General features: G+C 39.7%; 6 protein-coding genes and 1 pseudogene across 11 annotated transcripts; 4 read left to right on the top strand and 3 right to left on the bottom strand.

The window, feature by feature from the left end:
- Positions 1-6,390: 6,390 nt before the first annotated feature.
- LOC121974528 (binding partner of ACD11 1-like) lies at positions 6,391-10,509 on the top strand. The gene is made up of 5 exons (XM_042525642.1): positions 6,391-6,543; positions 9,102-9,205; positions 9,287-9,362; positions 9,730-9,810; positions 9,881-10,509. Exons 1-5 carry the CDS (start codon positions 6,532-6,534, stop codon positions 10,343-10,345), a joined length of 738 nt encoding a protein of 245 aa, XP_042381576.1. The 5' UTR covers positions 6,391-6,531; the 3' UTR covers positions 10,346-10,509.
- Positions 10,510-11,624: 1,115 nt separating this feature from the next.
- LOC121974529 lies at positions 11,625-14,454 on the top strand (annotated as a pseudogene).
- Positions 14,455-15,078: 624 nt separating this feature from the next.
- On the bottom strand, positions 15,079-21,581 carry LOC121974527 (UMP-CMP kinase 4-like). Of its 2 annotated transcripts, none has more exons than XM_042525640.1 (10): positions 21,444-21,581; positions 20,630-20,685; positions 20,329-20,383; positions 19,265-19,382; positions 18,519-18,675; positions 18,349-18,429; positions 18,162-18,269; positions 17,421-17,492; positions 16,960-17,002; positions 15,079-15,350 (listed from the first exon to the last, which is right to left on the bottom strand). In XM_042525640.1, the coding sequence occupies exons 2-9, from the start codon at positions 20,654-20,656 to the stop codon at positions 16,997-16,999; spliced, it is 624 nt and encodes a 207-aa protein (XP_042381574.1). In that variant the 5' UTR covers positions 20,657-20,685; positions 21,444-21,581; the 3' UTR covers positions 15,079-15,350; positions 16,960-16,996. The 2 variants fall into 2 exon arrangements, with proteins under 2 accessions (XP_042381574.1, XP_042381575.1); XM_042525641.1 differs by having other exon boundaries at positions 15,079-15,343.
- A 162-nt stretch (positions 21,582-21,743) lies between these two features.
- Positions 21,744-27,599, top strand: LOC121974526. Of its 3 annotated transcripts, none has more exons than XM_042525638.1 (7): positions 21,744-22,443; positions 23,159-23,455; positions 24,629-25,780; positions 25,892-26,055; positions 26,198-26,416; positions 26,505-26,658; positions 26,737-27,599. In XM_042525638.1, exons 1-7 carry the CDS (start codon positions 21,807-21,809, stop codon positions 27,342-27,344), a joined length of 3,231 nt encoding a protein of 1,076 aa, XP_042381572.1. In that variant the 5' UTR covers positions 21,744-21,806; the 3' UTR covers positions 27,345-27,599. The 3 variants fall into 3 exon arrangements, with proteins under 3 accessions (XP_042381572.1, XP_042381571.1, XP_042381573.1); XM_042525637.1 differs by having other exon boundaries at positions 25,892-26,079; XM_042525639.1 differs by lacking the exon at positions 23,159-23,455 and having other exon boundaries at positions 25,892-26,079.
- A 428-nt stretch (positions 27,600-28,027) lies between these two features.
- Positions 28,028-34,853, bottom strand: LOC121974521. Of its 2 annotated transcripts, none has more exons than XM_042525631.1 (11): positions 34,642-34,853; positions 34,435-34,518; positions 32,339-32,434; positions 32,065-32,140; positions 31,894-31,989; positions 31,690-31,787; positions 31,489-31,593; positions 30,801-30,938; positions 30,031-30,136; positions 28,977-29,179; positions 28,028-28,345 (listed from the first exon to the last, which is right to left on the bottom strand). In XM_042525631.1, exons 1-11 carry the CDS (start codon positions 34,708-34,710, stop codon positions 28,277-28,279), a joined length of 1,140 nt encoding a protein of 379 aa, XP_042381565.1. In that variant the 5' UTR covers positions 34,711-34,853; the 3' UTR covers positions 28,028-28,276. The 2 variants fall into 2 exon arrangements, with proteins under 2 accessions (XP_042381565.1, XP_042381566.1); XM_042525632.1 differs by having other exon boundaries at positions 31,690-31,778; positions 34,642-34,846.
- A 484-nt stretch (positions 34,854-35,337) lies between these two features.
- LOC121974520 (probable polygalacturonase) lies at positions 35,338-37,337 on the top strand. Its single transcript, XM_042525630.1, has 4 exons — positions 35,338-35,564; positions 35,650-36,015; positions 36,101-36,467; positions 36,558-37,337. Exons 1-4 carry the CDS (start codon positions 35,526-35,528, stop codon positions 37,265-37,267), a joined length of 1,482 nt encoding a protein of 493 aa, XP_042381564.1. The 5' UTR covers positions 35,338-35,525; the 3' UTR covers positions 37,268-37,337.
- A 43-nt stretch (positions 37,338-37,380) lies between these two features.
- On the bottom strand, positions 37,381-50,672 carry LOC121974524 (mitogen-activated protein kinase 2). 2 transcript variants are annotated; one of them, XM_042525634.1, is made up of 6 exons: positions 50,288-50,671; positions 46,905-47,034; positions 41,047-41,184; positions 38,844-39,176; positions 37,941-38,124; positions 37,381-37,863 (listed from the first exon to the last, which is right to left on the bottom strand). In XM_042525634.1, the coding sequence occupies exons 1-6, from the start codon at positions 50,452-50,454 to the stop codon at positions 37,691-37,693; spliced, it is 1,125 nt and encodes a 374-aa protein (XP_042381568.1). In that variant the 5' UTR covers positions 50,455-50,671; the 3' UTR covers positions 37,381-37,690. The 2 variants fall into 2 exon arrangements, with proteins under 2 accessions (XP_042381568.1, XP_042381567.1); XM_042525633.1 differs by lacking the exons at positions 37,381-37,863; positions 37,941-38,124 and adding an exon at positions 38,133-38,645 and having other exon boundaries at positions 50,288-50,672.
- Positions 50,673-70,183: the final 19,511 nt, after the last annotated feature.

The raw sequence follows: 70,183 nt of genomic DNA, 5'->3' as shown, positions 1-70,183 counted from the left end.
AGGACAAAGGAGGCAGACAGCTGGTGATATCCTTCTCGAGCCAGGTGCCACCAACGGACAGCATGGTCGGCGGCTGGACCGGACAGAGAATCGTACGGTGGAAGTTTCCACTGTCATGTCAGAGATATACTCGGACGGTTGCGGTATGGCGTCAGTCACACTTTTCTGACACGACCATTATGAGGTATGCTTTGCGAAGCGTGCATGTCTCGAGAAGCGTGCACGCACCTCCCCGGGATCCTATATAAGACCCCCCAGACTTCGACGGGGGTATGCGCTATTCATCACTGTAGCTACAGTCTCGTTACTCTGTTTCTGTTTCATCCCGTCGTTGCCTGACTTGAGCGTCGGAGGGTCATCGTCGGGAACTTTTTCCCGGCTCGGCTTTGTTGTAGATTCACCGGAGGTCCACGTCACCTCGGAACTCACCCGAAGACAATAGCAAGCGCCATGCCCCCAGCATTTGTCGACTCGACTCTCGGGCAGAATCAGGTTACATACCAATTTGTGAGTCAGATATCAAGTAACCGACCTGACCTGAATATATAGTAGGTCTGGTTTGGTTGGTAATTAACCGACCCGAATAGATAGTGGGTTTGGTGAGCTAGTTAACATGCCAAATTACAAGACTCATCCTCAAGTTGGGCTTATACTTGTCCCATAAGACTCATGGGGAAGGAGAGCCAGTTAACATGCCAAATTATAATGACCCTCCAATCCAACCAAAATCGATTATCGCTTGGGTTTCATTGTTTCAAGCGGAAAAACTCTTAGTTGAGCTAACTCTCTCTGACCACAAGCTTCGACGTTCACAGTCACTCGTGGAAGTTGAGAGGCATATTCACAACCATGTGGCTATTTTTGAGTATACGAGATGGAGTATGAAACTTTGCTAACAACTTTGTGTGTTCCTCGGAACATAGGAGCCAAGCAGGTCTCAACAGACATGGATACGCAAATTGTTATACAACAATTGAAAATAGTTTTTGACCTAGGATGAAAAATGTCAGATATACTATGAAGTTACAGAGAAGACAGCTACTAAAAAAAATAAAAATCATAATCTTTTTTATTATTTAGTATTTGATAAAAAAAAAATAATTAATCGATTTAATAGGTTTATCCAATTTTCAAAATTTAAAATAAAAAACCGAATTGATTAAACTAAAATAACCTATCTTTTTTTATATAAAAGAAACTTTCAAATAAAATTGAATTATTTAGATTTAACTAAACTTTTGCTCCCCTAAGCATGAATGCAAATTAAGTCAATCATGTTTTTATGTTTGTTCTAACTATTAAAAAACTCTAATTGTCATACTTAAATAATCCTATAATTTTGGCATTACTTAATAAAAAATGTTAGATATACTATGAAGTTGCAAAAAGACAGCTACGAAAAAAATAAAAATCATAATCTTTTTTATTATTTAGTATTTGATAAAAAAAATCAATTAATCGATTTAATAGGTTTATCCAATTTTTAAATTCTAAAATAAAAAACCGAATTGATTAAACTAAAATAACCTATCTTTTTTTATATAAAAAAACTTTCAAATAAAATTGAATTTCTGAATTAGTTGGGTTCGATAGATTATTTAGATTTAACTAAACTTTTGCTCCGCATGAATGCAAATTAAGTCAATCATGTTTTTATGTTTGTTCTAACTATTAAAAAAATCTAATTGTCATACTTAAATAATCTTATAATTTTGACATTACTTAGTCGAAAGAATTAAGCAATATATACACTTATACATTATGTTATATGTTCTTGAATACCGACTCAAATTCAAACTGGAACAAAAACTTCAACGAATCAAATCATCAAGCTTGAACAATTAGTACAACAATGAATGTAATACACAAAATAATTGTGCAATATTTATATTTTGAATCGTGTCTTCTTGGAGGAGTTTGTTAAAGGTGTATTATTGTCAAATTGTGATGCACAATAGGATTGTGTGATAAGAGATTGCTTTGTCCAAAGCAAGCCCCACTTGTTCCCTCACAACAATTTAATTAATTTGTGAGGTGAAAAAATATTAGACATTCTGTCAAAACTTTTAATGTTACTTGACATACGTACGTACAATAATCTCTATATGTCTATTATGAGTATGTACCCCTAAGATCAAAAAATCTTTTGTATTTTATTAACCAAAGAGATACGACTTTAAGTTATAGTTAGCTTGGCTTGAATCAAGAATACCCAAGGGATTTCAAAAATTTATGATATACCTTTGTTCCAACCTTCAACTCTACTTTCAAGATTCATTGATATTGAATCAATCGAATGTACTTCTAAGATTTCTTCCACTTTTGGAAGAACTTATGTTATATCATTAATCTTGATTTTTCATATATAAATATAACTAATGTATTTCCTTCGTAAATAGTTTATCATAATGGACATGAATAATTACTTCTGGAGTGGCTAAATAAGATTTAGTGGATCTTATAATTAAAACGTCGACGTCAACAATTATAATTTGCCTCGATTTATTTTACATGCAGTTTGTCTTTGAATAGACATATATTTTCATAAAAAAAAAATGTTAAGGTTAATTATTATATATATCCCTTCGGAGAAAATGTCAATTTAAATGGAATGGATTCAAAATGATTATTGTATGAATTAGAATTATAAATCTTTCTATTTTCATCTATTAAATAGTATTGAAGTAGTTGAAGTACTTGAAAAGTCCCTTGAAAATTACCAAATAATAAATATTTCTTTATATAAGTTATTAAACGGTAAAATGAACATAAATTTATTATTTTAGTGACAATAGTCCCAAAAGAGAAAGGGGCACAATAAATTAATCGGGATCCGATTTTTTTAGCATGTTATATTTTGAACCATTAAATGAACCGATAACATTTGGATGATGATAAAATGATCAAATATTGGCATTCTTTATTTTGATTCAACAATGTGCCAACAGTATTTTAATATTGTGTAAGTAATTGAAAACTAACCTGGATTTATATTTGTACAATATAGTCCATTATCGGAAATCAATCCTGAACTTGCCTATCATATATTTTTCTAATATACAAAATGTTAGATTTTACTAACTCAATTCTCATGAAATTTGGAATCAGATCATTTCCCTTTACCTCAATAAAGAAAGCGCAAATCTCTTTCACATAATTATTTTGTTTTGGATTCCAATTCAATATTAAACAAGTGTGAACTAATTGAATATCTGTGTAAAAAATTTCTCAAATTGACTTGTCAATTTCATAAAGGATATAATTGACAACTCTAAATTGGACATTATCCTTTTCCCTAAAGAGATCTTGAGGAAAAAGTGCTCCTAAATTTATGCCATTAGTTTTTTCACATGTGACTACAGCTCCAACCAAAACAAAATACTTTTGCTTTCTCTACTTAATCTCATTCAATCTCCAATAAAAGAACATTTAGAGATGGTATCAGGTAGGTTTTTGTTCTCTCTGAGGCCTTTGCTACTGAGGTTCCTTGAAGGCGCCCATCGCCGCCACTATATTCTTTATCTTCTTCTCCTCCTCTGCAACCGTTGTAGAATCATCCGTCTTCTCCTTCTCTCCCGCCACAACTACTATGATATTCTTGTAGAATGTTTAATGAATATAACGTTCTTGACTATTTGTCTCTGTCGAATCAAAAAATTACTCATAAAATTTCAAATTCGGTATGATATAGGTGAAAACGGGAGGCGTGAGCAATGATCGCCCACTTGTAGCCTTCCAACTAAGCGTGATAGTAGTGATAATACTTTTATAGCTAAAATGATAGCAATAACTTATAAAATGTTTTAATAATACATACATAATTATCATGATAAAATAATAATAATAATAATAATAATATCACCAACATGATTATCACCAATCAATTACCACCGACCCGATAGACATCTAATCCGACCATAAGCTGACTCAATAAGCGACCAATTTATTTACCTACGAGTCCATTTTCCAAAGTCAATTAAGTACTCTATCTCAGTTAGATCACAACAAATTCTCACTTTCTTATGGGGGAAAGTACATCCCATACTGATTGCCTTTTAGGAGTAAAATATATTGGGAAAAGATTTTCAAAGATAGCCTGATCCCAAGCCACCTCAAGAGGCACAATCGGCATTGTTTGAATGTATGTTAAACTATGACTATTTATTATATTTATAATAGGTTGAAACATCTAATCAATGATCGGTTGGTGAGTCGATTACCATTATCCAAACTTAACCCGTGAGGACCAAGAATATGACCCAAATACATAGTCGGTATGGTTAGACTACATCATTCAATCCACCCTGATCCCTTTAGATCGATCCTAATATTTGAGGCAGACAATGTTTAAGGTGGACAAGAACTGGAGTAAGATTCCTCATGTCAAATCAATGTCAATGAAATTGGGAAGTCATTTGAAGATTAGACTTTCTTCACCATTTTCATTAGTTATTTTTCTTATATGATGGAATTGATATCTGAGAGTAGGATGATAATTTTGTAAGTTTCAGGAGTGTTTGAGATTTTTTATGTTGGTTAATAAGCAAAATTGCAGTTAATGAAAAATGAATAATATTAGCCATCAAGACATGCCAAGTAACTAAATCTAGAGACATTAAGTAACTATAATAAAAATTCATATCAAATTAAATATCTACTATTAAAGTCCTACATTAATAGAAGTATTCCAGAAATTCAATAGATAATACCTACTTATATAGCTAAAATGATACCGTAATTACAAGTGAACATTTGATTAGAATTACCAAACCAATCAATCAAATTATTAAAATTGAAAAAATTGATTTTTTTTTATCAACTGAACCGAACAAAAGTTTATTTCAAAATTAAAAAACAAATCAATTTAATAATTGATATTTTTTAAAAAACAGACAAACTTTCCTATAATGAAATTAAATTTTGAATTAATTCATTCAATAGATTATTTTGATTTAAGTTTACTCACCCACCCTAAAGTTATAACTTATATAAGTATTTTAATCATACATACATAATTGTATAGAATAAACTAATAAAATAATAATAATAAAACTACATATAATGTTTAAAATATCTCAAATTGATAGAGACTAAATAGGTTCTATTGATATAGTTAAAGAAAAATGTTATACTCAAAGAAAAAATTTTAAGGAAAAATTTAAGTATAGATATATAAAATGATACGACTCATAAAAAAGTGAAATGATGGATCATAAATTTATATATCTATTCTTGAATTTTTTTCTTAAGATTTTTTCCTTATACATATGTTTGCTCATAGTTAAAATGACAACTGTATTTCTAAACTGAAAGGATGGAATCATATTATTCAACATTGAATAAATAAATTTTTTTTTATACAAATCAATTGAATTTTATCATTAAAATCAAATAAATCAAACCCATATAAAATAAATTAATTTATTCGGTAATCAAATTATTTTTTTTAAAAAATAAAATATTTTAAAAAATTAATAAAAGTCTAATTAATTTAATATAAAAGTAAAAAAAACTTAATATTTTTTTATTATTAATAAAAAAAATTGATTTAATATAAAAATCAAAATTTCAAATAAATCGAATTAAATTTCTGAATCAATTCGATTGTTTAATTATTTAGATTTAATCAAAGTTTTAATTTATAGAAACATTTTAATAATCCATGCACACATAATTATGTCAGTATATTATTATTCCTCACTCGTGTTGGGACCAGATTTCCTAGTCCATATTTGCATTGATTCGAGGATGGATCATAAGAAATCAATCTCATCACAATTGATTACAATTCCTCTTTAGATTTATCGTCTTCATGTTATAGTTTGGATCTAGACAGATGGTCAAAGATTGGCTGAAAGCCACCGATAATGGACAAGTGACCAAGTTACTGGTCACCGAGCGTGGGGCCTTCAGATGGCCACCCGTCTCGACCCAAACTATCATTTGGGGACGATGAACTCAAGAAGGAATCACGATTAATTATGACCGGATCATCATCATAATCCAACCATAATTCTATATGGTCTATCTCCTAGTCTATATGGACCACGAGATCCCCCTCATAACCGTTGGTCGGTTCCAAAAGCTGCTAGATACAGGGAAGGGATCCTCTTGTCCATAAATGCTGGACCATCTCTTGATCCGACATTTACATTGGTGGAAGGCAATGACCTCCACCTGTTTAACATGTGGGATCATTATCTCTCACCAATCCACCTAGATCTATTTTTTTAAAATAATAATAATAATAATAATATTATTATTATTACATATAATATTTAAAAAACCTTAAAATTATCTCAAGAAGAGTGTGCCAAAGTCTCGATGGCTACGTATACTGACGTACATCGACTGGGTCTTCATTGACTCCAACGAACGGCCAATATAGCAAATAATAGCTGCCACTCCATTTTATTATGTTCCCTGTCCTTTACTTACCTCTCAGGTCATCAAGATCTTCGTTTTAGGGGTTTCTGTTTGAGTTGTGCCAATTCTCTCTCCACCTCCCGGACTTCGATTCGAGTAGCTCCAATGTCGGTGACTGTGAGTGCTTCTTTCTCCTGTGCAAATCTCTATCTGTGTTTCTTTTGCTGGCTAACTTGTTGAGGAATCTCGTTAATCTAGTCGCGTTTCAACTGCGACTGTTCGCCGTTTGTTGCTGGTGACTAATTTAGGGGTTTTGTTCATTGTAGCGATGTAATGATGTTTGTATCTTTTCACCGACCGGATTCAGCTTCCTGATTTTGTCTATGGACTACTTGAATCTGTGAGATCTGAAACAGTGAGCGAGGGACTGGGTCTTGCTTTTGCTGTGTTTTTTTATTTGGGCGATGATAAATTTGACTGTCTATAATTGGAGTTCAACAGTTCAAGCTTCAAAATATAAGTAGATCGGAAGTATCTGTCTTTGTTGAGATGATCAAGGACAGAGATTTCCGTGCTGAAACTCGAGGAAGACATTTCCTGTCCAGTTTTAGGGATGATAGTAAGGATTATTCTCAATCAAATATTTAGATGATGCTTAATCAATGATTCCTTAATACTAACTATCCATATCTAGATACAAAAACCTAGGTAACTTCTGTAGAGCATATCCTGTAATTAGGCAAATCTTTGTTTTTCCCCCATTCTTTATCAATTGCAATAGCTATAGAAACTATATTGATATTTCAATGAAAGTATGAAAAATTAATTCAATCTCTAATTTTGTTCTTCATTCTTTTATCTTTCTGCCGAACATCTGGTTAAAAGCAGATTTTGAATGTTTATGTATCTCTAGTATTCAGGTTTGCATGTAGTCCATCATGAATTAGATAGAATTGTACCCTTTTGGATAAAGTGATTGGACCTTCCTAATGTATTTTAGTCAATTAGCTTCCAGGAGAGTGTACATCAAAAGGCTCCAATTTTATTTGATCCTAGCTTAATTGATTTGATATGGCAACTGAATTTCTAATGGATGTTTTCCCCTCTTTACAATGGCGGATCAACTAGTCAAAGACTATATTAGGGCAAAGCCTAAATTTATACTTAAGGGTCCAAAAGAGATTAATTGCTTATCTGCCTTTTCTAGTATTTAGGAACACAAGTCTAAGCTATTGACAGTCTACCTAGAGTACTATGTTGTTGTTTTTTCTTTCCCCTCAAAATGTATGACATACATCTTCATTCTTTATAGCAACTTTTATCTGTGTTTCCTTGTAATCGATGAAAAAAATTTATCATCATTATGAAAACAAGTGCTTACAAAAATAAGTTAATAAGGATGCATCACCAAATTGAAGTGATTGCTTCTAGTTTCAAACTGGTGATGCATTTTCGCTTGCCTGAATAGATGTGGATACTATAATTCAAATTTGCATATGGAACTTATTTGTTATATATCTTTTGGATATATCTTGAATCTTGTCATTGAGAATTGACAAAAAAAAAAAAAAAAAACCCTTTTGAACCAAGAGCTTCCTTGTCAGTACAATGTCACAGCTTCTGATACAACAGTCTAGGTATCCACTAGGAAAATCTTAGATGCTCTTGCTTAATGTGAACTAACAAGAACAAGATCATCCAAGCACCATATGTTTTATTTTTGGCATGCTGATGTCTAGATTAAATATACAGCATCAATTTCCAACCAAAGAATTTGCTTCTATGATTAAATTGATCAGATATATTTTCTCTTTTAATTAATTCAAAGGATGCAGAGAGCCAGAGACCATACTGAAACCATTGATTGTATTCATTATTAAGCTGCTTCATTGTTGCAAAATATCTTGAATATCCAGCTGTATTTAAAAGGAATATTAAAAGAAATCTGCTAACTTGCGAACTTATTTCTTTTACATGTAGTGTACTATTTGCCGTAATCATAGAGAAGATAAAAGCAAGTCAATATCCATAATAAATCTAACAGTAACGATGTCGGAAATGACGGAAATTAAAGTAACTCTTTTCTCTACTAAAATGCATGTTCATTGGCACATTCATGAGCAGTGAATAGGCATTCTTTATTGTTCGCACTGAAATGTTCAAAAAATCATGCCTTTATAGAGTGTGAATGTCTTCATGCCACACAACTCTCTCTCACTATGAATACCAGTTGTTCATTGGAGAGAAAAGCTTCTGCTGTTGTGTTGCTCATGCTGCACGTTCTGTCTGTTGGTTGCCTCTCCAAGTAACAGCAAAAATAAGCTTCAACCTCTCTCTTGTGTTCCTTTTCTAAACTTAAAATCAGTCTCTAATAGAGGTTAGGATATACTCTGGCTCATTCCAACACAACTTAATGTTTTGCAAAGTTTGGTGCTCACACTTGCCTCTAATCCATCACACATAAGCCCTCAAATATTAATTTATCCCCTCATGCTTAAAGAAAACCTGCAAGTCATTTACATGTTTTTTTACTTCTGGATACAAAAATCCTTTTGAATTCTTGTGTGATTCTTAGTTTCTTTTCTTTCTTTTTTGGGTAGAATAATATTGTCTATGAATCAAGGCACGCTATCAATTTCTGTTAAGTTGACTATGCGTCTTGGTGTTTTAATGTTGATCATTTTTTTTTACAAAAAAAGAAAAAAAAATCTCATTGAATTTCTTATATACTACAGGTAAGGTCAGTGAAAATCAGCAATGTTTCCCTCAGTGCATCAGTGCAAGATATCAAAGAATTCTTCTCCTTTTCTGGGGACATTGAACATGTTGAATTGCAAAGGTTCATTTTATCGATAATGATAATTCTGTTCTATCACTTTCTAGTCTTGAACAGGCTCAACTCACCCTACATTTGTAACAGTGCTGATGAGTGGTCTCAAATTGCTTATGTCACCTTCAGAGATTCACAGGGGGCAGAAACAGCTCTCCTTCTTTCTGTAAGGCTTCCTAAAAACATTATTGGCTTTTCAAGTTTATCTGCGTCATTATTTCTCTGTTTTCTCTCCAGATTCATTTCACCCATCTGTCTTTTTCCCCTATTTGATCAATCAAACGTTTGTCTTTAAATGCTAAATGGTTTTTTAGCATCAACAGAGAGGATAAGAATATATTCCAGAATAGATAAAATATCATTTGATTGTTATCCTTGTAATATTTCAAGAATGTTGGATATTATTTCAAATTTCCAATATTATCTGAGAATTCAGAATATTTTGTACTACTAAAAACTGAAAGATCTCATATTTTAGTTCCATTTTCGTCTTCAGATCTTTTATCCTTAGATGCCATTTATTCTTTTTTCAGGGAGCAACAATAGTTGATCTCTCAGTTATTGTTACGCCTGCCCCAGAATACCAAGTACCCACAGTTGTTTCAGCTCCAGAGGTAAGCTTAGCGCCCGTTATTCCTAACCATTTTTTCCATGTGTTATGAAGTTGATAGTGTTCATTCTCAGCATAATGAGGCTAAAGCCACAAGTGGATCTGGATCAGTCGTACAGAAGGCTGAAGACGTCGTCACTTCAATGCTTGCCAAGGGCTTTATCCTGGGCAAAGATGCTGTCAACAAAGCAAAAACTTTCGATGAGAAGCACAGCCTCACATCCACTGCCTCTTCTAGAGTTGCTTCCTTTGACAAGAAAATCGGACTGACTGAGAAGATCAGCATGGGTACTTCAGCTGTCAATGAGAGAGTCAAGGTAGTCGATGAGAGGTTGAAGGTCTCCGAGACGACTAAATCAGCCTTCACTGCAGCTGAACAGACAATAAGCAATGCTGGATCCGCAATCATGAAGAACAGGTATGTCTTTACTGGCGCATCCTGGGTGACTGGCGCATTCAGTAAAGTTGCCAAGGCAGCAAGTGATGTCGGAGCTAAGACGAAAGAGAAAGTTGCCGCAGAGCAGCATCAGAGAGAATGATCTATTCCTGAAATGGCTTTGCGACTGGTATTCTATCGTCTTGTGTTTTCTTGGTTAGGGATACAAATCAATATGCCATCAGACCATTCCTAGTGTAATTTTTTTCATAGATAAATCCTTTTGTATGGAATTGTCATTCGGGATGTGATTCCATTTTCTTTTTATTGTCGTTTCTCTGCTCATAGGATTCTTCGATTTCAACGATTTTCATTTGGCTCTTTCAATATCACCGGCACACTGGTCCATTGATCTGTTCGTTCTTGGTTCTTAGTTTGCTTGATTTGTTCAACTCATGCAAACTGCTCAACTTGTCCAGTCCATTAGGTTGACTATCTACATTTGACCAGCTTTGTCAGTTTAATTTTTTGTTTTATTTTTTTATAATACATGATAACTGATTTGGTCCTATAGAAAGCACCATAAAAATCCCTATATTAGTCCCTTTGAAGTGGTGCAATGGTTGAGATATGGGAGGTTTTCATATGAGGTCTTGAGATCGATATGTCCAAGCATATCTTTCCTTAAGCCTTGGTCATTAATACTAATGATTAGTAGGTATTCATGATTTATTTTTTTTGTATAGACATTCATGATTTATCTTTTTTGTATTGACCTAACAATGGATTGACAGAGACGGACGAGTAAATCATTTTTTGTAACGTGAAAATCCCGATATTAAGTTTTAAGGGTTACACAATGCTCGTGGGGACAATTTAATCAGCTCAGATCTTCTTGTCCGCGTTTTGTGAATTAGAGGATGAACTACTCTCCATCATTGATGGAGAGTGATGACTCCACGTATAAAATAAATGGAGATCATCACTTTCCATCAATAATGAAAAATGACTCATCTTCTTATCCATATTTTATAGACTAGAGGATCCATGCTCTTTAATTGCGCTTGTTCTTGCCTGTATCTCTCTTGGTGGACTCACTCGGCTTGCCTAATTATCAATTGAAATCAAGTGAAATTTGTAGGTAGATTGAAAAAAAGAGAAAGCTATAGGAAAAGACCCTTTTAAATATATAAGCCCCAACAATGATCCCCCGTTTTTTCTGCATCACTGAGGAGGAATAACTCTGATTTGTTAGTACGATAGTGCCTGTCACATGCGGGCCCTGATAACTTGCACGAATGAAAAAAAACCAATCCCGTCTTCTGTGACTTATCTAGGACAGGCGAATCCGAAGGAATCAGATGGAGCGGCCCGTTGAAGCAAATGGTTTAAACCCGTTACGGTGAATATTCGGCACCTCAATCCTTTCCTGGCTCTCTCTGTAACCAAATCGAGCCTCTCGTGTCGAAGGCGGAAGCTGCGCCTTGCGATTCGGTCGGTTCAGGGAGGGAGAGGAAGGGAGATGCGCGGCGAGTGTAGGCTCCCATTCACTCGGTTGAAAGCGGCGGCGGCGGCGGCGGCGGCTGTGGTCCCCAGCTTCGCCGTGGGTATCGCAGGTATCTATCTCTCGATGCCGGCCTCCGATTCCAGCTTCCTAAAGTTGCCTCGCACCCTCAAGGACCTCCAGATCCTAAGGTTTGGCCTCAGATTTCGCGTGTTTATTGATCTTTGATGAGATCCATCTTTGGCTGAAACTTAGTATCCGTTTGTCGTCTTTATCGGGCTCTGGATCGATTTGGTTCTAGCTTTGGGGTGTGTTTTTTAGTACTAATTACGCCTTCGCAAAGGGAATGGAACAGTACCCATACTTTTAATGATTTTTGAAAAGAGAAGGGCGGAAGTAAATGATTGAATCATATATATTCCTTAGATCATGACATGACAAATCAATTTATGATGTTCTTTTCTTCCCTTGGTCTACTCGCATTCTCCGAATCAGTTATGGATAGTTAGCATAAACACAATTGACAAGTTCCTGTTCCAGGTATCTCTTCATAAAATGCATTTTTATTTTATTTTATTTTTCAGTACTTGTGGTTTCTGAAAACTTAGGAACCTAATGCAATGCCTTTTTTTTTTGGATTGGTTTTCAATTTTTTTAGAACAAAAAAAAAAAGGTTGAGAGGGATTGTTTCTTCTGTTTAACCACCCATCGTCTTTCCTAGTCAAAAAACAATATCTTGCTACTCTTAAGCATCATTCAATCTTATATACTTTCTGAATAATATTGATACTTTTTGAAATTTGCCCAGGGATCATCTAGAAATCTACACAAGCGACTACACAATGCAGGTTTTGATATGCTACTTTGCGGTGTACATATTCATGCAGACTTTCATGATCCGTGGAACAGTGTTTTTGTCACTGCTTGCTGAGCTCTCTTTGGAGTTGTTGGAGGCATGGTATTGGTGGTTCTTGCAGCAACTGCTGGTGCATCCTCCTGCTATTTCCTGTCAAAGATGATAGGAAGGCCATTGGTTTCTGCATTGTGGCCAGATAAGATGAGCCTCTTCCAGGATCAGGTAAAATAATGATGAAAATCCTTCACGTTATCTGGTTTTGAGGATAATTGCTGATTTAGTTCAGTTATGGTTTATAATATAAAGTTTGTAATGTTTGAACCTCAAGCTTCTCGTCCATGATCAATTATTTTTTGGCTCCCAGGATGTAGCTGAGTTGGTACCCAAGTGGTAGACTTGCATCAATGGACAAAGGTTTGAGTCGCTGCTGTGGCAAGTAACTCTCCCACTTAGGGAGCCACTTAGACCTCCCTTCGTCTCATCGAGGGGTGCTTGGCGTGAGCGGTATGATGTTTTTTGCATCAATGATCAATTATTTTTTAGCCTTTTCTTGAGAAACGCCACCCTACTTGTCCCATGAAGTTACTGTCTCTTTCTTGCTTCCTTTGTTACTAACAGTGAACTGCTACTCTCATATTTGATGTTGCGTTTTCCATGATGAGCTAGGATTTCATGGTAGGGATAAATCAATGAAAGAGAAACCCATTCTAGTTGTTTACTTAAAGTTTGCCTAGGAAGAAAGTCAGTAGTTACTGCATTGTTTACCATTGTTCAGGTTGGATACCGATCTCAAATAGTTGGTACTAACTTCAGCTTAATGATGAGATTTTGTGGATTTACTACCAAGTGTGTTTATCCGATTATATGACTCATATAATCAACTTCAAATGGTCAGGGCTATCACAGGCTTGATGAAATGATCATATTAATACATTTAAAATCATAATTCTATTCGAGTTATCACGCACAGGACTTTCTGCTTTATTTGCAACATACTATTCTCTGTTCTACATTTTGCACCTCAACCTGGTTAATGAGTTCGGTATACATGGACAGGTTGCTCGAAGGCGCGAGAAATTATTGAAGTACATGTTATTCCTGAGGGTGACACCTGCATTGCCAAACACATTCATTAGCATGGCTTCGCCTATAGTTGACGTTCCTTACCATATCTTCTTCCTGGCTACTCTGATTGGACTCATCCCAGCTGCCTATGTGACCGTCCGGGTACAATTCCCTTTGCTCTACTTAATTACTCGGTCACGAGAGCTTAAACTAATTGCTTCCATAATTCCTTCAGGCAGGAACCACCCTTGGTGAACTGAAGTCAGTGGCTGACTTGTATGATTGTCAAAGCAATAGCAACGCTCTTCTTCATAGGAATTGTTTCAGTTACACCTACATTGATATACAAGTAAAGTGCACAATATTCACAAATAGAAATAGCCTTTAGTCGAAAGTATATATTATGATCACTGATCACTGTTTAGGGTCGGATATATGAATATTATCCTCCTATTGAAAGTTGATTCTGTTATGATGCTGAACTGAGAAGACTCACTCTTAGAAGCCATGTCCAACATGAATTGCTTGTATCAGCTATTGTGTGTATCCTCTATTCATGCAAAGTTTACACATCTTCTGCACTTGTCGAAATGAGAAAGTGAACCTATTTGTTTAGAACTTAATTTGTCTTTTCTCGAGCAGATTAATTATAGTAACCGAGGCATTTTCTCATGTATGTACCTGCACTCATTTTTATTGTTCAGTCGTTGCAAATTAGGGGAGTTAGTGAGAGTTAGACATGGTAATTTTTTCCACGGGGATCTGTGGGGAAAATCTAAAATGAAGACGGGATCCTCGATTTATTCGGGGATGGGGACGGGTTCGGAGATTTTTTTCGGAGATGGGACGGGTTCGGGATAGGTATGGAGATATTGTCCCCATCCCCGAATCCGTCCTGAAAAAATAATAATAATAATAATAATTTTAAAAAATTAATAATAATATTAATATTAAAAAAATTAATAATAATATTAATATTAAAATTATTATTATTACTGATATTAATATTAATAGTAAAATAATAATAATATAAAATTAATTTAGAGAGGAAAGCCTAATGGTTCATGTTAGGATATTTCTTGAACTTGAAAAAAATGAGAATGAGAGTAGAGATGAGGACGGGGATAAAATTTGAAGGCGGAGATGAGGATGATAAATTCATTTCCGTCCATTATCATCCCTAGTGAGTTTCATATGGCCACAGTTTTCCTCCGCTTACATGTGGCGTTGTCGGATGATAAGAAAAACATTGCTTTAAAAAAAAATCTCAGAATGTAGATCCAAAATTAAAGTTTTTTTGGCTACGGTTAGTTGTTTAAAGTTCCTAAAAGAGGACGTTTTTCTGTATCTTTCTTTCATCAACCTAAAAGTGCAATTCATATTACTGGTGAGTGCAATATTGTTTATTGGTTTTTCTGTGACGAACAAAAATTAACATAGCAGTGATTTGTCTTTAAAAAAAAATACAGCATCAATCAAACCATGATAGTGACTATAAGAAGATTGTGTTTATGATTTGTTACAAAGAATGCATAACTTGCAAACGCATACTGGATTAACGAAGAAATAACATGATCTTTATGCCAAATTCAATAGCAATAACATAAAGCTGTAAGTCGACTTTTGACTATGGGTATAATTGCAAATAGAACAATACATGTTGCGAACAAATGAACGGCTCGTTTATATAACTCTGAAATGGACCAATAAATCATCGGAACCTGCTCCAGAGCAACCTGTAATCTACAATGGTAAGATGCCTAAATCAGGAAGATATTCAAGCTAAAGACAGAGCCTTTTATTGTACTGCACTTCCAGAACGTAGATGATTACATCTTTAATATGTATCAAGACTATGTTGCACCATGGTCATAAAGATACGAGTGACCACATAACCGAAACTTTGGACAATCAAATGTTTGACCACTAAACGTCCTATATGGAGTAAGGATAAAACATGGATCGATTGAAATGCCATCGGTATGGGAAACATATTATTCTGCCTGTGAAGCAAATATGAAATGCCTTTAACTCAAACTAAACCTACTTCAAGCCCTCCATTGCTCACTGCCTGCTATCGCTTGATTGCTGCTGCAGATTACTTCTTTGTTGCAGGCCTACTACAAACAAGGAGCCTGAGCCAAAGGTCATGAAGCTCTACTTTAACCTAGATTAGTACCTAACGGATTGTTTATTAAACTGTTGACTCGTTAACCCATAAACTGTATCCCATTGAATCTAATCCCATAATCCCTATTACCTTCCCTATTGTTCTCATTCTGATGACATGCATACGACGTCTTTGATTTGGATGGATTAAGCCACCCCTTCTACTTCTTTGGTCCCTCTTCATTGGTGCCACCTACATCTCTTGTCGGCACACTGACATGGTATTGCTACTGTTTTGTTCTTGCTGCAAACCAAAACTCTGGCTCAAAAACTAAATTTTTAAGATAAATATGTAAGGGTGTCGAGCTAGACCAGGCTCATAGATCATTAGAAGCCAGAGAAGTCATCAGATTGATGGGCGTTCAAGCTGACCATATCAGAATGAGAGGAGGCAGAGTTAGTGTGATGTGGTAGATCTATATCTATAGGAATGGAACAATGCCAAATATTCAATATATAGCAAGTCACCACTATTGTCGACTTGCTCTAATAGGGTTGGAGAATGAAAGAGGTCCATGGAGAGAGTGGAGGATCGATGTAATGGTCCGGAAGCTGATCAAGAGGGATGTGCATGAACGATGAGCCCAATTCAATGAATTCTCTTGCACACACCGCAAAGTCACAAACAATTCAAAGTTGGTAATGTGTGTGCTCAAGGGTGTATTCGACTGGTTGTGTCGATAGTATACACAAATAAAAGAAAACCGCAATGATTACCAACCAAAGTCAAGTATCTATATCCTATGATTCCAAGCATTGTAGTAGTGTATCCTTTGATTAAAATTCTATCAGAAGCCTTGTGGCTAGAAGTTAATGATCCATATTTTAAATCAATACAAAAGAGTATAATCTAAAGTTTCTGCTCTTACCCTCCCACGTGTGGACAGGTGGACAGTATTAGAACTCAATTATGTACCTTTTACCGGAATTTTGATAGACATTAGCAGGACTCGGGCAGGGGTTAAACAACCCTTGGGAACAGTATGAAGGTGCCCTACCGACATTTTTTTCTTAAACCTGAAATCTGTTTTTGATTGTTTTTTATTTCTAAATCCAAAGGTAATAATTTGAGGAGATAAATGGCATAGTTCATCCAAATGAATTACGTAATTTATGAACAAGTCATGCAATAGATTTGATCCACATGGTTGTCCAGCAAAAGAAGTATATCAGAACAACTTACCTTTAGATAGAGTTGATTAACATAGAAGCATGTCTACTCAAACCTGCAAGAGTACATGCAAAAGGTACATGAGCAAGTATAAAAGCAGCAATGCATAAGTTTAGATATGGACACGTGATGTTCTATTTTTATGATTAGCAAACAACTCAGGATTATAATTTTTTATCCCTCATTCGATGCAAACTAGTTCTAGAAAATATGCAGTGTCCGTAAAGCAAAGGAATGAAAGAAATCATTGAGCTTTCTCTCGTGTAGTGTGCATGGTACATTGAATGCTACAGCACCAGTTTAATTCCCAGTACCATAGAGGTCAAATTATAAACTACGATTTATAGACATGATTGCCCTTTCACATTAGTCTATCAATGATCATTATCACTGAAATGAATCAACAATAAGTCAATAATATGCTGGACATGAAAATAAAACTGGATCTTAAAAGATTCATAATGTGATCTTACTTTGGTGTGGAACGGAGCAAAAATGGCCTTCACATCTTCAAAGACCTCCTCAATGGGTTTCGCGGCATTTACCTTTAAGGCCAAAAAAGATATTAACCCTATCAGATAACTTTAGTATGCATCCACAACCTTTTTGGAAAGAAGACCAAGAACCTACCACTATATACTAATAAATGATTATAGACATCCACATTAATCCATGATGAAGGTTCACAGTGAAAATAAGATCAGACAAATGTTAAATGTATGCTCAGTAAGTTTTTCTGCTACATTATAAGTATTAGATTAGAATGCTTTGCTGCATGTTTTATCAATTCTCCAAGGAGTCTGCAGATTCAGCAAGGAGACCAAGCACAAAAATAAAACTCAATACTCAGCTCCAAGGTGGTCATATTTTATTAGCCCTGCATAGTTCGAAAAAAGAGGTCGGCTAGGTTAAAACATGCCAAAGTTTTAACCATAGAGAGTGCTAGCAATGCCATGTTAGCACTAAATTTTTATAACACCTTCTGAAAGGGAACTGAAACTACCCATGGTCATGGGTGGGAATTACAAAAAAGAAAAAATAATACTAATAACGGTAAAGGGGGAAAAGAGTAAGAAATGACTTCAATGGTGATAGAAAGTTGGCTCTCCTTGCTGACATGTTCATAGTGGGAATATTTTTGTAGTATCTTTGGGCAAAAATATATAAGAGAGTGATTAAATGAAGATTTCATAATTGCAATTTTATCATAGTACCCTTCTAACCCTGCCCTTCAGGTTATAGTGTTCAATTACTGGTAGACTGGATTCAACGAAAACTCTGAAGCGCTTTCTTATGGTCTCAATGTTATCATCAACTCTCCCCTGCATCATGCAGAAAATTAATAATTTGCCTAATTGGGGAAATACAAAATTACAGAAAAAAAATCCTTGCTGAAATAACCTGGTTGCGGCTTAGAAGTCTATGTTCCATCTCTTCCTCTGGACAATCAAAAAATAGTATGAACTCTGGCTCAATCTTTGTCTGTAAAAAACAGGAAAAAAAAAATGTAATAGCCTTATCGTATGATTTAAATTGAAGTGTTAGTAACAGATATCATATTGTTGAATTACCCCATTTTCAAAAGCAGCTCGGTTCTCTTCATTTCTAGGAAAGCCATCAATAAGAAATCTGTCATTTCCACACTCAATCATAGCCTTCTTCAGAAGATCAATAGTAACCTCAGCAGGGACAATTTTCCCTTCCTTTATCATGTTTGATATCATGGTACTGGAGAAAGAATGTGGTCAGAGAAAAATAAAATCCTTCTAGTTAACAATCCAAGTAGGAGCGAGTATTAGGATATTTGACGTGATCATATCCTTCAATTGAGAATGCTAGTCTTCAAAACAGCAGGTAGAATATATGTTGACTAATTTTTATAATGGCTTGTGTTGTGTATTTCTTTTGTCCTCTTACAATGAAAAGTTACTTTCATTCAAACAATTTTGCAAAACTAACCACTGGCATACTACTGCAGTCAACATAATCCTCGCATCTAATTAAAAACCTGTACATTGAATCACTTCAGGAAACTTGCCAGTTAGCTGTGGTCATGATCAGCTAGCCAACTATAAGGTAATTGATTAGGAGGCCTAATTCTACTAGTTATTCCTACATATGTCTACGCCAACGCCAACCCCACTTAGTGAGATAACAATTTGATTATTGTTGTTGTATTCTTACATACCCCAACCTAATTCCACAAGTTAATGGTTAGTGCTGAACGATGAAACCTAATTATAATGCTAATAAAAGCAACAAAGTTGCATTTATACATCTACGCGAAGTAAATAATAGATCGAATGTAGTAAGATACCCATTTTCAGAGCCAGATTTGATTTCTGCACGGAGAAGATCTCCAGCACTGAGATGGGTGAACCCATAGTTTTCAACAATCTTTGCACACTGTGTGCCTTTTCCACTGCCAGGTCCCCCTGTTATATACATCAGGTTGAAAATCAAACACAAAAAGAGAAAATATAAAGGCATTTAACTACCAACAAATGCACATGTAGAAAAAAAAAGTTAAAATGAAATTCACATGTATCAACTTTGCATTGCAATCAGCATCTATCTTCAAATATAATTCCATAGAGTCATATAAGCAAAAAAATCTCAATTATATTATAGGAGATAAATGACAACTTCACATATAGAAAGAGTACAAGGAAATACAAAGAATGCAATTGCCAAAAAGAAGGCTTCCTGACACTGTAATATTCTCATTTGTTATTTAGGATGAATGATTTAATCTTGGAACAAACTATGAGTCTGATACAAGAGCAAGTATGCCCATGGAAGGGTAGATAGAATGCAACATTAGCCTTGTAAGGGCCACTAGTAACATCTGGAGTAAAAGTATATTGTGAAAGCCCTTTGGCTCTCTTACAACAAGGATACCCTGTAGATGGCAAGATTCTAGGATAATAAACTAGCATGGTACCGAATTGACTTGTGAGTTTGAATACTTAGTTTAGTTGTTTGGATTTTGTAGTCTTATGGGAGATAGCAGGGACTATTTGGCAAACTGTGGTACATTGGGCAAGACATATCCTTTCTTACAACAGTATAGAGTGTGCAATATAAAGATCCTCAAATTCTCTTACAATAGTATAGGTTTTCTACCAACAAGAAGGGAAAGGCATCCTTTCTTATATCCTCAGCTTTAGAAAACACAGGTTAGTGCCCCAATTCTAATATTTCACTGAATAGAAGTCTTTCCTTGACAATATCAAAATGCTCATCTTCTCGCTTCTTAAATGAGAGAATACGGAAAGTTGTATGGATTTAGATTAAGCAAATAATTCATGGTGATATTTCTAGTAAATCAAATGGGCTAAAAAATTGCCATTGTTTTTTTAGTAAGCAATAAACTGTTACCGAGCACAAAAACGACTGTGATCTTCTTGTCGCCTGGGAAACTCACAGTAGCATCCTGCGTTCAAACATTTAAGAAATATCTTGAAGTTCATATATTTTTTATGCATTTTGTCTGTCCTATAAAGGCAATTTGAATTTTTTTAAAAAAAAAGAGCATAAAGCCAACTGCCAAAGAACTATGATTTTGCCAAAGGGAGAAACACAACTCCTGATGGTGTATGTTCATTCTTTATTTAAGAGCAATCTCCTTTCAATTAAAATGATTGAATACAATTCTGGAGGAGATCTGAAAGTAAGATACCTTGCTAGAATCTACCATTGTGCCCATGAATACAAGCTAATTCTGGTGTGTGCTAACTGAAACAATAAAGACAGGTTTATTTAGCATGCATTTAAAATTATATCATTGAAAGTAAAAAAAACTGCTGAGAAATATTTTCAGAGAAAGCAAATCATGCAGCCAGGGCATCAAATATGCGTTTCAAGATCAGCCAAACACTATTCTTACATCTATTTGAAGTAGATACAAAGAGAGTCAGTGTTAAGTGTCATAAAAATAGCCGTGTGCATCATAGGCATGCAATTTTACTCATATCAACATAGACTTCTGCACATGTTAAATTGTGATGCATATCATTCGTGGATCTAAGAATCTATCAGCGGAAAAAATTACATCCAAAAAGAAAGCCTTTGTTTCAGGAACACCGAACACAAAGTCTATTTCCATTGAAAAAGATCCGCAAGATCTCTAATAAGAAATAGCCGAACTTCTCCCTGCAAAATCACTTTTACCTTCCATGCCAATACTATGAATCAGATCCCCAAGATCTGAATTAATGCATCGATTCTGCATCTAGATCTACTCTCGAGTATCTCTCTGATACCCGAACCCGATAATCAAGATAAGGAAAAGATCTCAGCCTCATTACTGCAAATTTAGCAGATCCACAAACAAAGAACTGAATCAAACTGCCACACTCCAGATCTAGGAATCAATTCGATCAGCGCAAGTAAAATCATCTCAGAAAATTGAACCGGAACATTACGAGGAGGAAAGACATCCGATCGGAAGAGGGAAAGGGAGGAAATGGGGAAGAAGAGACGATATCCGATACCTGGTTGCAGCGCGAGCCTCGCTTCCAAATTTTGCTCCTCCCCTCGGCGAACGTTCCTCCAGAGTCCAGACAGGGATGGAGGAGGGAAATCGAGATCTCTCGGCCGTATTTATACACCGAACCAATTTTGCATTAGCAATTGGAACACGGTGGGCGCTTCGATCTCCATCGGACGGCTTCGGATTTCTCTTCGTCCCTCAAATTTAACTTACTTATTATTGAATTTATTTATTTTTAATTTGATTTAAAGATTTATTTCCGAATTATCATAACTCGAATTACTATTTATACATCATTTTTCCTCAATTAGTTTCGTCGCCCAAATCTCACTCCACCGCGGTCGTCTGCCTTTCAGCAGGGGCGATGATGTTCCCCGGCGGTGCGCCTCCCGGCGACCACCAGGAGACGCTGCCACTCCCTCCCCTTCCATCTCCCTCACTCTCTCCCCCTTCACTGACGCCGCGGGCTCTGCTGCACCCCTCTTATTCTTCCACCCTCTCGGCGCTGGCTCCCCCCTTCACCCTCGATCACGTTTCTCCCACCCCGCCTCTGGCGCCTCAGCTACCCCCACACCCTCCCGACTCTCTATTATTCCCCGATTTCCCCACCTCACGATTGCTCCCGCACAACGACGTCGCAGAATCTCTCCCATCCCGGTTCGGTAGCGCCACCCCTTGTGTTCCCAACTCGGGACGCCGGGTGCGGGTGCAGTCGCTCGTCGGGACCAATGGGCCAACGTTCTATTCTGAATTTGCGGCACCATCCCGTACCGGTAGCGCCGCCGACGTTGAACCCTACTACGCCCACTACTATCCGGACTCGCAACGATGGGCTCTCGATGATCTCTTTGGGTCCTCATCGGCCTATTCTAAACTTAACTCTGCCCTGCTGATTAAGCCAGTCGATGAGGAGGCAAAGCGAGTAAAGCGTACTAACGAGGTGCCATTGACAGAAGTCACAGAACCACCTTTTAGATACAAGGGGCCATCTTTTCAGGAAGGTAATTTCCTTGTTACCCTAGTTTTTCTAGTGTTACTTTTGACGATGATTTAAAATTAGATATTTACATCATTTTAAGGTGGAGAGTATGAAGGAACCGTTTTTATCTTGCGTATGAATTGGACTGCTTTATTTTAATGTAGTACGTTTTACTGGATCAAGTAGGATCGATAATACTTCTGTATTCCCTATAGGCACCATGATAGATCTTCACTATAGTTTTTGTTTTTGATGCTCTTATTAACTGAAATTCTAGAAAAAATTGAATGTTCTGATATCAATGAAAATTGCAATTTTTTTTTTTGCCACATTATTATAGGTTCATCAATCAAAAAGTTTTCCTTGGTTCTGACAGTCATTTGCTCAGTTGGGGAGCTAACTGACCATGGATAAATAAAGCTAAATCTGGCAATTTCTTCCTATCTTTTCTGCGTATGAAATACAAAATCCTTTTATTTTTGGACCGAGTTTCTTATATTTACTCCTAGAAAGATATATTAGTCTAAAGATTCTCCTAAACAGAAATCAAGGATTCTGCTGCCCTTCCCTTTTTCACCATAATCAATATATTTTATAAAAATTGTTGCATTTAATGGTGAAAAGATAATACCTGGTGGTTGTCTCAAATAAATTGAAAGTCACAGACCTTTGAGTGTTTATAATATATCTTTTGGCGATTTTATAACATCAACCTGTCCTCATTGAATCATTCACAGACTCTCTCCTTGCTTATCACACCTCCACCTCTCAATTGCCTCCCCACAACACTGCAGCAGAGATGCTTCCATCTGGATCTGTTAGCACACCCTTTGGTCATTCCTACTATCCGCACTACCATCACGTCTCTGAACTGCAAGCGCTAATTGATTCCTGTGGGACCTCATTGGCCCATTCTGAACTTGGGCCTGCGCAGTGGAATAAGCCATCCCTGGAGGAGATGGGGAGAGTAAAGCATGCTGATGGGGTGACAAGGATGGGACCCAATTCTAGTCACACACTATCTTTTCAGGAAGGTGATTTCATTATATTGTTAGTTTTTCTATGTTTATTTTTGGTGTTAACTTACAATTAGGCATTTACACTTTTTAACATGGACAGAAAAGGAACTCTGTTTATGATGTTAGTATTTTTTACTGGATTAATTCAGTTAACTATACTTACTATATTCTATAATAAGTTCCAAGATAGATTTTCATTTTGGTTGCTGTTTTTGATGCTCGTGTGAACCTCAAAAAATGACTTGAAGAGTTTGTTGATATCTGTAAAAGTTGCAACATTTTCTTATCACCACATTTTTCTAGGCTAATCAGTTAAAAGGCTCTCACCGTGAGACGGTCATTTGCATTTAGTTATGGAACTAACAATGGATAAATAAGGTTAAATCTGGCATTTTGTTCTTGTTCGTTGCTGTTATTTCTGCAAATGAACTACAACTCCTTGACTCCTCAGACCCTGCTGAGTGTCTACTATTTTCTCCTAAAAGATATATATTGTAACATCCATCGATTGTCAAAATTAAATCGAAACAGTCAAAAACCTCTCAGTGTTCCTAATAATTCTTCACGGGTAGAAAGTGAATGATGAAATATTCAAAATAGGATTTTGTCTATTGTATATCATCAACTTGTTCTTAACATGCATGGAGATTACTTTTCTAAACTGAAATACACCTTTTTAAATTTATGGGAAAAGGTGATGTTAAATTTCAGTTGAGTGTGAGACAACTAAGCAACCTACGGAGCAATGGATCAACAATAAGATATCTTGAGATAATTCATATTTTAATTTATCTTCTCGTTTCTATTTGCTTCTGGATTCGCTTCAGTTATTGCACTGAAACATCCAAATTTTCATTTTTCTTTTTCTGATGGCCATCAGCCTTCTTGACCATGATGTGCTGCCATTGTTGGGTGGCATATCCTACTCATAAAAATGTCAAGAAATGGTACTTATGGTTCTCATATGTATTGATCTTTCACCTAAAATTAGGCAAGATTAACCTCATTATTTTAAATGTCAAGTACTTCAAATTTGCATTTTTTTTGTTATCATAAGTGTCTGGTTTTAAGTGATTTTTGGCGTCAAAGATGTTAGATAAAAATTTATCGTTGTTTTGGTTGGCATTTTGTATCATAACAATGATTCTTATGATGTTCGTTTGAAAAAATTGTTGGATTCGCTAACAGGAAAAGAACAATTTGGATCCCGAAGCATTGAATGGCTACTGGATGACCACCCACCAGAAAAATATGAGCAAGACAATGCATCCTCTTATACAATTTTCAACCCTCAATTGTCAACTGCTGCAACTGGCTCAACTTCTGCAATGGGATTACATGATACTTATATTTCAAACTCTGCTTATGACCGTTACATGGCACAACTTGATTCATGCTCTATGTATCCAATAATTTTCTATTCATCTACCGCATGCTCCACGTCAACTGAATCATATGCGCCGTCAAATTCCACAACTAGTACAAACATCAACCCAACATTGTCATCTGTGAAGGTTCATCATGAAGTGCTACATAAGGTAGATGATCCATCAGTTATACCCTCTAGGTCAAAGGAGGTTAATCTCCATAAAAACATGGATCCAAAAGAGGGATATGATGAGAGGATTTGGGAAGACTACAACACAACAAATTCTAATGTCTTACCTGCATCTTCTATAAGGGATTCACTTCCCAATAATAATCATGCTACAGAAAACCCTTCAAATCTTCCTTCCATGTTGACTTCCAAGTTGAGGTTAGGAAATGTGGTGATTGCTGATTCTTCTCCATCTAACTGCAATTCCTTAGATCTGAATAAATCCACCAAGAGTTCTTCAGAAGCATTTGATCAGCTTAATCTTGCTGTTGACTCACCATGTTGGAAAGGTGCTCCAGCATCACAACAGTTCCCATTTACCATTGACGAAACGCTAGCTGTAGAATATGAATCATTCAAGAATGATTCATGTCATGAACATAACCAAATTCTTGGTGTTGGAAACTCAAATAATTCTGCAGAACAAGTTGGAAACTTGAATTTTGATGACATTAAGATAAGTCCTGCTTCAGAACAGTCAGAATGCTCACCAGCTGTTTCATCAAGCATACAACAGATTTCTGAAGGTGCAGAGAGAAAATTGTCTGGCGGTAGAAAAGATCAAGAAAATGAGATTTGGTTTGACTATACCCCTAGGGAACAAACAAGGCAAACCAACGAAGCAGAGAAAACGGCCAATGTACAAAATGTTTTTCCTGCAAAATTTGTTGAAACGGAAAGCAATACTGCAAGCAATTTTCTACCTGCAAAGGGCGTTAACGAGAACATCGACACTCTTAGCGGTCTAGTTGATTGTTGCTTATTCGACTTATTTGGTTTTTCTTAATAAAGATCTGGAACAAAATTTTGTCACATGAAATATTTTTATTATTGTTTACTTTTTTACTCTTCAGGCCCACCGCTGAAAAGAATGGAGGAGCTCGTTAAATTAATACATGGTTCTTCAGTGGAACTGTTATCTACCAACTCTCGCTGGAGCAAAGAATTGAAACCACATGATTACAAACTTCTCTATGCAGCCATTAACAATATCGCATTGCTCCTCAGAGACAAGGAGGTACTTGCCATGGACTTGATTATGGTACAATGAGAATAACTTGTTCAAAGTGCTTCGGAAGCTATTTTTTTTCCACTTATCATACAGGCAGCTTTTATTCTAAATTTTTTTCCCCCACACTAACTTGATGTCAATTTGGCAGGATATTGTTGGTTTTTGTCATTGTTCAAGTGTAAGGATTGCTTGTTCCTGCATTAAATGTTTAAAAGCCAGAGATCTAAAGAGGAATAACAACATCCAAAATTGCAACGTGAAGGGAATGACACTGTCCGGATGCAATTTTTCTAATGATGAGTTTGACAATTTTGTGGTCAAGGGAGGTGATGCATATCTCAGCAAAGTTGACAAGAGAATGACACAGGTAAATTTATTAGCCTTTTGTATTTACCATTTTGTCTATCTTTTTGACCATTAATTTCCTGTCTATTGTATATATCATAAATCTGCAGACAATTGAGAATGCACTATCACAAAGTTTTACCGAAACTGATGACAGCAGACAAGCATCGTTGTACAAGAATCTCTGGCTACAAGCAGAAGTTTTGGCCTGTAGATTAAAGCAAGAACTTCTAATTGCTCAAATGAAGACTGAATCAGAAAGCTGTAAGCCCCTATTCTCAAATTGGCCTCCTCTTTCCTAAAATTAGTGATTTCTCATTTTGACCTTTTTTTATTTTCCAGATAAGCCTCCACAATCCAACATATCTTCAAGTCTGCACTCTCCACGTGACCTCAAGGTGCAAGATTCACCTTTGAAGCCCAAAGATATTGAAGGTATAACAGAACAAGAAAGTCAATTCAGTGCAACAGCAAACCATGAATCAAGCAAGGCGGAGGATGTCGAATCATCTGTCATGGCTCGATTTAAGATTCTTAAAGATCGAGACAACAACTCTGTTTACAGAAGCACCGAAGCAGAGTACATTCTTGACCAAGAGAGTGCTGCAAGGCACACAGCTGAAAATGCAACCAAAAACAATCCTGGCATGATTGCAAATCTTGCTGATATAGGGTTAATCAACAGTGTTGCCAACGATGAAGCAAGACCATCTCTACATGTTTCAGGATATGAAGATGCAAGCCAAATGTTACCAGGCCCTTTGAATGGATCACTGATCCAGTCCTACATGGCACACAAGCAAGGTAGTTGGCCTAGTACAACTGAGGATTATGTACACAAGCAAGGGAGTTGGCCTAGTACAACTGAGGATTATGTACACAAGCAAGGGAGTTGGCCTTTTGAGTGGGAGCATGTGATGAGGGAGGATGAAGATGAATCCACACATTAGCCTTCGCTTAATGATGAGGATTTCAATGAATGATGGAAGACTGAAAGTTATGTGCATACAGCAAAAAAGTTTGGAGACTATATTATGGAACCTGGAGACTCCTGATTTGACAATCTGAACGATTTTATGTAATTAAATGGCTACATTTTGTGTGTTCCTTCCATAATGCTTTTAAAATGTAAATGATTCAAGAGTTAAAGTGCATTTGGCCTCTTATAACTATCTGCTAGTAAAGACTGATGAGATGTTCGATCATCCAATGACGAAAATTGTGTCTTCTTCGAACTCAGAAGAACAAATCCTCCTCAATATGGTTATATTGTAGACATATGATTGAAAAAATTATCAATCATTATTAAAATGGATGATGTATCCAAGATGATTGCATAGAAATTTTTATTGTTTGTCTTTTTATTTAGAACCATGATAAAAAGTTTTCATATTGCTTATCTTTGCATAGTTGTTTTATTTAGTGATCAAAAATTATGTTGACTTGCTTAATTTGAGTTGTAGTATTGGATACATCTTTTGTCATGTTTCTGATGGTTAAATTTTTGCTTATTAACGTGAAGTTAATGAAAGCATATTAGTAAAAGTATTTCACGTGTGGGATCATGTTGCAGACAATTAAAATCACTGAATAAACTAGCAAACAAATCCAAAACACTTGCTAAAAGATCACGGGGTGGAAGAACTTGTCTGATTATACAATGCAAAAAAACATTAATGTTGTATTTCTCATTATTACCGATGCAAAATCGGATACACTTAAATACACAGCCCATGAACGAATAGGGGGAACAATACATATAATCAATTGGATAGAGTGAAAAATCCAACTCCGGAAATAAGGCCCTTCCAGGATATCTTATCTGTTGAAAATGTTTAAACACTTCTACAAGATGCTTGAAGAAAGATGGGTGCCGTCGTGATCAATCTAACTTGATATTGGAGTAAAGAAGAGTGTCCCTTACGAGTGGCATGTTCAGTAATAAGTAGACCTGAGGAAAACAGCATGTGATCAGGATTCAAAAGAAGAATTAATACAAATTAACAAAAGATTTGGAAACAGTCACAATCCTTTCGCTTGATGTCATAGGCATATCACAATTTTAAATATATAGGTAAGACTGTCCATCTAAGTACTAAGCATCTGAGTCTTTGGTATACATACAAATTAATATAATATGTATATAGGGACGACTAAGATACATCATACATCTGAATTTTGAAATAAATAAAGCTCAAAAACAAAACCAAAATCTGAAAAATCTAGTTTCGAATCAGTTTAGTTTGGTTTTCCATGTCAAGTTGGGTATGCCGGATATTTTGCCACACACCTGACCGGCAGCAATAGAATAAGCAATGTTAATAGTGCAAATTTGTGAAGAGTACCTTGTGCCCAAAAAGCCTAGATTACCATTACTAAGTGTCACAAAAAATACAAGTGATTAAAAAAAATAACCGCATTTGTTTCGATGTGTGCATATGAACTAGGATTCTTTCTTTCTTTGCATGAATATTTGCTTTAACTAATTTTAGTTGCTATGGAAGATAATTGCCTGCATGAAATATATTTGTTCTTGTTATGTATTTTTGTTTAGTAATTGGAAGAAGATATCAGATCCTCACCCCAATGAGAGTCGACACAAGTAGGATAATTCCAGTTATCCAGGCCAAGCTACGCCTGACCAGCAGCACCGCTGAGTCAACTGAATTAGTTGACCCTGCTTCTTCTAACAATCTTGAAATTCGTAGGCCATGGGTCATATCCAACAACATCCCCGACTCTGAAGAAGGGCCATTGTTTGAGATGATAACCCCAACAATCTTCCCTGCAACACAAACGTTTAAGACTTTCATTATGCAACTGAACAATTCAAGAATAGATAGTTGGATTCAATCATTTACGATTCAACCATCCTCATTCCCCACTGGAGTGGGTTCTTATTTGGAGGATGTGTGGAGTAGGACAATGAGCGGGAGAGAATGTGATCAGATCTCTGGACCAATGCCCAGGAGAGAATGTGAGCAGATCTCTAGACAATGCCCAGGAACGCTCAAGGAGGGAGAGTGAAAATCCTCCTTGTACTAGCACTGCAGAAAGAGTGGCTCATCAAAACAAAGTAAGGAAGTTGCATAGGGTGGACGGAGTGAAACGTTGTCAATCTCAGCACGAGCAAAACAGGAGGATGAGAAGGAAAATGTGGATGTGGGTTTGAGGAGAGGTTGTTGCTATCAGATGTGGCGTCCCCTTGGGGAATAATTTTGGGAACTCGACCCAGAAGGGTAGCTCTCATGTCATGTTGATTTCAGAAAAAGGAAATATTGTATCGCATTCTATTCAAAAGACACATAACGCATGTATATATAGTAGCCAGGACCATAACCCTAAAATACAGTGTGGTAGAAGGTACAAGGTCCTTATCTGCTCATATGTCGATTAGCAAAGTTAAAACTACTCATCATCACCTTGTTGTTCGCAAGTGATAGAGGAACAACAAATTATATTATCTTTCCAATGAAACCTGATAATGTATTTAAAGCATTTTTTATTTAAATTATATTTCCAATTCTACAAATAACCAAGTAATTTAATTCTTGTTTGCCTGTTGATTCCACTGACAAGAGTACACATATACAACTAAAAGTTATCTGATATGGTAAAGAAACAATTAGGACTCACCTTCATAGCACACTTGTAACATGTCAAACAACTTTAGAAGTGTTAGGTGAAGCAGTTCCACACCCTGTTGAGTAATTTTCCCCCAACCGTATTCCTCTCTAAGAGCCTGTGTTATGTTCATCAGATTAACATGCCAAACATTTAGAGTTTTTTTTTTAAAAAAAAGAGTCAAAATAGGAACAGGTTTGACAATTGACCCATTATAACTGCAAGTTTTCTTATGCAAGCCAATGGCCATAATAGAACACAAATAGAATATAATTAGTTTCTATAAGCTGTTGTTTCATCAACCCTCTTTTAATTTAAGAAACACTAAAGAATGGCTAACGCCAATAGATTGCATCATAACACACTTCTCTTAGATGGCTCTGCTCTAGTTATTAATTGAATGAAAGAATTCCTCATTGGCCTGATAAAAGTTGTGTTTGCTTGGAGGGGACGAAATAAGAGAGAGGAAATAATTTGAGTGAGAAGAAAAGAAACTCATTATATTGCCTTTTAGTCACATCCATCTTATTTATTTACAGAATTAAAATGGGTGGTAGACAATGCAAGTTAGATGTGAACTGAACAGTATCTCACGAGTGAAAAAATTCCTTTGTGAAAGTGAAGACTCATTTAAACAGTGATTTTTTGCAGGTAATGGCTTTTCAAGGATAACTCATTGACTCTGATAACGGCAGAAGTCCAAACAAGACTAATTAAACCCTTGCTTCTGATGAAAAAAAGAACCAAGACATAGAATATCTATGAGAATAATAAGCAATCACCTCAATTCCAGTGAAGTGTCCCATCACGATTTCTGAAAGTTTAACAGTGCTTCCTGATAAATCCTCATGAATCTCCATGGCCTTCTTAACGTTTCTAATCAAAGAAACAAGGTTGACTGCAAACTGAAAGTCTGCTTTCTGCAAAATAAATAAAGTTTCAAAATTTTAACTTCCTAGAAATACAAGGTCCTCACTGAGTACTCATTGGTAAAAAAGACTTCTAGAGACTTGCATACAACATGCGGCTGACAACTACAGCAAACAAGCAAACTTGGATTCCTTTAATTTCTTAACCAACCTTAGCTTATCCATAAATATGTCAATGCTCTGAAATGGAAAAAAAAATTCCTATGCAGATAACTTAAACATTGTTTATGTATCTTGCATCGTAACTCAGAATAAATTAAGATTTTCCAACAAAACAAATACAAAAAGTTGTACCAATATTTCCACACTTCTTCAAAATGCTTTTGTTATATTAGAGCAAAAGAAGTATAGAATATGTTAATCTGCTCATTACATGATTTTTACAAGTAATCCAACATGGGGGAACCAACACCTTTCATTATGCTAGAAAAATGAATCCAATTATTAATAGTCATTTATGAACTAAGAAAGAAACTACAAATGTATAGTGTGCAACAGAAAACAGCAAAGAAGAATCTGGTGGCACTGGATAGGGTTTGACCTTCGAAACATACAGACTTAAAGTTCTACTACTGGATAAAGGTACAAGGATCTTTCCGTCTAGTGATAGTATGGTGCCAACATATGATCCTCCCATCCAAGTTGCCTATACAATAACAAATATCTCAGATTGTGTTAATAGATATTGAGCAAAATCTTTCAATATCATATCAACATATAAGAAAATAAATAATAAACTTACGAGTTTAGCGAGTTCCTTATCAAGACAAGCAGCATCACATTCAGGATCCAGAGGATCATTCAGAGGAACAACTGAAACTTCATCTTCACCTAAAATAGCTTGTAAAATTTCATGGAAAATGTAATTGCAAGAGAACTAGAAACCAACAGAAACAGCACTATAACAGCCAAAAATACATAAAGATGCATTTGACATGTTAACTACCTGGAAGTTCTAGTGTAACCTTGCTTGAACCAGAAATCCTACTTGTGAAAACATTTCCATTTTGGTTGTTCATATATCCAGCAGACTTCAATGGTTCTACAAGAAACTTAGCCATGTAAGTCCCGTTATAACACAAAGTATTGTTTCAGAGTTGAAGTCAAATGTACTGACCTTCAATTCCACTAATTTGCATCATGTAAATAGCATGAGGTCGGTCAAATGGATTGGGAAGTAGAATCTTATTTATCTGTCAATCAAACAACAGCAAGTGTCAGCCTTCACTAGAGATAGACTGAGAATTTACACAAGAAAGGAACATAGAATTAGAAGTTCGTGCATGGAGTGGACAATTGAAGTAATGAAGAAATACAATAGTTGACTTCCTATGGAATCAAGAGCTAGAATAGACTGGATGTAAGTGCAAATAGATCCAGTACAAAAATACCTCATCTGCAGAATCAGGGAGAAGTGAGGAAGATGGTGCAAAACCAAGTAAGACTGAAAGGGTCGCAGCAACTTCATGCATAGAGAGTGAGTTCACCTGTGTCATAGAGAAAGTGTTATATCTCATATTGTCAGGTATTTTAGATGATATAAAAAAAGATGCAATCTACTCATGAAATTCAAAATGTGAGTTAAAAATATCACAAAATGACAGAAGTACCATCCAGATTTGCAAACAAATAATGAACATAGCTCCAATAATTCACAATAAACATATGGCCTGAACTTACTACCACACAACACACGCAATGCACAGGATATTGGGACCAAACTAATGAAGCATTTGGAAATATTAGAATAAAGAAGCATGAAATTAATTATTTTGCAACACTGGATAACAAATACCAGGAAAAAAAAACTCTCTAGTGTCGATATAAAATGAAGTGCACATATTTTGTAGCACAACCATAAAAACAAGAAAACTCCATAAATTACTCAAACTAATCTCTTTTGTTTCTTTCGTGGACAGCTTAGTAGAAGGATCTTCAGAGATTTTCATATGATATCGTTTAAGACTTCTTTTTTCTTAATAATAAGCAAAAACTTTCTTGAAAGACAGCTTGGAGTTGACAATTCATGAGAAAAAATAAAATAAAATTTAATATTTGATTTCTCAAATAATATAATGGAAACACATAAGTCTTCAGCAGCAAGAAAGAAACTTTCCTACACAAAACTACATTGGAAATGAGCAGTAAGATTTAAATTCTCTTCTGAGGTCCAGTTAGCAGACACCTATCCCTACTACAAAATTAAACTATGATGGATCCTTTGAATGCTATGGTGATGATGCCACGGAAGGTTAAAAGATGTTAGTAACTGGTATCTGTGACTTTTCCTATGGGATTGTAGAACTTTTAGCTAGTTGTCTCACAATCTTATAAAATTATCTTATTAGACTAGGGGCACAAGGCAATAGCACAAGTCTCCTAAACCTTCTCTAGTTTAACCACCTATTCTTTGTCCTATCAATATTCCGTTGTTGTTAAAGAAATAGATACAAAACATCTAAAAATCTTCATTACAAGAATTTATGTTCATCCAAGTTAATTATCTCCTCCCCTCTTCTTTTCTTATGGTCAAATCTAGATGTCATATATTTAGTTTTATTTCTTCTTACTTTACAATTTTAGTCTCTGAAATTTATCTCAATTCAAACTTCGAATTTATTCTATAAATTCTCTTATGAATTCAGTATAATACCGTCTATTCTATAAATTCTCTCATCGCAATATAATATCATCTACATATAACATATACTAAAGAAGTTTATATAAAACATAATTCTTAAGTACATCCAACATCAAAGTTAAACAAAGTCATAAATTTGACATCTTAATGTAACCCTATAAATAGGGGAAACCTATTATTTATGTTAGAAAAGTTTACACTTAGACAAGTAACTAACTACTAGGACCAGTTCACTAAACTTTTAACTATCGTACAGGAAAATTTGTACTATTGTCAATTATCACTTATGTTAGCAAAGTTTAGACTTGGATGAGTAACTACTAGGGCCAGTTCACTAAAATTTCAATTATTGTACAAGAAAATTTGTAATATTGCTAAAAATTGCAACGATTGTAATAAGTTTATACTCATCATCATTTTTTACTTAAAATCATAGACATTCTAATAAGAAGTTGACTCTGCATAATGAGTTCTTTAGTTAGTGTAAGTCGTGGAGACTTGATCATTTCAGGTATGTTAGCTAAAGCATGTTCTGTTGATTTAAAACATTAGTTCAAGAGAAAACTAAAGCAAAGAAATTGATAAATATTTTCCTAAAGCTACAAGACTAGTTATATTAATACTTAGCACATGGTACACCATATATCCAGGTTAACGGTTTAGACTCAATGCTACCGAAATCAACACCAAAAAACATCGGATGATTCCAAGGATAACAACAACTATGGGCAGTGAAGAAAAAAGATATTGATGACTGAAACAAATCCCTCAACTTTTACTCTAATACATCTCTCTACCGCACATCGCTGTGATGCAAAAAATAAATAACAACAAAATTAAGATTACCTTCCCTGTGACCTCCTGCCCACTCGCCCTGATATATTTCTGTGAAGACCCATCGAGGAAAACGACCGATCCACTGCTCTCCCCCTGCAGGGACAAATATAATAAATTTCCACCATTCCCTGATAAGATCCACAAGAAATCCACTAGGCACCCGTGGAACCACTTTCAAGATCGGAAATTTGAAAAGAAGGGGTGCGGAGAGTATACCCTAGCTTGCAGACAGTACGTTGACGCCAGGAACAGGGCGCATAGCCAGCCGACACGGCGGACATCCATGGCTGAAGAATTGGACAAAGGTGGAGGCTTTAGGGTTCCCGTGACGAGGCGGAGAGAAACGAGGGAGCCGGAAGAGATCACCGTGATTATGAGCGGAATACAATTTCCCGATACCTGAATTTTTCTTTTTTTTTTTTCTTTTTTTACTTGAAACGGTCCGTTATCAAGTGGGCCGATCCTGGGCCGATCTATGTGTTGGCGGGGCCCTTCTTATTCTTCTCCTTCTAAAACTTGCGTTGACCGGGCCCGGACAGAGTGAAAATTATCGTAAGCTGGATGATCTCCTCTGGAGAACGAGATGGGGCGGGCGCACCCACGCGCCACAAAAGTCTACTAATTCGGAAAGCCTTGGCACCACGACGCATGTTGTAGTGCTCTTCTCGCCTTTTACTGAGATCACGCGTGAGCACAATCGACTAGAGATAAAGAGGCGAATATATAAAACAAGCATTTGGTGCAGGCAGCAAAGTGGGACGGCCAATTGGCTATCTTTTCCTTGCCTAGTGACTACTGACTACTGAGTGGGTCGGTTTTTCTATCGAGATTGCTGCGCATGTGACGAAGGGCGGAGGGCACTTGGTGTTTGTCGATTTGCGAATGAATCCCCGTCCGTTTCGTCTCGGCGCTTGCTTCCGCCTTCGTCACGGGAGTGGATTCCACCGACGCGATATATGGCCCGTGAGCGTGCATGCCAACAGCGGCGCGAGCAGTGGCAGTTTCTATAAATGGTCTCCTCTCCACTCGCATGAGCTACTCGACTCGCTCTCTCACGGCCTTTGTTTCTGTGTTTTCTCTGTGTGTGTTTTTTTTTTACTATGGAGTTGCAGAAGCGCAGTGGCGTCTCACTTCCGAAGGTATTAGCATGGCATTTGGTTTTGAGCTCTAAAGATCGTTTCATGGATTGATTCTTTGTCGTCGGTGTTCACTGAAACTATATAGATTCTGGCGACGTGGCTGCTTCTGCTGGCGGCATCCGCCGGACCGGCGGAATGCATAAGAGAGAATCCCAACTTCTCCGCCCAGGACGAAGGAGGCGGCGGTGGCGGAGCAGCGGAGGAGTTCCGCTACTCCGCCGCCTCCTGCCGGACGCACACGGCTTCGCTGGCCGACTTTGGCGGGGTGGGCGACGGCGTGACCTCCAACACGGCGGCGTTTGGCGACGCTGTCGCCCACCTCAGTCAGTTCGCGTCCGACGGCGGGGGGATGCTCTTCGTCCCCGCCGGACGGTGGCTCACTGGCCCGTTCAACCTCACCAGCTCCTTCACCCTCTTCCTCCACCGTGACGCGGTCATCCTTGCCACCCAAGTACACCTTTCTACTGCCCCCTAAACAAATTCGTCGGTGCATTGATTGAAGAGGACTAATCAAATGCAGTTTGATGCTGAAACAGAACGTGAACGAGTGGCCGGTGATTGATCCCCTGCCTTCTTACGGCAGAGGCAGAGATCATCCCGGCGGACGATACAGCAGTCTCATCGGAGGCTCAAATCTCACCGATGTCATCATCACAGGGGACAACGGAACGATCGATGGACAAGGTGCGACTTGGTGGTCCAAGTTCCATGGCAACAAGCTCAAGTACACGCGCGGATACCTCATCGAGCTGATGCACTCCGATCAAATCTTCATCATGAACCTCACGCTGCTCAACTCCCCTGCGTGGAACATCCACCCGGTTTACAGCAGCAACATTGTCATTTCGGGGATCACAATTCTTGCGCCGGTCCACTCGCCGAACACCGACGGGATCAATCCAGGTGAGGAAGGATTCTGAAACATGGAATGGATTACCTTTTTTTTCTGAATTCTGTAGCAGATTCCAGACCGGAAATAGTTTTTTGTGGCAGACTCGTGCTCGAACGTGCGGATCGAGGACTGCTACATCGTGTCCGGCGACGACTGCGTGGCGATCAAGAGCGGGTGGGACGAGTACGGCATCGCGTACGGCATGCCTAGCCAACACATCCTCGTCCGGCGCCTCGTCTGCGTCTCGCCCACCAGCGCCGTCATCGCCCTCGGCAGCGAGATGTCGGGCGGCATTCGCGACGTGCGCGCCGAGGACATCACCGCCGTCAACTCCGAGTCCGGCGTCCGCATCAAGACCGCAATCGGCCGCGGCGCCTACGTTCGCGACGTCTTCGTCCGCCGCATGACCCTCGACACCATGAAGTGGGTCTTCTGGATGACCGGCAACTACAAGTCGCACCCGGACGACAAGTACGACCCCAACGCCATCCCCGTAGTCGACGGGATCAGCTACAGCGATGTCACCGCGGTGAACGTGACGATGGCGGCGAGACTGGAGGGCATTCCCGGCGCGCCCTTCACCGGCGTCTGTATCTCCAACATCACCGTCGCGCTGCGGAAGGCGAGGAAGCTTCCGTGGTACTGCACCGACGTCGAGGGGGTGTCAAGCGGGGTGACGCCGGCAGCTTGTGCTTCCTTAGCGGATCAGGGTACTGACAACGGCGGCGGCGGCCTGTGCCCGTTCCCGACGGATCCGGCGCCCATGGAGGACGTGCAACTCCAAGAGTGCGCGTATGTAAAAACTAGCTAGTAATATCAACTGTGTTTTGCTGCAAATCAGAAACTAGTAGAAATAAGAATTAAGAAAATACATTTAACCAGAGAGATCACACAGTTCGTAAATATGAAAGGAAAAAAAAAACATGACAAATCAAGTTAAATATACAGTAATTATAACTTAATGATTATTTCTTCACAAGAACATGAAGGAGTTACAATTAACAACTATTTGCAGTCGATAGTAGAGCGAAGAAAAGAAACACTACATTACACGTGAAAACAGCGCAAGGTTCTCGATGACAAATATAGAAGGGCATTTAAAACACTGCTTGGATACGAATATTGAGTTAACTTATTTTCGATGTGTTACCAAATGACTAGTAACACTAAGCTAGAGAAGGCTTGAGTACTGATCATAATTACAATTGAGAACATTGAGGTCGTGTATTCTTATCTAACGAAGTGGATCTGGGTTGAACTTCAGTGATTCTCTCCAAATGAGTTCTTTGATATCCTCTTCAGTGTAGGATGGATGTTCGAAGTCGAAACTGAATGGAGTGGGGGAAACAGGTTCATCGTTGATGACGTGGAGAGATGCCAAGTATGGATGGCAAATAGCTTTGTCAACTGGCACGACAAGATATATTTGAATGTACACTTGAAATAGGAAACAGCTCTTTAAGAAAAACAGCTAGAATTATTACCTGTGATTCTCTTGCTTGGATCGAATACAAGCATTTTCTCTAGCAAATCAATGGCTCCACTTGACATAGTGGGAAACCTAGTACGAAAATCTTGCTTCGGATACTGAGGAAGTTGTCTCACATATCTACGGGCATTGTCACTACGGAGAAATCCGAGGCTTGAGTCATCAGGTGAACCTATTAACTTACCATGTGAAAATGCAATGGAAGTGTCAAATTATTAGCTATGAGAAGAAAGTTATTGTAAGAAAATTATTAGGTTCAGAACAAATTGGCATACGTGTCCTTATAGGTATACTGACCAATCTAGAGAGGCTTGTAATCTCATGAGCAAGAGATTTTTCAGATAACAGAATAATAATCATACGCACAAGACATCTTGATTCAATGATGCCTGAGTTTCACTGTAGTTGGACAATTGCAAATATAGTAATGCTAGTTGGGATGTTAATTGGGAAGATATATCCATATTTGGCTTATAGATGTTTGGAAGTATACATTGGGTAGCATGGTACATAACCAACCAATATATATGCTAAATGCGATATGGCCAAGAAACAAATGCAGCAAAAGCAAGCAAGAAACTAATCATTCATCAACTTATTGAGAAAGGCTTAACTCAGTTAAAAGTCAACACTCAGCGATCACTTGATCCACCCCATGAAATGGAATAAAGGCACTTTCTATTGATGTAGAATACTTTTGCTGTAAGATGCACTGAGGATGGTTAGTAATGACCAAGCAGAAAGAGGGGGAAAAAAAATCTAACCTAAACATCACTAAACTGAAACCCTAGTAAAAAAACAGGTGCAATTTACTTGAAGAAGATCCATCTATGAGTAAACGTTGTATGAAAATAAAAGAAAATTTAATAAATATTTAAGAGTTGAATGCAGAATTTACCTCAGTTATTAGTCTTAATTGATGGACGTAGTCTTTTCCTGGAAATAAAGGTTCTCTAGTCACAATTTCACCAAGTATGCACCCCACAGACCAGATGTCAATAGCAGCAGTATACTCTGAACAATTGAGGAGCAATTCGGGTGCTCGGTACCACCTAGTGACTACATATTCTGTCATGAAATCTGTCTCAGATGTTGTTCTTGCCAATCCAAAGTCTCCGATCTTGAGGTCACAATTTGCATTTAAGAGCAGATTGCTAGGCTTAAGATCACGGTGCAGAACATTTGCAGAGTGCACATATTTCAGCCCTCTTAGTAACTGATAGAGAAAGAACTGCCAATAATAGATAATGTCAAGAAACAAAAAATGCTAGTTAGAATTGCAAGTTCCCATGCAGCAATACAACAGAAAATTACACTGATTAACATTTTCATAACTGAACTGAATTTATCTCAACAATTTGATGTCAGATACAAGAATCTTATGGTCCATGCAAGACTATTACAATTAATATTCCCTCTATCACTAATCTCAACTTTCAGTTTAATCAATTTAATTCTACCAATAGAATATATTTATACCATCTCAAAACATGATTAGTTATATCTTGAAAAGATAACTACGCATATAATTTTAGTGTGGGATGTTTGTTTTACTTTTCTATTTCTATAAATATTTTAATTCAACTGACAGTAAAACTGCTATATCCATGTTTTCAGAATAAAGAAATGAAATAGGAGGTGATCAAAAGGTGAACCAAGAACATGTAGCATGGTCAGAATCATGTCAGTGTTGGCAGATTTGGTGCTGAGATGATACTGTTTCAAGCTAATACCAAAGTGGCATCGATACAGAAATTTTAAACCTTGACTGGCTGCAGCAAAGTCTAAACAGAATGTAGTATATGAAGTATGTTTTAGCAATTTAACTTCAGTAGAACAATAACTGGTGGGAGAAGAAAATCACAAGCCAATTTCTTGAGCATATATTTCATAATCATCTAACAAGGTTTGGGAATGATGTAAAGGTCAAACTGCAAAAGGCATAAGAATAATTAAAATCTAAACATTGCTGTTAGTGTAAGAAAGATGTATAAAATAAGTGAAGCATTTTCAGAAATGGAGTAGAAGATCAAGAAAGTACCTCTAGATGAACTGGGTGTCAAAAGAAACTAGCCATAACAGAAGGGAAGTACTAAATTAGACATTAAGTCAAGAACAAAGATTTGGATATATTCCCAATGTTATCATCAATATCTTCTATGGTCAATAAAAAGAGAATACAATGTCTGGTAGTTTTAGATCATTTAAGAGACCTGGAAACTTCTTACTATTTCACAATTATTTGATGCAACAATGTCAGATTGCCTGGATAATTGTTAGATGAAGTGTATATGACTATATATTAAAATGAATTATTAAAGAACTCAAAAGATTAATTCCATTATTCATAGAAATAGAAAATGGAATTCCACATGTGATACTTTTCTAAAGTATTTTTGTTATTTCATGTGCTATTTAATTCTTTTAGTGTATGGCAACAATCTAAAAAATGAATGAGATCTCCAAATATGACCCTTCTAATTGGGATGGAAACTCTTTTCTAGTTTCATTTATAATTTGTATCAACTAGATAGCTCATTTGGCAAGGAGATTGTTTAAGGGTATAGTTGTTGACAGACATTTGGAATCATTTGCTGCCTTTACCAATATAAGATAATATTAATACTGGTAGCTGTGCCCCCAATATATGCCAAACAAAGACCTTTTATTTCAAACAAGAGATTCATCATAACTGTAATCCAGATGTCAGGTGTTCTACTTGATGAAAGAGAAATATTAAGGTGTTTGGAAAACAAAGAAACTTCATTGCAAAGGAATAAGCACATTAGCCTTTTAAGAACCGCATGCATTGACAGTTACAGATACAGTAGATAAAGCGGCAAGGTGAGTCAAATATAAAAACCTTGGAGAACTTTATTAGAAACCACAGAAAGGATTGATTGTTCTTAGTTTAATGAAGTGTACTACTCTTAAAACACCCACTAACTAAGCAAGAAGGGTATTTTTTTGGCTGAACAAGGATGTCAATTTTAAGATTCATCAAAAACCTATATGATCATCTTAAATATTGCATAGGACTAAAACAGCATTATATTCCTCCTTCAAGCAAATCTTGCATGCAGAGATTGCTAGCATCAAACCTGGCAATGGTCATCTGTCAATGCTTGATTGGAGCGTATTATCTGGTGAAGGTCAGTATCCATTAATTCATAAACGATATAAACATCATTGAAGTTTTCCCTATTTGGAGGGCGTATGATGTCCTTAATTGCAATGACCTACAATAAAGATTGTTAAATTCTGAATTTTAAGACAGATACTCTTGGCAAGAATGAAAATTCAATTACAGAGTAACTCAGCAACAATTATCAAGCAAGGATGTGAATGGCAGAAAATATTTATTTTGCAAAGTCTAGATATAATTCAGTCAAACCAAAAGAGTTAGTTAAAAATGATAAAGAGCAGAATTTGGCAAGAATCTTCTTGAAATATGTTATTGAGAAAAAGTGGAATACTAAGACACGACATTAATAATTAGATTCTGCAGTTCTTTAACTGGCCATCTGAATCCAGAGCTTGCAGGAAAAAGTTTCAACACAAATCATATTTTCCTGATAAATGCAGAATCAGTTTAGTTATTTCTCCAAGTAGGACAGAATACTACTCAATCACAATATAGAAGATTACACATGCAGCAAGTAGCAATACCATCCCATTCCTTTTGCTAGAAATGACCTGTCAACCTTAAGTTATTAACTGATAAAACCAAAACAAAAGAACTAGAACTGTTTATAGGAAACAACTCTGGATGCTAAATTATATGAAACAAACCTGTCTGAATCAATCTATATGTAGAGAAGAATTTTATTCCAAACAAAGAAAGCAATATCAATACAGGGCCTCTACCAATCTCTTTGAAGATATGAGTTGAAAAGAGGCATAGCTAGAAGCAGAAACCATAGATAAAAATGAAACCATGGTCAACTATAATAAAGTAAATTATGTGGGATGCCCAAACCATGGTTGGCTTGATGCTGTCATTCTAGAGTATAGTTCATAATGCTCTACATTTCAGCATCTTCTAATTCATAGAAATGCCTCAATGGGTCTGTTGTGCTCATCATTTTAGAGAGAAAATGAATAAAAGTACTAAAGACCAACAGACAAATAATAAATATTTATAAAATAACACGTAAGCTTCTTTATCATGACTACTAATTAAGATAGGAAACATAGAAAACAAGGGCACAACCATCAGTCAATTGACCAAAAGGGACCGACCAAAAGATAATTAATGAATTATCATGAGATTAGTGTTAGTATATGATAAATTATTATTATATAAGGGTAGATTAGTCTTTTATTATTACTTTATTGTCTATTTATATTTCCTTTTCTTTTGTAAACATAAGTTTCTTGGTAATACAATTTGCTAGTCTCCTTTTGCGGCTACCTCTTTCTCTCCTTCACTTTGTATTATCTTTTACATTCTATTTGCATTTTTACTTTATTCACATGGTATCAGAGCCAATCCATCTCCTCTCTTGGTGAACCGTGGAATAGTTTTATTTTTGGAATTCTTTGAGACGACTGTAGAAGAATTGTATTTTCTTGAGTTTCAACCGTTGGATCACCTTGAAACTTTGAGAGAACATTCCTCACATCTAAGGCTACATTTTGAACGGCGGAGATCAGATTTTGAGTTCTTTAAGTCCACCTGACAACAAAAAAACATGACTATTGATTTTGCCATCTCCATGGAAATTCGGTAGTCAACCACAATAATGATTCCTTAAACCTGGAGCACCCAACATGGCAGCAACAGTTCCTCTTACAAACTCTAGAGTGACACAATCATCCGATGTCATAATCGTTGCTTTTACCGAACAGTTTCAAAAGTTCCTTGCATCTCAGTCGCATGTCATGTCTGCCTCTTCTCACATATGTTTGTCCTCTAGTGGTACCTCAAGTATACATTCCCCTATCTGGATCTTTGATTCTCGAGCTTCGCATCATATGTCGCCTAATGTCAATTCTTTTATATCTATAAATTCATCACCGTCTGTGTTGGTTATGACAGTCGATGGTTCTCCCATGTCATTAGCTGGTGTTGGCTCTATTTATACGTCTAATTTATCTCTGTCTAATGTATATCATATTCCTAATCTTACTTTGAATTTTGTCAAATTATGTGATTCTGGTTTCTCAATTTCTTTTACTCCATCTTCCAGTTATGTGTAGGATCCGCAATCCCAAAAGCTGATTGGGATAGGTCGTAGGCGGAGGACTATATGTATTAGAAGAGCTGAAAGTTCCAAATGTTGCAACTTCTAGTGTTGATCTGTCATTCTTTCGGTTAAGCTCTACTTCTTCTAATTTTTATTTGTGGCATTCTCATCTTGGACATGTTTCTTCTTCTCGTTTGAAATACTTAGCTTCTAAAGGACATTTAGGAAAATTGCAAACTCATGATATTTCAAATTGTTGTGGCTGTAAATTGGCAAAATTTGCTTTACTTTTCTATAGAAATATCTCTGTTTCTCTTGCACCATTTGAGTTAGTTTATTTTGCTGTGTTGGGTCCATCTCCTATTCATACACTTGGTGAATCCCGTTACTATGTTTCCTTTATTGATATTGTACTCGTTACACTTGGGTTTATCTTATGAAATATCGTTCTAATTTCCTTAGTATCTATCAAATGTTTTGTGTCATGGTAAAAACTCAACATAATGTTGTTGTTAAATGCTTTCAATGTGATTTGGGTGGTGAATATACATCCAATCTTTTTTATGAACTACTTGCCTCAGATGGTACACTTCGTCACTTGTACTAACATTCCTGAACAAAACGGTGTTGCTGAAAGAAAATATAAACATATTGTTGAAACTGCACGTTCTCTCCTGTTATCTACTTATGTTCCTAGCGAGTTCTGGGGCGAAGCTATTCTTACTGCAGTTCATTCTATCAATAGAATTCCATCTTCTATTACATCCACTTTGTCTCATTTTGAAAAACTACATGGTTCTGTTCTTGATTATTCTGTCTGAAGAGTTTTTGGATCCACATGTTTTGACCTCCGTTCTCATGTTGAACGTAGTAAGCTTAGTTCTCGGTCCGCTCTTTGTGTTTTTCTTGGCTATGGCAAGGGTCAAAAGGGATATAGATGTTATGATCCAGTTAGTCACAAACTCTATGTCTCGCGTCATGTTATTTTTCTTGAACACATCCCATTCTATTCAATTCCCTCTGAGACTCCTAATCTTCGAAAATCTGATCTCACTCGTATTAATCATTTTTGCACTAACTCTGATGATATGTCATATCCTGACACTCATACAGATTCTGGTCATCAGCTCCCCGCTAATCCCTCTGCTCCTGTGATAGCGGATCCTCCTTCTCGTTACCCTCAACGATCTCGTAAGTCTACTGAATTACCTAATTTTGTGCATTCTACTTATTCTGATTCTTTTTATTCTTTTTTTCTTTGGCTTCTATTCACCAACTAAGCCCTCCTCTTATAGAGAGGTTGTTCTTGATCTTCTTTGGCAGCAGGATATGGCAGAAGAACTTTCTACTTTGTATCAAACAGGTACTTTGAATCTTGTTCCTCTACCTTTAGGGAAGCGTGCGATTGGTTCTCGATGGGTGTATAAGATCAAAACTAAATTTGATGGGTCAGTCGAGCGGTATAAAGCTCGTTTGGTTACTAAAGGATTTTCTCAACAGTATGGTAAGGATTATGAGAAAGTCTTTGCTCCAGTGTTACTATTCGTACTCTCATTGCAGTTGCATCAGTTCATCAGTGGTCCATTTTCCAGATGAATGTTAAAAATGCTTTTTTAAATGGAAATCTTCAAAAAGAAGTCTACATGGTGCCTCCACCAGGTGTCACTCGCAACCTTGGTGAAGTTTGCAGACTAAAGAAGGCTCTTTATGGCCTTAAACAAGCTCCTCGAGCTTGGTTTGACAAGTTTTCCATTGTGATTGGATCTCTTAGTTTTCTTCATAGCCAGCATGACTCTGCTCTTTTTGTTCGTCAAGTCACACATTACTCTCTCTTTATGTTGATGATATGATTATTACAGAGGATGATTTAAGTGGAATAGAAGAATTGAAATTACATTTGGTTCGTGAATTTGATATGAAAGATTTGGGTCCTCTGTGTTATTTTTTGGGACTTGAAGTAGCTTATTCTCCTCGTGGCTATCTTCTCCCACAATCCAAATATATTGGTGACATTCTGAAGCAAACTCATCTAACTGACACTCGCACTGTTGATACTCCGCTTGAGGTTAATGCTCGGTACTCTTCTACTGATGGTATTCCCTTGCAAGATCCATTTTTATATCGCACTCTAGTTAGCAGTCTAGTATATCTCACCATCACTAGACCTGACATTACTTATGTTGTACATATTGTCAGCCAGTTTGTTACTTCTCCCACTTCAGTACATCGGGGAGTTGTGCTTCGCATCCTTCAATATCTTTGAGATACCCAGTTTCATAGTCTTCTTTATCCTTCTACTTCTACCTTCGAGTTGCGTGTCTATTCAGATGCAGATTGAGGTGGTGATTCTACAGATCGTAAGTCTACCACAAGATAATGTGTTTTCTTGGGAGATTCCCTTATCTCAGAAGAGTAAAAAGCAAAATGTTGTCTCTCGTTCTTCTACCGTAGCAGAATATCATGCTATGGCCTCTACTTCTGTTGAAATTGTTTGGTTACGTTGGCTACTTGTTGATATGGGTGTTTTTCTCTTGAACCCTACCCCTATGCATTGTGGCAACTCCAATGTCATTCAAATTACTTACAATTCTATCTTTCATGAGTACACCAAGAATATCGAGATTGATTGTCATTTCACTCGCCATCACTATCAGAATGACACCATCACTTTGTCATTTGTCTTATCTTCCATACAAATTGCAGACTTGCTCACCAAGGCGTATTCCACTGCATAGTTTCAATTTCTAGTTAACAAACTCTCAATGTTTTCTGTTAATGTATCGTGAGTTTGAGGGGATGTTAGTATATGATAAATTATTATTATATAAGGGTAGATTAGTCTTTTATTATTATTTTATTGTCTATTTATATTTTCTTTTCTTTCGTAAACCTAAGTTTCTTGGTAATACAATTTGCTAGTCTCCTTTTGCGACTACCACTTTCTCTCCTTCGCTTTGTATTATCTTTTACATTCTATTTGCATTCTTTGCTTTGTTCACAATTAGGTTACAATCAACCTTAAACAAGCGTTTACAAATTGATCGACATTGCTTTGCAGTTTAATTGTCCAATATTAGTTTGGACAAACGCAATATCTTCTCAGAAGTTTTAGAAGGACATAACCAGCGGACATTAAGAATAAGCAAAAGAAAATGATGCCAATCTCAACCTCACAATTACTTCTCTCTATGCAGCTGCTCCTCTGGAAAGTAAAATATATCTCTTCTTATTATCCCATAGTGTGAGACAAGTGTATACATTTCAATTATGGTTGCACTCTATGGTTAAAATTAGAATACGAAAAGATCATATGAAGTGTTCTTGGCTAAATGCTAAAAGATTTTAAAATAATTGAAGCCACATTAAGTATTCCAGATGGAATGCTAGAAGATCTCACGAATAAATGAAGCACTGAATTAGCATTTAGCAAAAGGAATATCTATCCTTCATTGTGATCTATGAACATGAATGCATATTAGATTATTAATTTCTACTTGGTCGTAATTCTTAACCTCAATGTTATGAAGTGATGAATGTTGGAAAATGGTTATGAAGCAGATGATTATCATTTATCAGAAGTCAAACAAAATGTAAAACTAATGTGAATATTTCTTTTTTAAAACTAAACTAACGTGAACTAATGACAATGAGTAACTTATGGAAAAGAGAACCAGGAAAAAAATTGTAATTCAGTTGAAGCGCCTCAGTGCCATAAACAGCACTAGAGAATCTAGACTGAAGAAATCATGCTGAATTTGCACTCAACTTACATTCTCATGTTCCATGTGCCGAAGAAGTTTGATTTCTCGCAAGGTTCTTTTGGCATCAATTCTGTTATCAAATGCATTGCCAATCTTCTTTATGGCAACCTCTTCCTTCGTCTGGGAATTTACTGCAGCACTAGAGACCAGGAGAACCAATAACTCCATTCAATATTGGCAGTTTAGAAGAAAAAGTATATCAATAGCTTCATCAAAAAGTAAATTATTCTGCAGCAAAAAAGTGAAGACAAAAAATCCCATAATGACATCCTGACTTTGAAAATTGCTTGCAGAAGTATTTATTGAAAAGACACAACTAGAAAATAACCAAGAAATTTTAAGCGAGACAAATCAATACTGAACCCAAATGCTTTTCCCAGCCAGCTGTTGCAGCATAGACAAAAATATGAACTATTTGATTATAACTTTACTATTCTGAAAGCTGCTGAGTTATATTTGGTAGAGCATTCCCAGTGAGAGCATGGGATCAACCCTTCTTATATATTGGGCTGCATTAGGGCAGATTTATCAGATAATCATGACTATCCAACTTGTTTAATGAGGTTCAAGTAGGTGTGAAACAAGCATAGGAAGAGTTTAAGTGAAATGGCAGAATACATGAGTATGGATGGTTTTGAGGTATGGGTAGCCATATATAGTTATATTTATTTCCATATTTGCAAGATTTATCATGTATGTTCTACATAAATTTGATGAATTTTGTGATTTTGTAGGGGATGTCATTATTGAATCTTGACTTACATACTTCTAGAGATATTTTACCTTTGATAGATTCAATTAATTAATTTTAGAGGTCAAATTTGTCATTGTATTTAAATAGAGGTATCGAGATATGTTAAATGTCAAATATGGGTTTATCGAGTACCCATAGGTAGCAATGGAACAGATCTCCATAATGTATGAGATGAGTAGGGATATAGATGCACCAAGTGGGTAAGCATATGGGTAGGGAGAAAGTCATGAGTACCCTACTTGTTGTGGCTCCTACTTACATGTTTAACAGTATTGTAGAGTATAAGTAAAACGATTAAAATCCTTTTATCCTTTTGATGAAAACTAATAAATATTGGGATAGGCACATGGTCAAGTTGATTGGTAAGACAAGGAGCTAAAGGAGAAAAAAAAAAGAGTAGGGTCAACAAGGCATACATTTAGCCCTTGTTCTTATAAAGGAAATTGATAGGGAAGAGCGGAGAAACCTTACCAAAAGAAATTATTTCGTTCTAATTGTTTTCTTTACCAAAGCCAAAAGGGAGGGGTGATTTTCCTAAGGTAAAATATATAAATTAAAATAAATTTGAAAATAATTTTTATTTGAAAGAGAGCAACATAGAGAAAATCTAGAGAAAGTTTTTCACAATTTTTCCCTCCCTCCAATTTTTTTTTTTTTTTTTTGTCCTCATGATGAACAAGTTGTAAGGTAAACTCTTAAATGAGTTGAGAGATCGTAACTACGAAAAGGAAATCTTCAACTTAAGCAAAGGTTCAACCACTAGGATGGTTGTAGCTGACAATCTAATTGACTAAAAGAGGTTTTCAATTGCCTAGTGGATGAGTCAACCAAGTAGCTGATTCAAGTGAATTAGCCAGCGAATAGACAAGCTGTTGAGTCTGGGTCAGTCTGCTGATGAGACATTCTAGTCAACTAAAGGTGGTTACCAACAAATAACTCAAGTTGATCAGTCAATGAATATGGCAACTTCCTACCCTATGTTGCTACAATAGAAAAGCCGAAGAGAGTCGTTAGCTAAACAGAGTCATTACTCTGACAAGCAACAACGGTCTGATAAGCTGATGACTAAAGTACATCAAGCGAGTAATAGTATATTTCAATCAACTGATTGACATCAGCATGACATAATGGTAAAGAATAACTAAAGGTGTTTGAAGCTTATATAAAGAGGTCAAAGGGAGCAAATTGAAGCTAACATTCACAACCTATATTTTCCATCATTTGAGCTCAATTGTACACTCTCTTCCTCTCATTCTAAGCTTTATTGTAATCACCGTGCAAGAGCTTTCTCCGCCTTTGAAAGAAGTTTAAGAAAGAAAAAAGCTAGTGGGCCTTTCAAAAGTAACCCACCGAAGGCTCATAAGCCGTGGAGTAGGAACAAAAGTTTTGAACCACGTATATCGGACGTATTAGCATGGCTGTGTTCTAATTGCTTTATTTCCGTTGATTTCAGTTGAGCTAACCAATTCCATTAGACCTTGCTAAGCCATTAGAAAGTGCACGAACTAACATCACGGAAGAATCACTATTCACCCCCTCTACACACACACCCTCTAGATTTTTGACCAATCATCACAAGGGTTGTAACAAAAGCCAAATGATAAATTTTGATAAAACAAAGAGCTTGTGTAGGAAGTTTTGCATCATATAGAGAAATTTATGATGGAAATTTTGTAGGGGGACAAATGTTGTCTCGCTTTGTATACTATATGTCAACCCAATACACTTGAAATTGATCAAAACATACTAATCCTTTGTCAAAAGGAACAAGCACAATCAAATCACCTGAAACTATTTATGCTTTACCAACACTCAAGATCCAAGCACATGTTTTATATTTCATCATGAGGGGAAATAGAACAAAATCAGCCAGCTAGGGATTGATGTAGCTATAGTCAACCACAACAAAAGAACAAAACAGACTCATGAAACACTTAATTTAAACATAGTAAGTTGACTAGCCCAAGAACAAAATCAGCAATCTTCAAATACTAAATATGCAGAAAAAGGTCCCACTACAAGTAGCCACTATTATCAGTAGACCATAAAATCGCATGTTGGGTTGCCAAGTAAAATAGGAAAAGACTAGCATGCTAATTGTGCATCAATCATCATAGACAAAAACCCACTAATATGATCAGACAGTAAGAAGAAGCTCACAGAAAGCAGTAGCTGAATCATACAGATGGCATGAATAACCCATTCCGCAAAGATTTTAGTAAGAAGAAGCTCACAGAAAGCAGTAGCTGAATTATACAGATGGCATGAATAACCCATTCCGCAAAGATTTCGAGATAAAAACTACGGTCCCCAAATGTATGTAAACTCAACCACAACATCTGGTAAATAGAACAGGTGAAGAAAGAGACTTGCTGCCTATCATCCCAAGCCTGAAAGCTTTCTTTGGAAATATTCGATTTCAAGATCGTCTCACTATCGCCGGTACAGAAGTGTCGTATTTTGCTACAATATATAATTGTTGCCTCAAGAAAACTCTTTGGATCTATCTCCTTCATAATGCCAAGTCTTTGGATCGTCCCACTCTCTCTTCACCCTTCCAGCCACCGCAATCCAGACACAGAGCAAAAAAGACAAACAAACAGAGAGAAAGTACGAAGGTGGGAGCTTTTAGACTCACCAAACGATGCCATAGGCGCCGCGGCCGATGGGGCGAAGCGGGGGCACGTACTTCGCGGTGACCTCGAATATGTTTCCGTACACATTGTACTGGACGTATCGTCCGCCGTGGGTGAGGATTCTCCTGATGTTGCCCTCCCCAGAGGCGGCGGCGGAGGCGGACTCCATGCCAAGGGCTGCTCCAGCAGCGATGCGAGGAAAAAGGGAGAGGTTAAGGCCGGATCTTGTGAAGGAGAAGGCGGGGCGAAGGGTAAAAGGCAAGGAGGAAAGGGGATTCCCGTGATCGCGAAACGAGAAGTCGGAGCTTGCTTTCCTCTGCGCTCCTTGTGCTGTCTCGTGCGAGATTGTTGACTGCGACGAAACTTCCGTCCAAACACTGCAAAGACAATCTAATTATTCATTATATTTATTGGAGGAAAAATTGCCGTTTGCCTTTTTTTCTCATAATTTAAAATATTACATGTTACTCTTAATAGTTTATAAAATATAAATAAAATATTCTTCATTTATATCAAACTTACTGTGAACAAAAATGCATGTCAATAGTCATGAGTTAGCTGATGGTAATTATGTAAAATGATGGTATTTATCGGATTAAAAAGAAAAGAAAAAGGCGAGGGTCGGCAATATTTGCACGGACACCCATTCATTTTAGCTATTTTGAAATAGTTTGAATTGCCGTAAAAAAGTGTAAATAAAAGGTGATGTGGTCAAATAATACAATTACATTGGTTTTTTTAAAAATATATAAATAAATAAATAATTGTAGTCGCCGTATGCAAGAGAAGTACAGTCAACCATCTCGTGGCTATCCAACGTTGATCAAATTCAGTGTTACGACTTTGAAACTTAAATATATTTTTATTTATCTAGCTAAGGTCGTTCTAGTCTTTTTTATCTTTTTGCCTTTTGCAGGGGTGAATTTTGGTTGGATCCAAAGATAATGATGGCACAACAAAATGAATATGTTCGTCTTCAATATCTCGTTTAAATTTCAGATCTCATGATGATAATATTTCATGCATTAATCATTAAATTCATCTGAGAAAATTTTGTTAGATCCAAAGATAATGCTTTGTGTTCGAGTGGACACAGTATGGACCTATTAGGCCTATAATCTTTTTTTAGATTATGTCTTGTTCAATATGATTCTATAGTAATCGTGTTGGTCATAACTTGTAGAGCAGTTAATTTGAATCGGATGGATCGGTCGGATTGATTTGTTCCATCTAATAATTTTTAAAAAAATTAAGTTAAGATTTTATCAAACTATTTTATAACAGATCTAGATAGGTCGATCCACATGGGCTACATCCGTACGGATCAATCTTTGGTGGGTTCAGGTTGCCCTGCCGGTTGAGAACAAATTTCTTTGAAATTTAAAGTTAACATGTAAAACTCAATGAATTCATAAGCTTGACCTGATTAATTCATAATCTAAATTTAAAATTTTTCATCATTTTTTATTTTTTTACGAGCTCGTTGGCTTGACCCGCCTAACTCATCTGGGATTGAATTGAGAATTTCCCAACTTGTTAGAATGTCATTGCCCCATTTAATAGTACTAATAATTATTAGTCCCAATAGGCCATCTAGAGATGAGTGAATAACCTACAAGGAGAGTTAAAAAATTTCTCTTACTCAGAACTTTAGCCCAGATAATTAAGTAATCTAACACAAGTAATAAATATAATATGAAAAACAACTTAAGGAAATGAGTAAGAGATATTAGAGATTATTTGATTACAATCTAAATAGTTGTTAATCCAAAGAGATGAAAGCACTAGAAAAATCTCATTCGTTAAAGGCGGATGATGCGGCAATATAGGGAGGTCCACCTAACATGGGGTCAACTGCCAAGGTGGAGGTCAAAGTCAAGATGGTCAGTGCCAGGGTGTCAAAGGGCCGAACGAAAGACGATTGCAACGGCCGGTCGAGACAATTAGTGTCCGACCAACGGGAGACATGTCCGAGCAGACCACCAGTCCAGTTTGGGATAATATGATAAGATAATCAAACGCTCAATGTGGAGCAACAGGACGCTAAGGAGACCGAAGAACTTGTCCAAATGAGGAGGTCACGCTACTACACAATCAGGGCAGGGGAGAGCAACTGAGACCGACATAGTGGAGGAGTTCCGGCCGAGCGGCTATCCCGCTCGGCCAAGCAACAGGACTATGGTCGTATCTCTCGATTTCCTTTTCGGAGATAGTGTCGTTGACACGAGGCATGGTCCACAGGCGGATTGTACGGTGGAAGCTTCTACTGTCTTGTCAAGGATATGCATGCCCTGTTGAGGTATAATGTCAGAGGTACTTTCCTGACAAGTCCTTTCATAGGATATATTGGAGAACGTGCGCATGCCTCGAGGAACGTACACATTGCCCACCAGGACTCTATATAAAGGGGATCCATCACCAACGAATGTACGCGTTATTCAATGTTTGCGTTAGAGTTACTGTTGCTTCACATTCTTTCACTATTCTAGTGATTGACTTGAGCGTCGGAGGACTAACACCGAGAACCCCTTTCCCTGGCTTGGCACCGACGTTACTTGTTTTATAAAGCAGAGCAAGGTCTACAGCCAGTCAACGAAGCCGCCACATCCCCATCTTTCCACCTCCCCACTTTCGAACAGAATCAGTGGAGAAGTCTTTTACATTCTTTGATAGATCAAAAAGTAACTAGGAAGTGAATATCAAAATTGTTGAAAAATTCCTAACTTCATGGGATTTTTTATAGCCTCTAGAAAAAAGTGAACGTTGCTTGGAAGTACCTTCAAGAGGATCCAGGATGTCTCCAAGAGGATAAACATTTATCATCTTCTCAGCATTAGTCTAATGGCTATTGACCGGTTGGAGGCACCTTCAAGGTTATTATAGGCGCCCTTGCTCTTTTGCTTTAAGGCGCCTCCATACAAGTGACGTGTCTCAGGTTTTCAAAATCAACCTTTAAGATGATCTTCTTCGATCTCATTCACTTGGGTGATGCTCCAGTCGTCCAAAATTGAGCTCATCCAAATCCAACTCCGACCTTCTCCTCGAGCAGACTTCCTCCCCGGCTTCTTATCTCTCAAACATCACGCATGTCTTTCTCGTCCATCGGTGTACTCTTCCGTACCTTTCTCGTCCCTCGGATGCATCGAGTCTGTTTGCATCCACCAGGACTCTATATAAAAGGGGGGAAGGGGGGGGTTAATCATCAGCGGATGTTCGCGTTATTCACTGTTTGCACTAAGGTTACTATTGCTCCACTTTCTTTCACTATTCCGATAACTGACTGACTTAAGCGTCGGAAGACCAATGTTGAAGGCTTCTTCCCTGGCTCGACACTAACGTTACTTATTTTGTAGAGTGGAGCGAGGTCTACAGCCGGTCAATGAAGCCGCCACATCCCCAACTTTCCACCTTCCCGCTTTCGGACAGAATCAACAGAAAAGCCTCTTACACTATTTGATAGCTCAAAAAGTAACTAGGAAGTGAATACCAAAGTTGTTGAATAATTCCTAACTCCATGGGATTTTTATAGCTATGAAGGTGGTGGCCTCCGGTAGGGATGGGTCAATCTGCACCTCCTCCTTTTCTTCATAAACTAAAGAAGGTGGTTTTTCAGTAATAGCATGTACCTCGACCCGTGACACTTTCCGAGCGGACTTGGCTTCGGCTCGGACCATCTCCACGTAGCATCTCCGAGCGGCTAGCTGGTCTCCCCGCACCTCCCCCACTTGATCCTCCACCGGGAATTTGATCTTCTGGCAGAAAGTGGAGACGACCGCCCGGAACTTGTTGAGAGCCGGTCGCCCCAGGATGACGTTGTATGCAGAAGGAGCATCGACCACGATGAAGGTGTTGGTCCTTGTCCTTCTGAGCGGCTCCTCGCCCAACGAGATAGCTAGTCGGACTTGGCCGACCGGCAAGACTTCGTTCCCCGTGAATCCGTAGAGGGGGGTCGTCATTGACAGTAGTTCGGCTCGGTCAATTTGTAGTTGATCGAAGGCCTTCTTGAAAATTATATTGACCGAACTGCCTGTGTCAATGAAAATACGGTGAATAGTATAATTGGCTATTACCGCTCGAATGATCAGGGCATCATCGTGTGAGACTTCAACTCCTTGGAGGTCCCTGGGCCCGAAGCTGATCTTGGGTCCACTCGCCCTTTCCTGGCTGCAGCCGACCGCGTGGATCCTCAGCTGTCTTGCATGTGCCTTTCTGGCTCTATTGGAATCTCCGCCGGTCGAGCCTCTAGCGATGATGTTGATCTCTCCCCGAGATGTGTTGCTCCTATTTTCCTCCTCCCGAGTGGAAGGTCGAGGTCGTTTATTTGAAGCCCGATGATGGGCTCCGTGCTGCTGATGATGATGCCGCTCGGGGGATCTCCGTTCTATCCTTGGAATGGGGCTCCGCTGTCGATGTTGCCGGTCTGGTGAAGGCGATCGGCGGCGGTAACTCCTCGGCACGGGATGAACGATGGGGGGTAGGCTCCGACAATCGCAGGTATTGTGAGTGGCCGACTGATGGAGTGAACAAAACATCGGGGTCCATACCTTCCCCTTGTGCTTGGCCCGATCAGCCGCGACTTGCTGGACGGCGTGCGGTCGAGTGTGATGATGAGGACGGGCGGCTTCGGCTCGCGGTCCTCTGGGTGGCTAGTTGGTCGCTCTGGGCTTCTTTTTTTCTTGCCGCCTGGGCTTCCTCCACATTGATGTATTCGTTGGCTTTATGCAGCATGTGGTCGTAGTCCCGAGGCGGCTTCCGGATGAGCGATCGGAAGAAGTCACCGTCCACGAGCCCTTGCGTGAACGCGTTCACCATTGTTTCGGAGGTGACCGTTGGAATGTCCATGGCCACCTGGTTGAAGCGCTGGATGTGCGCTCAGAGCGGCTCCCTTGCGACTTGCTTGATTGCAAACAAGCTGACGCTTGTCTTCTGGTGGCGCCTACTGCTGGCAAAATGATGGAGGAACACCGTTCGGAATTCCTTGAAACTTGTGATGGAGCCGTCCGACAGTCTTCGAAACCACCGATGCGCCGATCCCGAAAGCGTTGTGAGGAACACTCGGCATTTCACACCATCTGTGTACTGATGCAGAGTGACGGTGCTGTCGAATTTACCCAGGTGGTCGCCTGGGTCGGTTGTCCCGTTGTACTCCCCGATCGCAGGGGGCACATAATGCCTAGGCAGTGGATCGCGAAGAATGGCGTCTGAGAACTGCCTGTTGGTCCGCTCGGGCGACGAGTCCAATCGGGGCGCCTTTCCTTTTCCGACGTCCCGGATGGGTACCTCGTCTGATGAGGATCCCCTGTCTTGATTGGCTTGCGCCACCTCCGAGGGCGTCTGGAATAGAGCCTGATAAAAAGGTATTGGGGCGGGCGGCGCACCCATCTGTGTGCTGGCCGGCCCCTTGTTTTGCCCCCATATTGAGAGCTGCTCCTGCCGGTCTTCGGGTGGCGCTCGGCCCCCCGAAGCTGATGTTGCTTGCTGCACTGCCTGCTCGGCCTGAGCTTTCTACTGCTGCTCCACAATTTTCGCTGCTCACGCTTGGACGAGTGCTTCGAGCTCTTCAGGAGAGAGTGTTACCAAAAGTTGACGTCCAGCTTCTTCCATCTTCTTGGCTCGGATTCAGGTGCATTCCCACAGATGGCGCTAATTTGATCCCGTCCGAGCGCTGAGTCGACGGACGCCGGGGACGTGGCACGCTCTGCTGTCTCCGACTAGTGGTGTAGCTCTCCGACGATCCTGCAAAGAAGCCGAGCCGGGAGGGGTTTCCCGGCGACGACCCTCCGACGCTCAAGTCAGGCAACGAGAGAGGCAGTGTAACGAGGCTACAGTAGAGATGTGTGCATACCTTCGTCGACGTCTGGGGGTCCTTATATAGGGCCCCGAGGAAACGCGGGCACACTTTCCGATGTGTACACGCTTCCCCAAACTTACCTTAACGAGCCTGTGTTAGAAAAGTATCTCTGGCGCCATTCCACAATCGTCCGAGCATATCCCAGATGTGACGGTGGAAGCTTCCACCGTATGATCCTGTGTATGGCTCGCCTGCCAACTCTGCTGTTTGTCGGCGGCAGGTGTCTCGAGGATGATGTTATCCCCTGTCTCCTTTGTCCTCTTGCGTCCCCTATCTGTTCCAGGGCCGAGTGGGTAGGCCGCTCGGCAGGCATATTACTCTTGCCGCCGGTTATAGTCATCGGTCCGATCGGGATACCTCCCGGCCGTATGCTCGGATGATATGGCCCTACCTCTGTTGCCTGGTGCTCGGCCGAACGGACATTCCGTTCGGCCTTGAAACATTTTTGCCTTGGAGCATCGGAAACCCGACCCCCCTAGTCGGGTTGTCTTTCATTCGGTTCGGGGCATTCATGGCGGGTAGGCCTGCGATGCCCGGTTGGTATGCCTTCTTCTTCCGGTCGGCCTATCTCCGGGTTGACTCTCCTGACCTTCGACCTTCACGTGTCGTTGAGCTTCCGCCAACGAGGGTCCCCCGTCCTTATCACCGGATCAATATATATAAACATCTAACTTTTTAGCCGTTGTTTACCTTTAAATAATTATTCAACGGTTAAAATTTATTTTTTTTAATTTATAAAGAAACTATAAATATAGAATCAATTTCATTTTTTTCATTCATCCCACTGCTACCTTTGCGCTCTACTCATTTCTTCCTTTTATTCCCTATTTATATTCAAGATAGATTAAAATCTCAATACTTCCCCTTTACAAATCTTTTGAATTCTTCAAATACAGAAGGAAATACATATTCTCAAAATACTCGCATTCCTCCAAATATCCAATATCCTCATATTTTATCTCACACACAATATCTTCTAAATTTTTAAAATATTTCATATGTTCCACAATATTCTTTAAATTTCTCAAATTCTCAAAGTTCTCAAAAATTTTTGACGAATCAAGTAACACCGCCCTAGCTCCATTTAGTATGTATCCACCCTAAGTTTCGTCAGCCATGGGTAGCCAGCTTGGGATGTCTTATCTTTATGTATTTTCTCTTACTCAATCACTTGTCATACTTTCGAATGAATCAAGAAGAGCTACTATAGATCCATCTATCAGCGACAAAGAATCTCTAATACTATCATATGTTCCAACAACTCAGTTGCCACCGTACTTATCACAAGAAGAGTGCGAAGTTGGGCTGGAGAAAAATGAATCAAAACGAAGATTTTGGTCTCTCGATTAGGGATGTAAATGAACCAAACGGTTGGCAAGCTATTCGGAGTTCGATTCGGTAAAAAGCTCGTTCGAGGTCGTTCGTTTATCTTATCGAACCGAGCTCGAGCTCGATTTCGAGCTCGACAGTTTTATCGAGCCGAGCTCGAGCTTAAGGATATTCGGCTCGTGAGCTCGCGAACATGTTCGTATATAGACTCGCGAGCCAAAAAAATGAGCCTTAAATCGAGCCAAAAAAACGAGCTCTAAAATGAGCCAAAAAAACGAGTTCTAAAACGAGCATTAAAATGAGCTTTAAAATGAGCCAAAAAATGAGCTCTAAAATAAGCTAAAAACGAGCTCTAAACGAGCCCGAGCTCACTTAACGAGTTAGGCTCGTTAACTTTGATAATCGAGCTAATAACGAGTCGAGCTCAAACTGTTCGCGAGCTTGATAATTCTAAAACGAGCCAAGCTCGAGCCTTGTGAAAAAAGCTCGATTCGAGCTCGAGCCCGAATATAACTTAAACGAGCCGAGCTCGAGCCTAATACTTTTCGGCTCGGTTCAGCTCGTTTACATCCCTACTCTCGATGAAGATGTGGTCCTTGCAAAGTTATAGACAACTATAACACCGATGCAATCATTGGTAATGACCAAAATGACCAAGCTTTTTGGAAACGTATAACTAATTACTACACCAAGCATTGCTCCATTGGATCTATGATGAGAAGTTATCAGCGGAGGAAATCACATTATTATATGTTTTCACCAATGGTAAATGAATTTTCTGAAACTTATAATAATTTGTATACTCATCGTCAAAGCAGTTGGAGTGACGATAATGTGTTGGAGAATGCACTGAATACGTGGAAAGTCAATAACAATAACAAGGATTTTAAGTATAACAATAACAAGGATTTTAAGTATATGCTGATACGGTGCGTGATTGCGGGGTCGGTCAGCAGACATGGTCGGAGGTCAAGTCTGCGAGAAGGTCAAAGGTCAAGCATACGATGCACTGAATACGTGGAAAGTCAATAACAATAACAAGGATTTTAAGTATATGCTGATACGGTGCGTGATTACGGGGTCGGTCAGCAGACATGGTCGGAGGTCAAGTCTGCGAGAAGGTCAAAGGTCAAGCCTACGAGGCAGTCAAAAGTCTAGCTTGCATAACGGTCAGAAGTCAAGCCTACGTTATAGTCAAAAGTCTAGCCAGATGGGGGTCAAAAACCCCACTTAGGTGGAAAATAGAGGGCCCGATTCAGCTTACAAAATGACCCAGGGCTGATAGAAGTTTGGGGGAGAGTCCCGCTTGATAAATAAAAGTTTGGGTTGGCCAGGACGGGCCAGTCGGGAAACACAGGTTTGGTCGGAAAATACAGGGACGGGCCTATGAGGAAATGCAAAGTTAAACGTACAGGTCGGAATGTGCCAACCAAGGATACAAGTCAGGACTTATGGCCTTGCGGCACACCATAGAGGAAAAGCATACAGGTCGGGATGTACCAACCAAGGATACAGGTCAGGACTTATGTCCTTGCGACACACCATAGAGGTTAAGCGTACAGGTCGGGATGTGCCAACTAAGGATACAGGTCAGGACTTATGTTCTTGCGGCACACCATAGAGGTTAAGCGTACAGGTCGGGATGTGCCAACCAAGGATACAGGTCGGGACTTATGGCCTTGCAGCACACCAGAGGCAAAACATACAGGTCGGGATGTGCCAACCAAGGATACAGGTAGGACTTATAGCCTTGCGGCACACCATAGAAGCAAAGCGTACAGGTCAGGATGTGCCAACCCATGATACAGGTTAGGACTTATGGCCTTGCGGCACACTAGAGGCAAAGCGTACAAGTCGGGATGTGCCAACCAAGGATACAGGTCAGGACTTATGACCTTGCGACACACCATAGAGGCAAAGCGTACAGGTCGGGATGTGCCAACCAAGGATGCAGGTCAGGACTTATGGCCTTGCAGTACACCAGAGGCAAAGCGTACAGGTCGGGATGTGCCAACCCAGGATACAGGTCAGGACTTATGGCCTTGCGGCACACCATAGAGGCAAAGCGTACAGGTCGGGATGTGCCAACCAAGGATACATGCCAGGACTTATGGCCTTGCGGCACATTATAGAGGCAAAGCGCACAGGTCAGGAGTCTGCCATATGAGAAGCACAGAACAAAGTCAGATACACAGGTCGGGAAGCGATACGAGGTAAGGCAGGTCGGGAGTCTGCCATATGAGAAGCACAGAGCAAGGTCAAAGCATACAGGTCGGGATGTGCCAACCAAGGATGCAGGTCAGGACTTATGGCCTTGCGGTACACCAGAGGCAAAGCGTACAGGTCGGGATGCGCCAACCCAAGATACAGGTCAGGACTTATGACCTTGCGACACCCCATAGAGGCAAAGCGTACAGGTCGGGATGTGTCAACCAAGGATACAGGTCAGGACTTATGGCCTTGCGGCACATCATAGAGGTAAAGCACACAGGTCAGGAGTCTGCCATATGAGAAGCACAGAACAAAGTCAGATACACAGGTCCGGAAGCGATACGAGGTAAGGCAGGTCGGGAGTCTGCCATATGAGAAGCACAGAGCGAGGTCAGAGGTACAGGTCTGGAAGCGATACCAAGTAACGTAGGTCAGGAGTCTGCCCTACGAGTAACACAGAGCAGTGTTAGAGGCATAGGTCGGGAGGCAATACCAAATCGGGGTTAGCGAGTATAAAGACCCAACTTAGGGATCATGGACTAAGGAAACCAGGCACTACACGACAAGCAAACAAGGGAATCGTAACCACCTGTCAGAGAATAATTAGAGTGTCAGGGAATATGCTAACGGTCGAGGGCTCATTACCCCTCCGGTTCTTCCGCCAACCTATAGGGGGATGTCATGTGTCATTTACCGCCAGACAAAGTCTGACATTCGATATTCCCTGACACCCGTCAGACTCCAGAAACACCCGTTGCAGTATAAAAAGGGATGCTTTGTCTCTTACGAAGGTATGCTCACTCGTCATTTCACACTCGTGCTTTACTTTTCGTCCTTTCTCTTTTGTTTCTGGGGAATAAGTACCTGACTTGAGCGTCGGAGGGTCTGACCCGGAGACTTTTTCCCTAGTTTCTGGTCTTTAACGACTGGTGGGCCTGTCTGAGTGTGTGCAGGGTCCTAACTTCATTGCATTCGTCATCACCCCCCGTCATCTACCCGGGAGAGCCCTGGAGGAGGGCGCCAGATCGACCCAACCTTGTAGCAACTTCCCGTCAACACCAGCAACAACGCGGCCCACCTTCAGCCGACTCAGCTTCCGGAACTGATCTCGGGCCCGCTTGCCTTCTCCTGGCTGCAACCGATGGCATGGATCTCTAGTCGCTGGGCATGTGACTTGTGGGCTCGGTTGGAGTCTCCGCCGGTCGGTCCTCCCACTATGATGTTGATCTCCCCCTGAGCGATGTTGCTCCTGTTTTCCTCTTTCCGAGCGGAGGGCCTAGCTTGCTTGTGCGAGGCCCGAGGTCGATCGCCACTCCTGAGCGAACGATGGTGCTGCCGATCGAGCGACCGTCTAACCGTTCGCCGCCCGATATTTTGGTGCCGCTGATCGGGCGAGGGCGATCGGCGACGATAGTTCCTCGGGGCTGGCTGGACGCTCGGGGCGAACCTTCGATAGTCTCGTGTTGTGGCTGGAAGACTGGTGGAATGAATGAAACATGAGAGTCCATACCTTTCCCCTCGGCTTTGGTCGCTCAGAAGCTACATGCTGAACGACGTGTAGCCTGACTTCTTGATGGGGCCTCATCCCTTCGGTTCGGGGTCCTCTGGGTGGTTGATTAATCGGCTGCCTCCGCTCGGTTAGTGCAGCAGGCTTGATCGGAGCCTCCTTCCTTTGGGCCGCCTGGGCCTCCTCTACATTGATATACTCACTTGCCTTTTTTAGCAGCGAGCGAAAGAAGTCATCGTCGCTAAGCCCTTGGTGAAGGCATGCATCATGGTTTTGGAGGAGACCGTGGGGATGCCCATTGTCGCCTGGTTGAAGCGTTGAATGTAGGTTCGAATGGTCTCTCTCGGCCCTTTCTTCATAGAAAATAGGCTGACACTTGTCTTCTGATAACGTTTGCTGCTAGCGAAGTGGTGGAGGAAGGTCGTTCGGAAGTCCTTGAAGCTTTTGATCGATCCGTCTGGCAGCCTCCGGAACCAGCGTTGTGCCGAGCCTGATAACGTCGTGAGGAAGACCCTGCATTTGACTCCATCCGTGTATTGATGAAGAGTGGCAGCATTGTCGAACTTGCCCAAGTGATCGTCCGGGTCTGTTGATCCATTATACTCCTCGATCGCCAGAGGAGTATAATGCCTAGGTAGCGGATCGTGCAAAATTGCCTCAGTGAATTAGCGATTGATCTGCTCGGGCGACAAATCGGCTCGGGAAGCTTTCCCCTTCCTTGCGTCCCGAGCTGGAGCTTCATCTGACAAAGATCCTTGGTCTTGATAAGCTTGTACAATTTCTGAGGGCGTCTGGAACAGAGCCCTATGAAATGGTATCGAGGCGGGCGACGCTTCCACCTGAGTGCCGGTTGGGCCTTTGTTTTGTCCCCATATGGAGAGTTGCTCTGGTCGGTCCACGTGCGCCCTCGGCCTCCCGACACCGAAGTCGCTTGCTGCGAGATTCGTTCAGCTAATACCTTTTGCTATTGCTACTCCACGATTTTTGCCGCCCGTGCTTGGATGAGCGCATCGAGCTCCTCTTGAGAGAGCGTCATGGTGTGAGGTCTTCCAGCTTCCTCCATCTTCCACTAGACTCGGATTCAGGTGCATTCCCACAGGCAATGCCAATTTGATCCTGTCCGAGTGCTGAGTTGATGGTCGCTGGGGATGTGGCGCTCTTGTTGACTCCGGGTGGCCCTCTGGGTGACGTAAACCTCTGGAGAGAACCTGCAAGCACAAAACCGAGCCGGGAAGGGGTTCCCGGCGACGACCCTCCGACGCCCAAGTGCTGAGTCGATGGTCGCTGGGGATGTGGAGCTCTCGTTGACTCCGGATGGCCCTCTGGGTGACGTAAACCTCTGGTTAGAACCTACAAGCATAAAACCGAGCCGGGAAGGGCTTCCCGGCGATGACCCTCCGACGTTCAAGTCAGCTTCCAGCGACAAGAAATCGAAAGAGAGTGACGAGAACTGTAGCTACAGTGATGAATCACGCATACCTCAGTTGAAGCTTGAGAGTCCTTATATAGAGCTCCTCGAAGGCACGTGCACGCTACCCGAGGCGTGCACGTTCATCAAAGCATACCTGGAATGGATATGTCAGGAAAGTGCGTCTGTCGCCATACCTTAACAGCACGAGCATATCTCTGACGTGATAGTAAAAGCTTCCGTTGTACGATTCTCTGCTTGACCATGCTGCTGACCATGCCTCCTGTCGACGACACTAGTTCCTAGGAGGATAGTGTCACCCGCTCCCTTTGTCCTTTACTGGGTGAGCGTAGGAGTGTAAATGAGTCAAGCCGCTCGTGAGCTATTCGAAGCTCGATTCGATAAAAGTGCATTTGAACTCGTTTAATGAAGCTCGTTAAGATAAACAAACCAAGCTCAAACTTCACAATATTCGGCTCGTTAGCTCGTGAACATGTTTGTTAAGCTCATGAATCAACTTTTAAATAAAGAAATAATAGTTTTGATATTGAATTTATAGATTTTACACTCTACTTATGAAAAACATAGACAAATATATTAAATTTATTTATTAAAATAAAATTATAAATTTTAACAAGAATATTAATTTTTTTTAAAATATATAATTTAATTTTTAATGAATATTTATTAAGTTTGTTTAGGCTCGATAAAAGCTCGAATAAGCTCGTGAACCATAATATATTCGTTAAATAAAGCTCGAGCTCGGCTCGATTATAAACTAGCCAAACTCAAACATCCAAGAGTTCGGCTTGGCCCGACTCGGCTAATACCTTTCCTGGGTCGAGCGGAGGAACCGCTCGGTTAATACCTTTCCTGGGGCGAGCGGAGGCCCGTCGGCTGACGGCCTTCAGGCAGATGCCCGCTCGTCCGAATGCCGCGTATACTGTTAGCCGAGCGAGATGGCCGCTCGGCCTCCATTTCTTCCCGCTTTGTTTACGAGCGTCGGAAACTCGGCGTTAGGCCGAGCTGTCGAGATGTCGAGTCGGCTAATCCTCCTGCTGATGAGGAAGATAGTTCGCCCGGTCGAATGTCTACTGGGTGTTGACCAGTTTGACCTTCCGCCAGGCAGACCCCCCCTTCACCACCAGATCATATACCTTCCCTTCAAGTCTAGTTGAAGGAGGCTGAAAGTCCGACTGACTAGACAAATAGTCTGGAAAGAGGTTGGTCAGTCGGCTAATAGATGAGTTGGAGCCCGCTCAGTCTCCATAGGCCTGATCTTTCTCCCCCAGTCGGCGATTCATGCTGTTGTACTTGGCTTTTTTTGGCAGCAGTTGCCTCTATCTCGGCCTGCTTGGCCTTTATTATGTCAGCAGCTCGGGCTCGCATCATGATGTCAACTGCAAAAGAAAAACAAAATCAGTTAGACTCAAAGGAAGAAGGTTTAAGAAATTTTTTACTTAGGCTGCTCGGGAGCTTCACTCGGATCGGACTTAGCCCGAAGATGTACATTACACCCTCTGGGAGCAATTTATGGATATCAAACCTCAGACCGGCCAACATGCTAACGCGCGTGGTGGTAATCTGGCTGGGTCTTATATCTCTTCAGCTCGGGCGGGGGTGGCAGAGCGGTCTACCATCGGGTGCAGAAGTATGGCCGCTCGGGGAGTCTGATGTAGAAGAAATAATCCTTCCAGTGCTTGTTGGAGGAGGGCATCCTATCGAAAAACACTAAGCCGATTCGGGATTGGAAAAGATACGTGCCCAGCTCGGATTGTTTGGGATAGTAAAAGTAGTGGAAGACCTGAGGGGTCAGTGGAATGTTGTGCACTTTAAACAGCACGACTACGCCACACAACAAGTGGAAGGAATTGGCGACGCGCTGGGCGAGCGGGATGCGAAAAAAATTACAAACTTCGGTTATGAACAGATGGATGGGAAACCGAAGACCGGCCATAAACTGGTCTTGAAAGAAACAGATAGCGCTGGGCGGCGGGTTGTGTGGCCGATCGGACGGACCGGCCAGGACGAGCTCGTGGTCGGATGGGAGGTCAAAGGCATTTATGAGATGTGCCGCATCATCGGCATCAAACCTGGTCTCCATGGTGGTATACCAGGGACCAGGGGCCGAGTCGACCGGCTGGGAGGAGCTGGCCATAGTCGAAAAACAAAGAGGTGGAAGGATTTGCTAAGGGAGTCGACGGAAGAATAAGGCAGGATCGACAAGGGGTTCACTAAACAGAATGACGGAATATCGAAGGGCGATGAAGGCAAAAAGAAAACAAACGGAAGTTAGAGCTTACAGGGAACTGAAGCGCCGGAGGAGAAAGCTAGGAGTCGCCAGAGCACTGAAGCAAGCAAAGTCGCCGGAACAAACGGGGGAGAAGCGGAAACAGAGCGCAGGGGAAGCGGCGACGCCAAAGCTTTATAAAGGTGGGCACGACCGAGTTGAGCCGATCGATCTAGGGCACAGGGATCGAAATATCCATCTGACCGTTGAATTCGAACTGTCAAACGTCACATCAGCAGCTGTCACCTCGGACGTGCGGCAACTGTGCCGGCGACACGTGGCATCCCCCCATGGGGCAGCATTTAATGAGCGCGTTCTCAGCCTTAATGAAAGTGATTTGTGCGCATCATGAGGAGATTCGGACGGCGTTAGCAGTAGCTGACCGACCCACGCCTCTTCGACAGCGGTGAATGAAAGTGTCCAAAGAAGCCAAGTACTACAGCACGAATCACCAACCGAGGGAGAAAGATCAGGCCTATGGATACTGAGCGGGATCCAACTCATCTATTAACCGACCGACCAACCTCTCGCTAGACTATTTGTCCAGTCAGTCGGACTTTCAGCCTCCTTCGACTAGACTTGAAGGGAAGACATATGATCCGGTGGTGAAGGGGGGCCTGCCTGGCGAAAGGCCTATGGATACTGAGCGAGATCCAACTCATCTATTAGTCGACCGACCAACCTCTCGCTAGACTATTTGTCCAGTCAGTCGGACTTTCAGCCTCCTTCGACTAGACTTGAAGGGAAGACATATGATCCGGTGGTGAAGGGGGGCCCACCTGGCGAAAGGTCAAACTGGTCAACACCCGGCAGACGTTCGACTGGGTGAATTATCTTCCTCATCAGCAGGAGGATTAGCCGACCCGGCATCTCGACAGCTCGGCCTAACACCAAGTTTCCGACGCTCGTAAGTAAAGCGGGAAGAAACGAAGGTCGAGCGGCCATCTCGCTCGGCTAACAGTATACGCAGCATTCGGACGAGCGGGCATCCGCTTGAAGGCCGTCAGCCGACGGGCCTCCGCTCGGCCCAGGAAAGGTATTAGCCGAGCGATTCCTCCGCTCGGCCCAGGAAAGGTATTAGCCGAGCAGTTCCCCCGCTCGACCCAGTAAAGGACAAAGGGAGCGGGTGGCACTATCCTCCTAGGAACTAGTGTCACCGATAGGAGGCATGGTCAGCAGCATGGTCAAGTAGAGAATCGTACGGTGGAAGCTTCTACTGTCGTGTCAGAGGTATGCTCATGCTGTTAAGGTATGACAACAAGCGCACTTTCCTGACACATCCATTCCAGGTATGCTTTGATGAACGTGTACGTCTCGGGTAGCATGCACGCGCCTTCGAGGAGCCCTATATAAGGACCCTCATGCTTCAAAGGAGGTATGTGCGATTCATCACTGTAGCTACAGTTCTTGTCACTCTCTTTCGATTTCTTGTCGTCGAAAGCTGACTTGAGCATCGGAGGGCCGTCGCCGGGAACCCCTTCCCGGCTCGGTTTTGTGCTTGCAGGTTCTCGCTAGAGGTTTACGTCACCCAGAGAGCCACCCGGAGTCAACGAGAGCGTCACATCCCCAGCGACCATCGACTCAGAACTCGGATAGGATCAGATAGGTAACGTCTTTTGTGATTTTCTTTTTCATATAAAGCATTTTTATCATTATAAGTAAAAAAAATCAATAAAGATTACATATATGCATCTGTATACTGTATATGCACTATACATGGTTTGACTTAATACCTGCTTGCATATAATTTCTTCTCGGAAAGGAAAAAAAAGTATGTTGTTTTGGGTTTTTATCAACCATGACACTGGAGTCTGTTGCCTCCTTCCTGCATGTTACACATTAACCGTTTCCCTTATTGTCAAGTAATTTGAGCTGAGTTAGCTTCAGATATGTTGTCAGCGGTCAGAACAATTATTACTACTTAGCGTGGCAGAAACTGTTAGTATACTGCAGTTGATTTTTGGTTCGATCAACCAAGTTTTTTTTTCTTTGGGACCAGACTTTATTTTACACTTGAAGAACAACTGAAGTATATTAGTATTCTTGTTTTGCATTGATCCGTTCTTTTATGCTGAAATTTTTGTTGTTTTCATGTTCAAAATAGGATGCTCAAGATACTATTCAACATATTTTACATAGGATTGGTTCTTGTTTTCATGTAGTTGTACATTTATTTGATTCTACTTTGCACTTATATAATATAACTTTTGAGGTCAAGTTAATTTTAACGGAAAACCTTCTTCTTTGTATATATATAATTGAACTCATCTCTCTCCACTCTCGTCCCGCTACAATGAGATTTGCATCATGATTTTTTTGATTTTTTAAATGGATTTTCAATCTTCCCGATGCGGCCGATGAGGTCTAAGATCCTGAAGCTGCGATTGCCGCGATTAAGGCTGCTCCTGACGCTGCGATCGAGGCGGATTCTGATGCTGCGATCGAGGCGGCGATCGATGCGGATCCTGACGCTGTGATCGAAGCGGCTCATCCTGATGCTGTGATCGTCGAGGCGGCTCTTGTCGCACCTATTCCTATAGTTGCGATCGAGGGTCCTTTCGACATCGACGACGATGATGCTTTTTTCAATATCGACAATGCTTTCGACATTGACTAGGATGCGCTTGACTAGGAGGATGCGCTTGACTGGGATGCACTTGACAACGGCGTCGCCCCCATCACCGAGGTTCTCGCCGCGGTCGTCGCCGAGGTCATCGACGCTCCTATGATCAGCAATCCCGATGTTAACTAGGAGGATGCGCTTAACTGGGATGCGCTTGACTGGGAGGATGCGCTTGATAACGACGTCGCCCCCATCGCCGAGGTCCCCACCGCGATCGTTGCCGAGGTCATCGACGCTCCTATGATCGGCAATCCCGATGTTAACTGGGAGGATGCGCTTGACTAGGAGGATGCGCTTGACTGGGATGCGCTTGACAACGGAGTCGCCCCCATCCCGGAGCTCCCCGCCACGATCGCCGCCGAGGTCATCGACGCTCCTATGATCGGCAATCCCGAGGTTAACCAGGCCCAACCAGATCCACAGTAAGTTATTTGAAATATATTATTAATTAATATTTCCTAAATTTTATTTTGTATATAGTGTTCCACTGAATATCGATTCGAATGCACCTGATAACGGTGTCACCCCCATGGCCGAGGTCGCCGCCACGGTCGCCGCCGGGGTCATCGCCGAGGTCCAGTTACGGCGATTCAGGAGGACGATCAAAATGAAATTGCCTTGCCATTGCTGCAGGAAGTGATTTTTTTTTTGGTTTTGAACTAAAACTACGGTGAACTTTGTTTTTTTGTTTGAACTCCTAAATCATTTCTAGTGAATGAAATTTTGATTTTGGTAGGCTCAGAACCTTTAATAGTTGCTCTATGGACAAAGAGCTATTTGGGATTTGCAAATTGGACCGACTTCCTTACTTGCGATTAGCACGCAAAGATGTATAATATTTCTATGTCATTGCATTCGATTAGTTTACAGCTTGATGGTTTTTTAATTTATCGTCTCATGTGATGTTTTCTTTAGATATTATTTTGTAATATTGATTCCTATTGGAACTTGTGGCTTCCGAATAAAGATTCTGTTCAATGCATGGGGAGTTCCTGTTGTGTGGTTATAAATGCATTGCTTGATGGGTTTTTTTAAGAATTCAGAGTTTGTACATGGATTTCTGAAATATGGATGTTTCTCTAAACTTGTTGGTTTCTGCGGTATTGTGACATGGTGTTGAAGGTGGTGGATTTCAGCTCATCTTTTGGACCTTTGGTGCTATTCTTCTGATGCAACTTGCTCGTATTTGTTGTTATCCAAAGTGTTTGTAAATATTTATCTGTTTTGTGCCGTTATATAACTTACCCTCCAATTGTCTGTCAAAAAGGTCTTTGATTATATGGCCTTGATACTAAGAAACTAGAGGATGCCAAAACAAAGATGAATCCTCCAGACAAATTAAATACTTGATTCAACACTAATTCATGTATGTCAACCATTTGAATAACTTACATGAATCTTTTCTACCGGCTACACGAATATCTAATGAACCTACATCACCCTCTTGCGCTATAAAAAGCAAGAAAACAACAGTAGAAAAAGAATAAATGAAGCTCGCTCTGAACTCACTGATCACTGTGTGATGGAGAACATCTCGAAGTCAGCAGGTTTCTGATGCCAAGAGTTAAATGCAAGGCTTTCTCTAAGCGTTCTTTTCAAAACCAAAAAAACAAAATCACTTCCTGCAACAATGGCAAGGTAATTTCTTTTTGATCATCCTCTTGGATCGCCATAACTGGACCTCGGCGGCGACCTCGGCCATGGGGGCGACGCCGCTGTCAGGCGCATCCCAGCTAGGGCTGGAAAAAAATATCGAAATACTGAAATACCGAAAAATTGTACCGAAAAAATACCGTATATATTGAAATTTTCGATATACCGAAAAATTCGGTACGGTATCATACCGTACCGAATTTGTCGGTAACGGTAACGGTAACGATTTAAAATATTTCGGTATACCGAAATACCGAGTAACTATAGATTAAATGATTAATTTAGATTCTCCTAAAGCCTAAACCAAACCCTAAACGGCCCCAAACCATGTTCTCTCCTTGCGCCATTGGCGCACACGTCGCGACTCGCGATTCTTTCCTTCCACAGTCGACCACCGCACATAGTCGCCGGAGAAGATGCACAACAACTTAGAAACTTCTTCTCCAGCCCTAATATTTTTTCCCTTCATTGAATATGAAGAAATCTAATCACCGAGCTCTGTTCTAAGAGTTATGCTTGCGCAAGTTCTTGTCCTATTTTCCGGTGAGTTTTAACTTTTGTTTCTTTGGTGGATTTATGGTATTTTTAGTAGGGATTGAAGCCTATATGCTTCCCCTATTTTTCCAGCTAACATTTAGTTATTTCTGGCAAGATTTCGACGAATCTCCGGCGAGCCACCACCCTGGGACCATTAGCTACTGGTTTAATCTTCAATCTTGCATATTTGGGTCCGAAATCTCAACTCTTGTTCTTATATGATCACTGGCCTTCATTACAAGACAATTATTTTTTATATATTATATGTAATATATATATAACTTCGGCATGACGGTATTTTACCGATACCGTACCGACATTTCGGTATACCAAATTTCGGTATACCGAAATGTCGGTACGGTATCGGTATCAATTTTTAGAATACTGATTTTTTCGGTATGGTATAAGGTATTCGATTTTGGATACGGTATACCGTACCGACCCAGGCCTAATCCCAGCCGATATTCAGCGAACACTATATACAAAATA

The sequence above is a fragment of the Zingiber officinale genome, chromosome 4B, assembly GCF_018446385.1.
Source record: "Zingiber officinale cultivar Zhangliang chromosome 4B, Zo_v1.1, whole genome shotgun sequence".
In the NCBI taxonomy this organism is placed as follows: Eukaryota; Viridiplantae; Streptophyta; class Magnoliopsida; order Zingiberales; family Zingiberaceae; genus Zingiber; species Zingiber officinale.
Note: the sequence above shows the minus strand (reverse complement) of the source record. Positions and strands in the feature narration are given on the sequence as shown.

What these genes read in the sequence shown, in the direction of transcription:
- LOC121974527 (XM_042525640.1), bottom strand. Translation starts at nt 20,656, where the DNA reads ATGGGCACAATGGTAGATTCTAGCAAG. An exon ending in AAATCTGGCTCTGAAAATGG is followed by an intron (nt 18,676 to 19,264) that starts GTATCTTACTAC and finishes TTCTTTCTCCAG; the next exon opens with TACCATGATATCAAACATGA. An exon ending in TGAAGGGCAGGGTTAGAAGG is followed by an intron (nt 17,493 to 18,161) that starts GTACTATGATAA and finishes TTGGCCTTAAAG; the next exon opens with GTAAATGCCGCGAAACCCAT.
- LOC121974521 (XM_042525631.1), bottom strand. Translation starts at nt 34,710, where the DNA reads ATGGATGTCCGCCGTGTCGGCTGGCTATGCGCCCTGTTCCTGGCGTCA. An exon ending in GGTTACACTAGAACTTCCAG is followed by an intron (nt 31,788 to 31,893) that starts GTAGTTAACATG and finishes AAATTTTACAAG; the next exon opens with CTATTTTAGGTGAAGATGAA. An exon ending in TTGTGTCGACTCTCATTGGG is followed by an intron (nt 28,346 to 28,976) that starts GTGAGGATCTGA and finishes TGTTTTCCTCAG; the next exon opens with GTCTACTTATTACTGAACAT.
- LOC121974528 (XM_042525642.1), top strand. An exon ending in GAACATGTTGAATTGCAAAG is followed by an intron (nt 9,206 to 9,286) that starts GTTCATTTTATC and finishes CATTTGTAACAG; the next exon opens with TGCTGATGAGTGGTCTCAAA. An exon ending in AAACAGCTCTCCTTCTTTCT is followed by an intron (nt 9,363 to 9,729) that starts GTAAGGCTTCCT and finishes TTCTTTTTTCAG; the next exon opens with GGAGCAACAATAGTTGATCT.
- LOC121974526 (XM_042525637.1), top strand. Translation starts at nt 21,807, where the DNA reads ATGATGTTCCCCGGCGGTGCGCCTCCCGGCGACCACCAGGAGACGCTG. An exon ending in GAACATCGACACTCTTAGCG is followed by an intron (nt 25,781 to 25,891) that starts GTCTAGTTGATT and finishes TTTACTCTTCAG; the next exon opens with GCCCACCGCTGAAAAGAATG. An exon ending in TTGCCATGGACTTGATTATG is followed by an intron (nt 26,080 to 26,197) that starts GTACAATGAGAA and finishes TCAATTTGGCAG; the next exon opens with GATATTGTTGGTTTTTGTCA.
- LOC121974524 (XM_042525634.1), bottom strand. Translation starts at nt 50,454, where the DNA reads ATGGAGTCCGCCTCCGCCGCCGCCTCTGGGGAGGGCAACATCAGGAGA. An exon ending in TGACAGATGACCATTGCCAG is followed by an intron (nt 39,177 to 41,046) that starts GTTTGATGCTAG and finishes TATTATTGGCAG; the next exon opens with TTCTTTCTCTATCAGTTACT. An exon ending in TCCAAGCAAGAGAATCACAG is followed by an intron (nt 37,864 to 37,940) that starts GTAATAATTCTA and finishes TTGTCGTGCCAG; the next exon opens with TTGACAAAGCTATTTGCCAT.
- LOC121974520 (XM_042525630.1), top strand. Translation starts at nt 35,526, where the DNA reads ATGGAGTTGCAGAAGCGCAGTGGCGTCTCACTTCCGAAG. An exon ending in CGGTCATCCTTGCCACCCAA is followed by an intron (nt 36,016 to 36,100) that starts GTACACCTTTCT and finishes ATGCTGAAACAG; the next exon opens with AACGTGAACGAGTGGCCGGT. An exon ending in CACCGACGGGATCAATCCAG is followed by an intron (nt 36,468 to 36,557) that starts GTGAGGAAGGAT and finishes TTTTTGTGGCAG; the next exon opens with ACTCGTGCTCGAACGTGCGG.